At 38.1% G+C, this 72,089-nt stretch overlaps 1 long non-coding RNA gene across 1 annotated transcript; it reads right to left on the bottom strand.

Annotated features, from left to right (window-relative positions):
- Positions 1-10,618: 10,618 nt before the first annotated feature.
- Positions 10,619-25,693, bottom strand: LOC113481370. The gene is made up of 3 exons (XR_003398666.1): positions 25,683-25,693; positions 14,274-14,278; positions 10,619-10,798 (listed from the first exon to the last, which is right to left on the bottom strand). It is a non-coding gene; the product is annotated as an uncharacterized LOC113481370 (long non-coding RNA).
- Between the last annotated feature and the right edge of the window lie 46,396 nt (positions 25,694-72,089).

Consider the following 72,089-nt stretch of genomic DNA (forward strand, 5'->3'; position numbering starts at 1 on the left):
TCTTCAACTCAGTATCAATCCGTTTATACAGCCACATAACCAAATGGATGAGGAAAGTGGCTTGCATTTCTTCAGCGGGTAGTCTAAAACCAAAAGCAGTTTATATGCAGGTTGGTCAATAATATAGTATTTAGGGATGCAGCTATCACAAAGGTTTAACAAAAGAAAATCTTTTAGAATTACTCTTAGAATATAAACATCAAGTACTATTTTACCCAGCAGGCAAGTTATCTTGATTAAAGACACATCACAATTAAACTTCATCTATGCCTATCATTTGCAACTTTTTTTTCTGAATAGAAAAATATTTGTCTCCTCTCCTTTGTTGATCAAACTCAAAACACCCGGTGTCCAAATTGCTCATTTGTCTTCAATTATCATCCCATGCATTTTCAAATGACCTACTTGCAAATCCCAGAAATTTCCAGCTTGTCCAATTAGCATGTTACAATTCTGATTTAGCTCCCTGCTGTTCAAGCCTAAGCAAACATTTTTGCCACTGAGGAACTCCCCTTTCTTTTATGCAAACTACAGGTCTGGTATTTCACATATTCATACATCGTTCAGACAACGTGAAACAAGAGCAGGGAAAAAAAATCCTGTCCCTGATTAAGCGCTCCCCAGCCTCCTATCAGGTCTTTCATATTAAAAAAAAAAAAAAGCAAGCTGAAGGAGCACAATCTAGAAAAATAATATTCCAATTTTCTGCAAAGCCACTTCTATACATTCCTTCAGCACCCCCACTTGTATTAAATGCAAAAACACTTAGAGATGCATTTTGTTTATAAACACCAATATGATCATAGCTCAAGTGATGTGTCTTCAGCGTACAGGAAAAATTGTACAATCTTCTGGGATGTTCCTTAGCTCACACTCTCCAACTGGAGTAGGTTTTTCCCCACTTTCCTCCCATTGCTTTCACTTTCCTTCCTTAACACTCCAGTTGTCTTCAGTTATTTCTCAATATGAACAGTTCTAGTCACCACCATCCATCCAATATCAATATGTGGTCACATGAACTTTATGATAAACTTTGTGGATGGTATCTACTTATCTACTGACGTGCCCTTTTCTTGCTGCGGAATTTCTTCCAGATTCAAGATCTTTCTTTCTGTAGTAACCTAAGCTGCCTCCCAGCCAAGAGGTGCTCAAAAGCCATTAAAATTAAAAATCTATAGCTCATTTCTGATGACCCCAAACTTTTTGTGCCAATATTATTGCACTACCTCTTCTGAATTAAAAATGATCCTAGAATTTTAAGGCCAAGAACCATTAAAATTTGAGGTGTCAAAAACACAAGCAAAGATTTCTGCTGCTTAAATTGCATCAAAGACGAAAAGCATTCTCATTATATCACTTTATTCTACTAACCCTAACAAGCTATCTACACAAGCAACTACAGAGCAGGAACAAGTTACAGATCAAAGATCCTGAAAACAGGTGCAACAAAGGAGGTACCTAGTAAAGATACAATCTCCATGGCAAACATCCTATTAAATCCTTCCCTTCCCATGATCGCATATAAATTGTTCTACAAGTAAGATTGTAATATATGCAGAGTTCTACTTAGCACCATCCTGAGTCCCATGTCATAAATTTTCTGCTGAGTTCTGCTTTATGAAAAAATTCTCACAACTTGCAAAGCACATTCAGTACTGAAATACCACAAAAATATCTTAATCCTGTTTATATGGAAATTACATCAATAAGCCCCAGCAGAGCTTCCTTTAAGCAGCACCAGTAGTGCTGTCATGTACTGTTATATGCCTACAGGAAAAGGAACGAGGGAGAACTCTATACCTGGTTGCAACTTCAGAGGAAAGTAGGAGCATTGCTGCTTTCCAGACATGCCACAGGCGAACACAGCTTTCTGAGATAAAACCCAGAAGATATGTGCAGAAGCTGTAAACTACAGAGTACAGTTATCTTCATAGGCATGCTATACCTAGCAAATTTAATTTAGGTGACAAAATGAAATGCAACACTACTTTGAAGGCATCTTGAGCTGCCTTCTTAGCCGGCATTAGACACCATGACTTTTGACCACAAAACCATCTTACAGATTTATATCCAATTAAAAACTGGTTGTTGATGGGGCTTGTTGTTGTTTGTGTTTTCTTCTCATGAGAGTTTTCAAGGAAACATGGTCTGATCATGGTGTTCTGGAAAAATATTTCTTACTGAAGCAGTGATGTATCTCAGAAACTGTCTATTTTGATATTTCATCTTAAGAAAGGTTCCAAAAATGGTAATGTTCTTATTTCCTAACCTGATAATAACAACAAAGATTTTCACCCCTGATTTGGTTCTATATGCTGGTATTCTGAGAATTAAAAATCTGCCTTCTGAAGAAGAAAGAAAAAAGAAAAAGACTGCTCAAAAACCAAGCTATCCTTGATTTATAGCAGAATCAATAGCAATACAAGGGTACCCGATAAGCTCTAGCCCAAACCGGAATGGACAGGTGCTGCATTATGAGCAGTAATTTCAATGTATCATTAAGCACCGAGGAAGTGTTTAAACTCAATGTTTTAATTCCTTTTAGAACAACAGGCACTTGAAGGGAAGAAAACATTTTTAATATGTTTTAGCCAAGTACATAATTTCACTCACAAGATCTAAATAAAGTACCATAGGGCACACACAGCATGCCACAGCCATGACTGGTTTTACCATGCCAGCATGCATTCAAGTAGTAACTCAGATTTAAGCATAGCGAGGAAGACACTCTGAGCACACAACCATTCAATCCAAACATCACAGTGCTTTCTCTGCATCTGAGAAGGTCCGAACTTACCCTCAGAACCACACAACACCTGGCTGCAAAGTAACTTGATAACCTATAGTAACACTAAGAGGTGTATTGCATAAAAGTCTTCAGGAAAATTTACACGCTTCCCCTACTCATATATAAAAGTAGTGTACACAAAGTTATTCTATTACAGGGAATATTTTTTTTTTGTTACATCTCCATGTACCAATATCCCATGCTTTGCTTTTAACCCTAAGCAGAACGTTGGGTCTTGGAGCATAACAACTTGGAAAGGGTAAAGCTTGCTAGCTCCCTCAGTTTGGCCACAAACTGCTTTTAGATGTGCTCTCCCAGGGAGGAGCAGGGTAAGAGCCCACCACTGTCCCTTTGGAGTCCCAGCTCCAAAGGTTTCCTCCCAGCTGCCACCTGTTCCAGAGTTGAGGAGATGAGAAAGAGGGGGTTCACTATCCTGACAGCCCCAGCTTTAGCAAAAGGGCTTTATTACTTCAGTGAGGCCACAGACTTCAAAAGACCTGATGCAAAACACAGTTCAGCAGCAGACCCGTGTCGTTTTATCTCCCCACAAAACTGGAAGAGCACACTTTTCTTAAGCCTCTGATCAACTTTTAACAGTTAAATAACACTGGCCGAGCTTTTCTCCCTTTATAATTTGAGTCATTCTGATAGAAGATATAAAAGTAGGCTCATACACTTTCATATTCACACTACAACTGGCCTGCACGATATAAAAGGGATTCACACAGTAGAGCTGGCAATTGTTTTGCCAAGGCCCAATCAAAGCAGTGGTCAAGGAGATGCATGCATTATCTGGTCAATGAATGGACACACACACAAGTATTACCCATTATTTCCTGACTGTATTGGCATAAACATAACACAAATACATCTTACAGCTACCTTCCCACCACTATTGAAGTGACGATCAAGACCTTTAGCTGGCACAAATGGATTTATTTATAGGGTCTGACCATATAGCTCAGATTTTTTTTTTAATGGTTTAACAACAGTTTTTAAGATGTGCTTCATTATTTGCTACTGTTAAACTAAACCTAATCCAAGATGTCCATCAGTCATAACAATAAGAGGTGGCAGTCATTCCTTTAAACAGTCATAACGGGCCATTTGACAAAACGCAATTTAACATCCAAAAATAAATTTTGAGCACAGAGCAGAGGATATGAACAGCAACTAACACATGACTAAAGTCATCTGAAGGAAAGCCACAAGGCAATTAAGAAAATAATTCCCTCTTGGATATTTTGACTAGCTGTGTGATGTGAGTAATTTAGTCACTGGATTACCCGTTCAGATCTACTGCTCAGTGACACTGCCTTGAAAAAACTATCCCAGGTACCGAAATAGAGCGTTTAAATACTAAGCCACTAAACAGCCAAGTGTCCATCAATGATTGCTTTATATATATATATATATAAATATAAAAAAACCCAAAGTAGTATATATGTAATATCTTCCATGTCTATCACAAAAAAAACCCCAACAAGATTCCACAGTTTTTGTAGAGCTGCTCAGAAGTCACTTTCCTTATCCTGGTTTCTTAATAATTTATATGCCAAAAGGCAAAGGCCAGAATCTCAGCTGTAATCTCAAGTGTAAATCAGAGTAGGTTAATTCTTTTAAAGAAGTCTGACACAAGAAACATATAGAATACAGATCAAAGGTTGAGGTAATATACTCAACCAGTGAAAAAAAAAAAAAAGACATTATCACAGCTGAGATGTCAGCTGGCTCAAAGGCCAACACCACTTTAGACACTTGGGTTGTAAAGCTACTTGTAAAACCTGGATTTTTAACAAGTAACATAATATAATTTAACAGTTTTTAAATTATATTTTCATTAGAAAATTATCATTTGACCTACACATCTCTTAGGGAAAAATAAAGCATGCCTTCCTTTTCATCAAGATGAACTTGTTGGTTATTAGGTAATGGTTATTAGGTAAACTAATTGTGTAGGGTTTTTGTGGTGTAAGACTTACTCTCAACCTGTTGTGTTTTAGCTTGTTAAAAAAATCTTGTACCTTCAGGACAAAGCATCCACGGTCTACATGTACATTCTCACTGAATGAGCATCACAACCAAAATATCACTGACTTCAATCCCACATTGGTGAGCCAATTCAAATAAATTATATTGTAATGCTAATCTACATGTAGTGCTCTGTGTAACACAGAAGATGATTCATGAAGCCATACACCTGCTCCTGCTCATTGTTCCCCAAAATGGAAGTTTAAACTGCAAAAATTGTAGCTCTCCAGAGAGGAGTGAAAGTAATGCTGGGTTTTGTCTTCCTGAAGCTGCATTCAAACACCCTCAGTGAGTATGACCTTGTTTTGTCTGTCTCATATGTTCATAGAACGGTTTGGGTTGCAATGGACTTTAAAGATTGCCTAGTTCCAACCCAGTTTTAAGATTTCATACTCAACTACTCTCAGGGAGGGTTTTTCTTTGTCCGAAAATTAAAAAAAAAAAAAAATAAAAAAATAAAAAATCACACAAAAACTTAGTAAAAATGGCACAGAGAGAAACAGTAAATGAGTGACCCAGCACTTTGAAGCAGTCTACTTTGATTCCAGTATATGATGCAATTACAGCCATGACTCTGCTTCACATGCAAATTACTTTATAAACTAATGACAGCCGCACTGAAATAATGGCTCACAAATCACCTTTCTTAAAAAAAATTCTACAGGGTGTAATGTAAGTATTAACCAGCTGGCCACAAAGTCAAATCAGCACACATGAACAGTTGACACACGCCACCCCCACCCCCAAATACTGGGTACATGTATATATACACACACACCCCACCACCCCCTCCTGATGCCTTTTCTGCCTACAGCTATTTGCCAAAATGTTGTTTGTTTACAGTGAGTTGATCATCTGCAATAGCGGACGAGATAGAGTTGATTAGATTGTATAAATTTGCTCACTTGCTAATTAGGATAGTGTATCTGCTAACTCCAGATCCTCAGCTAGCAGCCGCCTTATTTAATGGAGACTACAAGGCTGTGCCCTTAAACTGCAGCAGTTTAAATTAGCTGAACAGAGCTAAAAGCCAGTCAAGGAATGATTAGGTGAAAAATGTGCTGGGATTATTAAACTAAACAGACTGACTGAAAATTCACGTCTGCTCTACAAAGACCTTGAAAGCTGTAAGAAACTCTTTGATGTTCCCTATCATAGATGCAGAGTGCTTCACTGAATGGCTACAGCCATCTACCATGGTATTATCACATATAACTGCTTTCAGAGGTCACCGTTATGGACAAGCACTAGATTTAAGCCTCCAGGATAGTCTTTCTGAACATATTTTGTGATGCAGCTTCACTTTGGATCTGCCTTGACTGTGACCGCTAGGTTATGTCCCTGCAACATCCTCTACTTGGGGGCACTGTTAAATTAATAGACACATAATCAGACTTGAGTTACCTTTAAAAACAGGTGAAACAACTCCCAGGGCTGTTTCATGCTTGCCACATTCTCCTACCTGTGCTCTTTAAAGAAGAGTAACCATACTAACACAGAGGACTGAAATATCCACGTAACCCTCTGAATCCTGCCTTCCTCACATTGCTTTAGGTCGCCAGATACTCACGATCTCATGCCATTACTTCAAAAGAAAATTATGTTTAAAGTATTACTTTCCCCATTGGGAGGCAAAAACGACAATAGACTTTCTGCTGTCCTTTTGTAGAAAACTTAAGCAGCAATTCTTTCTACCCCACCTCCTGCTCTTGGCTAGTTGGAGCTTTCCCAGTATTGCTGATAAATCTAGAGAGACTGGGCGGGGGGGGGGAAATCTCATTTGAAGTACAGAGAAAGACACAAGAAGCCTGCAGTCACTCTTTATAGACAGATTTTCTGTTAATACTGTACATTAGAGAAGCAAATAATGGGCACCAGAACCCGTGAGCCGGTTTTGCAGAAGACACAAAACACCTTAAACTTCTTCCCTTCCCAAACATCCATCCAGCTAATAAGCAGTCTACACTAGGAACAGGCACGTCAATGGTTTTCCACCTCAAACAGGAGTGGACTCTAACTGAGGCAATTAAGCTTTACTTAAGGCAAGCTGTAAAAGCAGCCTTCTCTGTAGGATATCTTTGAGAAAGGCAGTAGCCCATTCAACTAGGACTGCTTGACACAGTTGTTTGCTTTCACAGCCTTTATTTATTGTGTGTAGGAGTAGTTGATAAACGGATTTCTTCATTGGTGTTATTTCTTCAGTTGTTAGACTGCACTAAATCTTTTTCTCCTCTATTATTCAGAACTCGGAAATTTAGGTTCAAGTGCCATATAAATGTAAAGCAATTATTTTAATACAAGCAAGTCCCAAGTTGTTTGCATAGCTCACCAAAAATTCACACCATTTTTTTTTTATAATATTATTTTTTCTTTTACAGCAGCAAAACTTAGTCTTCAATGCTGCAGGGTGCTTGCGGACAGACCCAATGGGATTATATGGAGAGTGACAGAGCTAATAGCTGGAACCCTGAATAGAAGCTACAACACCTCTCCAAATGTGACCTGCAGATGTTAAAGACAGGACCACAGTCATAATTTTAGAAGTGCACTAGCAAAATACACCATCATTTGCTTGGTTAGCTGAATTCTGCAATTACAAGTTTATAAAAACAATCAAATTTATTTAAGCAAAATTGTAACAAATTTCACAATATGCTTTTTGGTTCAAAACGAAAATTTTACTTCTATGCTAGTTTGTATAAACTAAGTATGGTGGTTTATATTCATATTTTATTTTGTTTCTTTGTGTTCGGCATTATAATGTCAGAACATCTGAACACCGGACACTAATAAGAAATATATACAGCTCTATATTCTCCACTACATTTATTTGGGGTTCTTTTTGGAGGGGAGGGAGCTGGGTGGGGTGGCGTCATAGAAGAGCTGTGTTTTAGAAAAAAAAAAAAAATTACAATCTCTGAAAATTAACCATCTACTTCATTTACTCCCTCTAAAGTCAGGATAGCCTGTAATACGTTGTAATGATACATGCTGCAGAGCACAAGAAGAAAAACTTGGGGAAAAACAGCTTAAGCACTTAAGCAAAACTTCAACGGTTCACTGTTGCAGCTGATATAAAGAAAGGGAGTTCCTTAATCTTAGGCCAATTTACAGCAGTATATTACAAACTGGCCCAAATTCTCATGCTTGCTAAATCTTTTCACCTGACAGATAGCTATAGGGGTGGCCTACTTTTAGTCTACTTCCTATGGCATTCTTTGAAAATTCCCAAACGTTTCTGTAGCTTGGTTTCTGTACATTGGCAAGTTTTCCTCTGCACTTACCTCTGCATTAACTACATTTTCTAGTCTCCTCCCTCCCTAACATAAAACCTGACTGAATATCTGAGCATAGAGAGCTGAATTCAGCTTCCTTTCACTATGAAAATACTGCATGAGCCCTTCAGTTTTTACATTGTTAAATCCATTGTTATTGTTTGGTCTTGCTGATGTTTTTGACACTGAAGACAGCTGCTGATGGGAAAAGCATACACTGTTTATAAATGATGCTTCATCACATAGTTCAAACACTCCCTGCTTTCATTATAAATGTATGAAACTCTCTTCACATTTAAACAGCAGCTAAATTCCGCCCACTTAACCTGCAATGGTACCCAAACAAGTAGAAAGAGAGTCAGGATGAATGTGTATGTCTCATCTTAGTCACAAGCATTTTTCTTCCATTCAGTACTGTTCCTTATCTACACCCAACCGTATTAAAGTTTTTATGTTCTTACATAGCTGAGTACGGATGTTTTTGAACTAGTTTGTCATGGAAGTTTTCAGTATTCTGAAGAGCTGAACTAGTGCTTCTCTCTCCACTTGCAGAAGCAGGAGAATATTTTTGTTTCTTGTAGAAAAACACCAAACACGTAACTATCAAGAAGAAAACACTACCTGGCTCATTCCCAACACAACACAGTTGTAGCTTAGAACAGCATTTTTTATGAAAAATCCTCTGGCTTCTAAGCCAACAACGTTTCCTTTTTGAGGAAAGTACAATTTACACCTTGTGACTAGCCCTTAACTCTTTAAGGATTTTAACCAGAGTTTTAATACATCTCTTCTTACTGCTAGGAGTCCCTGACTCCACTTTCTCACTCAACAAAAACACTTCTGACCCATACATGCACATTTTACACAGGTTTCGTTCAACAAGCTCTGTGAGGCAGGGTGTTTTCCTCACCTCAGGAAAAGTCTGTCCTCAAACGGAGGCCAAGCACCCTGGGCTCACTCCCACCGCTCAGGCTCACAAAGCCCTTTGTGGGCCTTGCTGTTTGTCCTTAAGAACACGGCCACAGGATCAGACTCACGCATTTTATGTTCTAAACCAGCTTCCCCATCACTTCTTCCTCACCTTCCCAGCCTTATTTCCAAAAAAAAACCAGTAAAACTTCTTAGACGTTTATGATGTGCAGAAACAAAGTCTACAACTCAAGACAGTTATAAAGCAGGCATGTTTATTCCGGCCGGGCTGCAAGGGGCTTTTTCCACAGTCTGCACACCGTCTCTGGCAAGTAGCTAAATATTTATTACACCAAAATAAACAAATTCATCAGGAAGGGCTGGGTTATTACAATTAGTTCGGGGAATAGCTGTGATTATTATAATTCTTCAAGGGGTGAAGTAGCGCGATCTGCACAGTGTCCTATGCGCTGTTAAGCAGAGTCCAGACGTCTCCTTCTTAAATCGGCAAGATCATCCTCTCTAGAAACCATCTCTGAGTCCTTTTGTTCAAGTTGAAGTTTGCCTAAGTGCCCATTCAGGGCTTTGCTTCTGCTATCGGCGAGCTGTGCTTTGAATTCATACCCCCGGGCTACCTGCTACTTTCTTACCAGAGCCAATCCCCAAGCTATCTGGTGAGCTACACTGAATCCACAAAACAAGTCTGGACAAGCAGGATTCTTAAACAACGTTCAGAAATCATCGTATGTTGCTGTAAGTAAATAATTTGCAAGAAAAATGGTTATTTCTCTGTATCACCTCCAAATCACCGCCCACTCGTGCCTTCCCTGGGCCGTGGCGGGGACAGGAGGTGAGGAAAACGAGGCGGGCGGCCCACCCCTCTCACCCGCAAAGCTCCCACTTTTGACTCACAAACAGCAAGAGAATTCCTGTCCGCCATTTCAAGCTGATGGGAAGTGTGCCCCAGGTGTGGCGCTGGCTGCAGCCCGGGCTGGGAAAGCCTCAGCTCCAGCCCAGGGAGGGCCCAAAACCCGCCCGCGGACGCCAGCCCCCCGCCATGCCGCTCCTGGCGGCCGGTCCGCCCCGGGGAGGGGAACTGATACAGGGAAATGATTACTTGTTTTAAGATTTATTTCCTTATTTACTTACAGAAAACTGTTTAACAACTTATAGTGTTTTTTAATATTGTTAAGAATCCTGCTTGCTCAGACCGTTCTGTGAAATTTTACCCAAGGACTACGGTATTCATCAAAACAAAACAGTTTACTGTGAAAATCTACCAGGGGCTACAATGTTCAGCAAAATATTATGCTCTGTCCTTGAGAAACAGGTGGCTGACACTAACTAGTCGGAATTTTGCTAATGAGTAGAGATAGTCATAGACGAATGGTAGAAGTTCTGTTGGTTTTCTTAGCCAAGATAGAAAAATAAACCGCCCGAAAACCACTTTTGTCATTCGAGAAATTGGTCAAGAGAATCTGCGCATGCTCCGTGGAAAAAAAACAGGGCGAGAAAGACTACGAGCCTTCCTCCCAAAGACCTCCGAAGACGACAGGCAGGTGCAAAGAGAACATCAACTGCTGACACCATGCTAACTAACCCAGCCCTACTCATGCGTATGTTTGTGTTATGTAACCCAGTGAATATGGATATCTACACTCTGTAAGTTTTGGTAAAATGTGCGGTGGGTGTGCAGGCTTTGTGGAGAAATTCCCTTGCACCCCGGCCGGAGTAAACATCCCTGCTTTAAACTCTATTCGAGTTGTAGAGTCTTCTTTTCCACGAATCAAAATCACTGCCAGCAGCCCAGGGGCCAGAGCTCCCTCCTCGCCACGGCGGGCAGCCCAGCAGGCCTCGCTGGAGTCATATTTTTGTAAATAAGAATATACTTTAAAAGAACATTAGCGATTATATGGTCGCAATGGTATCGGTAGGTTTCCACTACCTGTCAAATACTATTATTCTAGTAGTATATTGAAGGTTTATTCCTGTCAACCTGGCTGGTACACACCAGGCCGCTGAGGCATCCTTGCCACATGCTTGGTGCTGGATTTCTGGCACCAGTCTCTCAGAGGTGACATCTCCCATCGGCAAGGACAGAAAATGCTGCTCCCAGGGGAGCAGATGGATAGGACCAGCCAAGCAGCAGCAGAAATGGTCACCTGGGAAGCAGTTCACACAGCAGCCCAGTGCAGGGAATGCTCACCCCCTTCCTCACCTGCCTTTCCCTAACAGGAGCATTACCTGCATCACTTCAGGCTCTAGAAGGCACATCCCCAGTTCCTCGGAGCGTAATCTGATTTATTATTATACTGAAACGAGAAACAATATTTAAGTGAATTTAATTAAGGAGGGAAAAATCTGTTGAATGCTGTACCATTTAAATCTCCAGGCCTGGGGGCGCCCTTTCCAGCAGATGGCATTTCTGCTGCTGAAGGATTAGGGGCTCCGTTAGCAGTTCACTCCTGATGGCAGCAAAGTGCTTTACACATATTTAACTTTAAACACATGAAGAGTCACAGTAATTTACTCAGATCTACTGAAGTGGAATAAGCTAATGATATGCTTAAGCATCCTGTGTCACCCAGAGCTGAACTCTTCTGCTCCTGGTGGGATCAGGCTTCAGGTCCTGTTCTCCACCAGGATTTTAAAGGTCTCAAAAATGGGAGAGGTGCAGCTTGCACCACTGCTGTGCTGCCCGTAGCAAGGTACTGCTTCCCATGAGGGCAGCAAATCTCATGGTTTATTTACAAAATAAGAAACACCATGACCTACAGTACTGTTCACAGTGCATAGGTGTAGAGCAACTCAGGATTAGAAGACTGTTAAACAATCTTCTGTAAAAATAAACTATAATATGCATTCAGGCAAAAGCCAAAAACCCAGCTTAACCCATTGGAAATATTACAATTATGTCGTCACCTAGAAGAAAACAATGAAGATCTTCAAGATATTTTAAGATATTTAATAAAGATTCACTAACATTTGCTCAACGAGGATACAGTGTCTGATCTAAGCCTGCTCTCCTGGGACCCAATTCACCACTGCTGCAGCAACAGCTGATAGATCTCCTGGGCACCCATGTAGGAACAGGGGTGAAAAATTTGTCAGGAGCAAACATTTCTGTAGGACACAAACGTGTGTTACAATAAACCAATTTAAAGATTTTAGTTGTCTCGTGAAAGCAAACATGTTTTGCAGCAAACTCACTTCCTACTGAAGTCAAGAGCAAAAGTGCCTTTAGTTTCAGAAGTACCTGGATTTGATCCTACAAGACTCAGATATATATTTGCTGATAAAAATGTGCTTGTGTTGATGTAATATATACTTGGTTATATAATCATGTAAATGAATGCTGCTGGTTTTTCTTGGGTTGTTGTTTTGTTTGGGGTTTTTTTTTCCGAACATAAGTACGATGTCACCCTGAGTTGAAATACCATCTCTGCAGTGCTTCTGTAACATGATTTCTGATCCAGCACTGCTACTACTGCTGCAATAACTAAACCAGACAGAATCAATGCATTATAAGGTCAGCTCCCAGTCCCATGACTTTCTTAAGAGCCTAAGGCTAAGTTTTTAAGAATTTAAGGATCTAAAAAGAACTTAAGGTCCTAAATTTTAGAATTTAAGGACCTGAAATGAGACATGGAGAAACTTTATGAGTATTCCTAAGGGTCAAAGCAAGTTTCCCTAACTTGAAAGTTAATTGGGGAAAAGTTAACGGAGCAAAAGAAGCTCCTTAAGACTACTTAACATATTATTAACAATTCATGCCAAGTCTGCAGGATTTGAAGCATAGACAATGTGAAAGTGTGCCATCTCTGGGAATTCAGAGGCAGTCTTGCCTGAAAGGGGCACTTCTAGCCATATACTCATTGCTGAAGGTGTGGCAGTAGCAGGATGATTTATGCAGACTTCCTACATATTACAGAGGTACGATGAGTCTTCGCTCTCAGCTCATACTGGTCTCAAGCCTGTTGTTATCTTTTTACTCATGATAAGAAACTAGTGAACCCTGACATGATGCAGTGGTCCAGAAGCTTGAAGGGATTAAAAAGCTCTGGTTCTCAATAGAAGCATGAGTTTCTTGCTTGAAAAACATACAGCACATCGTGCTGGCATGTGCTCAGTTACATATTTTGGTTTAAGATAGATAAAAGCATGAGTATTTTACCAGTGAGTAGTGAATGTCTGGATCTTGCTGTCACAGGAGGATGCCAAGACAGACAGTGTCAGGGAATTGAAAAAGGGATTAAACAAATTCTTGGGCAACATGTTCCGAAATGGATGTTAAAATAATCTGGATATTCAAGGGAACACCCGTAATGTAAAAATTGCTGTGAAAGGATGAGGGGAATGGAGCACAAAAAATGACCTCGCTTGTGCACTGAATATCCTCTGTCCTATTTCCACTGCTGGAGACTTACTACTGGACTAGATGGACCATGTGCTGATCCATTTGAGCTTTTTTACTTGTTTGTTTGATGGACAGTGAGATGAGAATAAATATCAAAAACAGTTTAATAATGTAACAGCAGATTTCTGTGGGTGGGGATTTTGATAAGTCATTCAAAAATAAGCCATTTACAGAAACTGTATTTATTTAAAAACAACTATGATTGCCAAAATCAAATCATTAATTATTTTGAAAATTCCAGGGTAACTAACTAAGCAAAAGAATGATGTTATTCATATAAGTGGGGATTTGAGAATGTATGATCTTATCGACCTTGAAAATTGGAAATTGTCCTTGAGCTTGAAATTTAGATTAACATCTTTAGTATGCCTGCTCTTCATAATACTGTGCTTCATACTTCCTACTTACAATAACTATTTATATTCATCCTCCTTTTATTTTCCTGTCCTTCTTTCCTTGAAATAAGTAACATGCTAAAATAACAAAAAGAAACGGAGAGTTTATAATTACTCAATCACAGGCTGTGCAGTTGTTTCACAGTGAAACTGATACCAAAATTCATATACTCTGCAGCATGACAGAGCAGAGAGATTTTTGTATCCAGTCAAAGCTTATAAATTTCTCATTCAATAAGAGATTCGCTTACACTCAATTACCTTGAACTGTGACATTTCTCTTTTTTTATTTTAAGAACATGCTGTGGTTTTCATAAGCAAGTAGTCATTCTTATTACTAAAACAGCTAGGCACACAATCCAACTCTTACTGAGGTCCAGTGATAGCAAACTCTATTGATTTCCATAGAAGTTATATTTCTGTTACTTCATTAAGAATGAACTAAGCAAAGAATCAACACTGCCTTGTATTATGGGTGATTGGCTTTTGAGATGACAGAGCAAACTCAGGTGCCCAAACTATAAGAAAGGGAATAAGTTCTTTAACAGTTGCTGCACATTTTTGTGTTAAGCAAAGGATGAATTTTTCTCTCTGCCTACTTTGCACCACTCAACAACAAAATTAATAAATTCCAACCACAGAGCATCTCTCTCTCTCTCTCTGGGGACTGTGCCAAAAACTGGACTGGTGCTGGAGACATCATGTCTACAGATTTCCTTAATGAAAATATTTGTCAGAGAAAGAGGCCAGGTATGCTTTAGTGTATGGAATGTATGTTTTTATTTATTCACAGGTATTCGGATTCTTTTTTATGAGCTCCTATGACAAATGGATTTATCACAGAGAAGTCCTTCTCACTAGATAACAGATTTGGTTATACAAAATATACTTATATTTTTTAATTTTAAAATTTGTATTTTATTTTACTTAACCTTATAAACAAAATATCTCTTTAAAAGACGGTATTTTTACCTTTAAGGCTAATGTATCATTTTTGCAAATCAGCGGCAAGTTGTCAGAGGTATTTAAGAAATTGTCTGCACACTCAGGGAGGTGAGTAGACCAATTAGTACCTTGCAGTTTTCCATTCTACCAAAACTGAGTTCCTAGACTCTCAGAAATCCTCTGTGTTTTCACAGTAATTATCTGTCCTCTCTAAAACTGGATGTTACCATAAAAATTAAATCATTGAATCATTAGAAAATTACCCAGGATCACCTGATTAAATGATACCGCATAGATTAAGAAAATAGATTTTTTTTTCACAGTAGTTACTAACGGCTATGGTGACACAGGAGGCCACAGAGCTCTTTAATTAGGAATAAAACAATTTTACTAAATGAAAACAATAATTTTTATTAGTTTTGACATGAACTGAGTCCTGTCATTGATCAGAGTAGAAAAAAAACCCCAAACATCAAAACAGTGCAGGGATGCAGGTAAGATCTCTACCCCTATAAAAAGAACATTACAAAAGCACAGTCTTCTGCTGCTGTGTCCTAAAGCTAGTGATTTCGTGCTAATTTACTAGAAACTTCAGGAAAAGTAGTGTTTTAAACAATTTATAGCATGTAATCAGAATACACTCTTGATAAGGTGCCACTTCTTAAAGTAACCAGCTATGCATGATCCATTGTAGGATGTCTGTATGCAGACTAGGATGTGTGTGAACGTTAGCAGGGAAGACACACCATGCTCTGGTGCTCAGGCTCTCTGAAATGTGCTCAGGTCTCCAGATCCACTGATACGCCTGCTTTCTTCTTCAAGTTACAAAGCAGAAACAGATCTTGGGGATATCTTGAAATTGCTTGTCATGTTGCCTGGATGCCCACAGTTTTCATGTTTAAACTTTCCTATGCTCCTGTCAACTCTGTTTCTAGCAAAGTTTTCAGGTACTTGTAACTAAAAATTCAGAACACCCTTTTTTCTATGAATACAAATAGTTTACAAATACAGCTGCAGTTTTACTCAGGGCAACCTCAAAAATGAAGGGCTGTTAACAGCTGCAGTAGAAAGCTGAAAGTACTGATGGTGTGAAAAGCACTGAAACCAGAATAAAGCTAAAATTAAGGTGCTATTTAAGGAAGCAAAATTCATTCATTTACAAGACCGTTGAGTAATTCTTCAAACTAAAGTTTTGCTTGCTTTATACGGAAAAGAGAGTAATCCTGAGGACACTTTAGTAAGCACATGCTGATAACTACTGCTCATACAAAACTGAAAGAAAAAGAAACAGAGAATTAGAAAATTATAAATGTGATTTTCAAGTGTCCTGGTACTCAGCAGGTGTGTGATGACAAAAGAAATCAGATAATATAATGGTTGAAATATTCCCCTAAAGCAGCATTCTTTAAAAAAATAATCAAAAATCTCCCAGAATGAAAATCAGTGTCACATGAGGAAAAAGACATTTATTTGCTTAACTCTGCTGGAATTGTTTTAAATATACTGAAATTAGTGCAAAACTATTGTGTTTATATCCACACAGGGATTCACCATTTTTTTTCAGTATAAAAAATAGACTTAATATACTTGCTCATGTAGATTTACAGTAGTGACTAGCTTCAATCTGCCATCAGTTTCTGAAGCCAGGAGTTACTGTATGAAAAGAGAAAAAGAAACAGCATGCTTTGACAAAGTAGCCTCAGACATGAACCCTCTTATAAGAACTGGATACACTGGGAAGAGCTGAAAAGAACTACAGAAATTACTATACCTCAGGGCATTATCCCCTGCAGTGAAAGACTGAAGAAAAAGTTTACATAAGAGAAGAGGCAAACACAGTTGTTCACAGATGTTCACTGTTAACTACTTGAAGCAGAGACTTCTGAAAATATCTCTTTAAATTAGAAAAAAAACCCAAACCTATAATCTAACATTTGATTTGAATACTAAATTACATGAGACAAAAAGAATAAGCGCATTTTTTTAAAAAAAGGGATGTTAACTTATGAAAAAATTTGCCTAGTTTTCTTATAACTGCATTTTAAAATCAAGTTTTAAAATTAAGATGGGAAGTATTCTGATGTTAACAAAATTATAGAAAAATGGCAAAGTGAAAGGAAAGCAGAATTTGGTCCATTGCATTTGTCAACTGGCTTCTTAAGACTAGAAACAAGATTTTAATTTTTTTTTTCTGAGAATCCATATCAGAATCAGTTCAATATCAGAATCAGTCTTCTTTAGCAAAACTGGAAGAAAAAAAAAAATCTATCCTAATCATTTATGTAACGATTTTGAATGAAATTTTAGCATGGTTCTTATCATAAACCAAATCCAAGCATGAGTCACTCTGTTGTCTCAGAAAAAAAATAATCTCAGTAGACAACCTTAATTTTTTTGCTAATGGTGGTAGGTAGAAGGAAGTAAAAAAGGAACTTCTTAATGTATTTTTTAGTTCGAGCGAGACAAACAAATATAGATTTGTCCCAGAATATAAAGTTGCTCCGTAGGTGTTGACTATTAGTCATGCGTTGTGGAAGAAATCCATTTGATGCTTTAAGAACTGTTGGGAGACAGACAGCTCAACCAAAGATTATTCTCGTTGCCACAGTACATGGTTCTTTCATTGCTCTTATATGCTAGAAACTGAAATAAAGATTTATTTATCATGTCAACTTTCAACATGCTGCATTTCTCTTCACAGATAAATGACGTTGAACTCCAGGATTTGTGCCATTTAAAAGTTGTTAATAACGGAACAGGACAATTTTTAATTTATTGAAGCATTCCATTGGAGAAAGACGTTTAACTTCCTGATTAATTTTTTGGGAAAGGTGCCTGAAGGAAACAACAAAAAATGATCCTATGACATAAAAATTTGAACTGTCATAAATTAGAGCTGAGAACTAAGAATCAAAGTGTGGACGCAAGTTTTGTTGTTTGATATTAACAGCTTCTTAGGTTCAACAGTCATGAGCTTTCTCTCTGTGATAAGCCAGAGTTCTGCTTGTATTATCAGCAGTTTTCTCTATTACTGTATTTGGTTAAAACCAAACCCAATACATTAAGCACTGCTGAACTGCCGTGGATTCCCAGAATACAAACCCATGTTTTAATTCTTTTATGTATCTTCCGACTGCTCAAAGCAGAAAGTTGATTTTGAGACATTCAGCAGCCAGTCTAAGTTTGAAATTTGCTGCATGGATAGCAAAATAACAAGAAAGTTATTTTCTCATTTCAGCATTTTTTCAATGTTTTATATTTTTATCCCATCCAGAATTGGGAGAAAATGTTGAAAATCTTAAAAAATGGCTAACACAACGAAGACAAAAGTCTGTCTTGATCTGAGAGTTATATCCATTGGACTGCAACACATTAATTCTTTTATTTCAACATGGTTTTATCTGTCTATATGGGCTGACACCTTCCTCAGGTGTTACCGATGAAGAGAGTGATGCTATTCTATCAGGTACATTTGCACAACTCCCGTTGTTTGAAAAGAGAATGTATTTATATATTTATCCGGTGGAACACCTGATAATAATTCCTTACAATTTATTTTTATAGTAAGATAAAATGTTCAGTGTCCTGATTATCTCATGACATGTTTTTCTACCTGGAACTAACAATCGAAAAAATAATAGAAGACAATTCTCCTGCTTGATCTGTGCTATAATATAAGCATTCAGATGACAGGATTATCTATTACTGCTGTGGGCCTATTTTCCTGTTGTCAGTTTATATTGCTACTGTTCTCCTGCTTTAAGGACTAAAAGTCAGCCTAAATTTGGCTTTTTATCTAGAAGAGTTCACAACACCGCAACAGCTGTTATGCTGTTATGTGCCTAACAGAACTGAGTAGGCTTTTTGATTTCATGCTCTCATTCTACCCCTGACAGAGTTAAGGTAAGAGTAGGAGAAAGACTTTCCAACATTCAAGTCAAACCTGCTTTAATTGAAGCCAGTATAATGTACACATAATGGCTTTTGGACAAACACCACAAAACCAGCTTTATTTCCAGAGTTTGGCACTGATCCTGCAATGCAAGCCCACTCACCTCTTCCACATCCCATCTTCTTCAGTAATTTAGATTTTAAGAAATCAGGGGCAGAGACTGTACTATATATGCCATGTGACACATCCACACTTGCTGTTGGGTTTGTTGATAACCAAATACAATCAATAAATAATAATTTATGTCAGTTGAAAGTCCTCACAGCTATATAAAACTTGAAGTGCAATATCCATGAGTGCCCTCTTTGAACCCAAAGACTTATTTCAGACTCCGAGATAATCCATATAATGGCCTTTGTCTGATGACTTCTTGTAGTTGTAATTTTCTTTAGTTTTGTTTATCTTGTAACTTGCATGTTCATCCAAGCTCCATCTTTTCTGTAAAAGTAAAAATCTTGATAATATCATTGCAAGATCTGCTCCTTAACAGTTTAACAAAGGCTGGTGGAGCTTCTTGGAACAGCTGGAGAAAAGTCTCCAGCAGACCTTGAGGAAACAATCTCTAGTTGCTCCTGGCTGCTTGAGATCATAAACAAATTCTCACTGACTTCTCCTGGAATACCCAGTGTAAAGATGTCGTCAGACTGAAAGCTGCACATGGCTCACCTCAGAGGTTTTCTATACTCCTTATAACACCTCAAGCAAAGGCAATGTTTTTGGAACTGAGATGACCACCACCATCTGGAGCTCTGTGTCCAGTTTTGGGCTCCCCAAGAAAGATATTGGCATACTGGAGTGAGTCCAGCAGAAGGTCACCAAGAAGGTGGAGGATCTGGAACACGTGTTGGACGGGGAGGGATGAGAGTGCTGGGCTCACTCAGCCCAAGTAAGAGATGATTAATGGTGGGGAAAAAAAAATCTCACTGCTGGCTGCAGCTATGTAATAGGAGGATTTAAAGAAGATGAGTTCTTCTCAGACTCAGATAGTGAAACATGGGATATTCTGATTAAGCATAGCAAAACAAACATAGGGAAAACAAACTTTCCACCTTGAGGGTGGTCAAAACTTGGGACTGTATTTCTTCAGAATAGATGACTATGACTGTTTATATTGAACACATGATGAGTAAACTGGAAAATGCATTGAGATTTCCATCTAAGTTCCTTAACTGTAATTTACATCTCCTTCTGAGGTAAACACAACAAGAGAGTATGAGAAAGCCTGGAAACTGTTGACGTTTCTTATTTAAAATTTAGGAAAATGTCTGTGGGATGAAACTGTATGAAATCGTTAGTATTTCATCAAATTTTAAATCAGAAAAATATTCTCAAGAACTCAGAGGTGAGAGAGAACACACCTGTGGGTGGTTCTAATTTCCTTTTGGAAAGTTTGAAAATCACCGGAAGGCAGATAAGGAGAAAAATCTGTCGGTATTGGTTACTCAAAACAAACGTCCTCTGAAATGACAGGGTGTGTTCACACTAGCATTTTAGATCAGGTCTAGAGCAAACCTCTGGACAAAATCTGTTTGTTCTCACTTAGTGAGTGTTTGTTAGCTTTGTTAACTGAAAATTAAGCTGAAGTGGAAGATGTACCATAGAAGCTAATTAATGACAGTTTATCTACCAAAAGCCCCAATGTGCACAGAACCAAGCTACAGCTACTCTACAGAAAAGTCCCAAAGTATAGAGTTAGTTCATTTTGAGTCATCAGCACCAACTGTTTTGCTCCGCAGATGTCCCGCTATTGTGCTTCACTACTTGGGAATGTAAACGTGGCCTGAATGGCCAATACTCTCTGGTTGAATTCAAAGAAATTTGGTCTAAGCATTAACATTTGATAGTATTTCATGTAAACTCAACAGGAGTTTTTGCCTGACTTTAGGTTTAGGACAATGAAGCTTTGAGTAATGACTCCAAGATGTGGTTTTAAGTATAATATTTTGGGTTAATTACAGATGAACCCGAAGTGATGCATTTAAATCTTGACTCTATTTTAGCCTCAATAAAAATGATGTAGAGTGAACTTGGAAACAATTAAATTTGACTTCTATAGGGATAAATTAATGCATTAAAAATTAATATCTTCCTCAGGCTACTGTACTGATTTAGCTTACTGCTATTCATTTTCATAAGCCTTTCTAAGCTCCAGCCAAAAAAAAAGAAAAACAATCCAACTTGTTAAAAGAGTTATTAAAAGTGAAGAGAAAAAAAAGAGGCAGAATTTTATTCACTTGCACTTCTTCCTGAACTTACTGAATATAGTGATAGAAGATCAATAGGGGTGTTTCTACTGAGAATTTTGTTAAGACTTTTCCATAGCTACGTTGAAAGGATGCCAGTTCAATATTAAGAGTCTACATCTGTCTTGAAGGTAATACAATAATCTCAAGTGTTAATGAGTGTGCAGAGCCTGCAGAGCCTTTTTCTGACCATCATCTATGACTTAAACCTAAGAGAATATTTACTGGCTTCCTAGTCTAAAGAATTTATCGTTTGGGTCCATAGTTCAACAGTGCTCTTAACCATGAGCTTTACACTGGAGATGCTCAGTATTTAAAGCTAGTCACGTGCTTAAATGCTGTTTGGACATAATTACATTGGTGATGAGAAAAAAAAAAAAAAAAAAAAAAAAAAAGACATTTTGAAAAAGGACGAAAGAGGTTTTGGAACACTACTTAATATTTCTCATCTTCTCATCTGTCCCGTGCCCCCATTTGCCTCTCAGGAATACCCAGGAATAGAGAAAATGCTTATTTGATTTTTCAGCATTTTAATAAGGCAAGGAAGAAAATTTTTGCCTCAAAACAAGACTTTTTGACTAAATAAGCCAGGAAGCCCAAAATAGCACCATTCACAAAGTTCTATTAATGAGATTCTTTTTCCTATGCCATCTGGTGGATTCTCATTAAAACTGCATAGACAGCTCAAACTGCCCCTAATTTATAATGGCATGAATATCTGTCAAAAAAAAAAGGGCAACTTTTTAACTTACCTCTTAAGAGAAGTTTTTCACCTCCAGAAGTAGGATACTGGAGCAAAATTCTTAAATATATTAAATAATAAATAAACCGAAAATGCTCATACACTACTAAAATGTTTTTCTTTCTTCCATACCCTCTTGAAGAAGTGTCTGTCAAATTATATTATGTACCTTGTCCAGTTTTATTTTTCATTTAAATAAATATTTGAGAGGTGAATAAGATGATGATCCAAAAGTCAATCTAACAAAAGAAAACTAACGTTCTACAGTCTGTGGTTATAGACTAATTTGATTCCTAGCCTTACTATACAGGCTGCATTTAAAAGAAGAAAACAGACATTTTTTTGAAGAATAAACATCAAGTGCTTGAAAACTATCATTTACATAAAACGCCCTGGGGTCACAAACTGTAAATATGAAAGTTCACTTGGTACAAAATTATGAAGGTTTCTTTGTATCCATTAATGAATGTAATTTTTTTTTTCTATTATATAGTACTTTACAAGTATATATTATAGCTCTTTCTAATATTTTCTGTTGTTGTTCTGGCATCTACATGCAGCTTATATTGTAGAAACAAAAAGGTTTTGTCTCTTTGCAGGACTGATCACTAACTTCTAGACCTCAGGGGAAAAAAAAAATCTAAATGCCCCCAGGATTAGTTCTGCTGACTAAGAAAATTTAGGAGAATGGTGTTATTGTTTCCACTGGATAAAACCAATGGCCTTTCAAAACCTGTCATGCCCTTGATATTTATAAGACAAATAAATAAACTGCATTTGTAATGGGAAGTTATGAGAGGTTGTTGTTCACAATACGTTCAACATGTGAAAGAGGTAAGGGAAAACATTTTCATTACAGACAGAAGGCAGATTTAAAACCAGTGCCCATACAGAATCTCATTTCCTGGTGAGGGCTCTAAGGAGACACAGCAGTTTCCAGATGTTTTGTCATACTATCAGATGTATCATGTCTGTCACATTATCTGTGGTAACTCTGCAGCTGATAGAACTAACTAGGATGTCCCTCTGGATGGCACATCCCTTCCCTCCAGCGTGTGGACCGCACCACACAGCTTGCTGTCATCAGCAAACTCGCTGCGGGTGCCCTCAGTCCCACTGTCCCTGTTGCTCACAAAAGCATAGGCAGAAAGTTCATGTTCCTCTAAATGTCATTATATGAGCTGCATACTCTTTACACCTGATACTTACCAGCACAGTGCACATAATACAGATGCCATCACTGCGACTGAACCATTGTAAACTGATCACATGAAGAAATAGATGTATTTTTTACACAGGAAAGAAAATCCTATTGAAATTGCTCTACAGGACGTATTGATTGGTCTTGATGATGGCTGAAAGCAAAAGGCACAGATATTCAATTGTTATAAATGGAATAGCTTGTAAACAGAAATCCCATATACTTAGGGTGAATGTTATGAACACCTCTTTATACATTTAAAGTGTGCATATGAGTGCCATAGGGCCTAGATTTCAAATACCAGTCCAATTACAATTAATCACTGGTTGCATGATTAGGATCTCAATCTCTGCATTTTTCAATACAGTAATTTCAAATACAGAAAGAGCAAGAATTTCAGATCTTGTGGAACACAGCATAGTAAAAAGTGCCGTTAAGCGAGCCAAATCTTTCCTGCTAAGTGGAAGGTAACAACAATATTTTTGTTAACTTCCTCCTCTTTATGATTGCATCAGGATGGAAATAAACAGACCAAGAACAATTAGGTAAATTAGATTACTGAGAATATGGTTTGTTAGGCGAAACAGGGGATGTGACTAATGAAGAGTAAAATCCGTTGCCACCCAAGTGTTCCCCTTGCCTTCATAATACAGGTTCATAATTGGAAAATGAGACCGTTCAACTTCAGGTTTTATCAAAAATCTGTTAGTGTTCGAAATAAAAATCCTTGCAATACGGGAATTTCTCCTACAAAAAGTTTCTTAACAAAATAAACCAGAACATCCTCTATAAAATAAAATAAAATAAAAAAAAACAAACAAACAAACAAAAAAACCCCAAATGTTTATTTTTATCCCTTTTACCAGTCCTAAGAAGAAAAATAATCATCAGTAAATGCTGTCATTTGAGATGGTAGTTGGATCTGGAAGTCTGGTGGTTAAAATGAATAAAGCTAATATTCCTTTCTATTTGCTGAGAAAAAGTAATAACAGAAAGTTATCAGACAAGGCAACTGACCTTTTACATTTTCCAGGTTGGCAAATCATCTAATAATGTAGAAAAGCACTTCTTTTGAGGAGCACAGTTCTGAGATTTTGCTTGAGGTTCACCCTTATTTTAAATGCTCTACAGTAAGAATTCCCACTGAGATAATGTATGTGACAAAGAGGTCATCCCCATTTTCTTCCCTAAAAGTCCCTTAGGGAGAAGCTTAGTAAGAATCCTTCCCCGGAGTCTATTCCTGGGAGCTTTTCCCCTGCTGTTCCCATTTGAGACTGGTATCTCCAATTCACGTTAATATTTGTCCATGTATACCCAGGCACAGAACAGAAACATGCCTCTGAACGTCAAGGAGTGATGACAGCTGAAAAAGTTGCTGCTGCCAGAACAAGCAATCATGTCTAGAAGTCTTCGGTGACTACTGTAGAATTGCCTGGCATGAGCCATAATAACTTGTTCTGACAAAAAACATCTCTCATGGTAGTTTCAGCCCATTTTCAGGGTGTTTGCTTTCCCTGGGGCAGTACGGGAGATGACAGAGACATGCTTTCTGCGTATGGCATCTCATGCAATAGAGTCCCTGCCTGCACAATACCCCTGACACTTTCTAGAAAGCACCGGACATTTGAAGGCTGACTGTGGTGAGCATGCACATTAAGTCTGGTCACAGTACAGGAGAGAGGCTGGGCAGATAAAACTCTTCTGCTGTTCAAATAAACTCTGAATCTGGCCAAACTACACCATTCACTTAGAATAAATAAAATGGTTGGGGGAAAAAAAATTTAGATGACAACTCTCTGGCAATGGCATTTAGCTCATTATGAGCTACTAATACTTATCATCATGTAGAAAACACTGCCATTACTGGCACATCTGCTCTCAGTAGGGAGCAAGGATGAAATGAATGTGGAAATTGGGATGTGTTTTCTTTATCGTTGCTTTCTTTTAATTTTAGTATCCGAATGCTGAACGGTTGTGAAATATTGGCAAGCAAGATTATACTCCTGCTACTAAAGTCATACCTATTTATAGAGAAACAGCAAATTTCCCAGTTAAATTGGAAAAATTTTCAAGTGCCAACTTTTACTGAAAAAGTTTTGCCATAAAACCCAGCAGCCAGTAACAGTCTGAAGTTGAAGTGAAATGTATGCGTTGTGCTGTGGTAAAAGTGCAGGTTTTGGAGATACAGTGGGGGTGAAGTTTGCGACCTGGTTATCTCCAAATTCCTCTATTTTGCATCAGTGAATTAATTTCTCAATCACTAACTTCAAGATGCTTCTTAGTAACCTATAGCTATTGTATGTGTATCTCTTAGTAAGACTTAAAAGAACCTTTCTTAAGCTATATGAAAAAATAATAGGATGGTATATATTACAGTGCTCTGTCTTCAAGGGGTTGTTTACAATCAGAAAGCAATCTAAATGAAAATTTTAAAGCAGCAAGACTTTTTTGCTTTCTAGTGCCTAATTCAAATTATTCTAGACAGTTACTCAATGCGTGTAACTATTTGTAAGTAAGATCATAAGGGCATGGAAGTAAAAAAATTACAAAATGCCTCCTGAAAAAAACTTTAATCAGAGGTAGAGCATTAGCACTTAACTAACTAGGTAGACTTGCAAATTTTTGAAACGTTGTCTGCTAATAGAGAGGGAGAAAAGTGGAATTATTCATGAACAGGTTAGAAATATTGATAGGGTCCCCTCCCCAGCAGAGAAAACTATCAAAAGAGCATTATGTAATGTACATGAATATCTTGGTGGTTACAATAACATAATTATAGGAGACATATCCATTGCCATACATAGCGGGTCAGATATAAGTCTCTTCTGATGTTTCCTCAGGCAAGTGTGTCAGGTGAATGGGCCAAAAACTGAGCAGTTCTAACGCTGGGAAATTCTCCCACTAGCATAAGCTCTTCACTAAGTCCCATCCTCCTGAAATTGTATGCATTTCTTGAAGTTAATGTATGTACCGAAGCAGGGATGCATTTCACTCTCCTTTTCTCAGTGTAGCCGTTTAATCATATGGAATACTGAAAAGGTCTCTAACTGTCGCCAGAGCCCACGAGAGGCTGGGTGTTGAAACCTTTTGCAAACCCACACAATTTCAGAGCCTTCAGCTCCCCGTAAAATCCAAGCCACACAGACCACACTGTTGGACTGACATATAAAGCATTATTATACAACTGATATAAAACATGACAGAAATAATAACCCTATTATAAAGTATCCCTCTGTATGAGCAAAAAGAAAGAGATCTCAGGGATGGACGGCAGCTTACAAGTGAGATAAAAAAGCCCTTCTCTGTGTCTCTGTTCATTACAGGAGTCCTAAAAGTGAGATTAGACTAGGTAGTGAATATTTTTATGTGTGTATAATTGAAGCTAGGCAGGATGAATGCTAACCCGTGCTTCACTTTCAAAAGTGACTTAAGCAAAATCCTAAGTAGAAATGAATCCTAGACTTCGAAGAATCTAAGTTATTTCTGGAAGTGTAAAGGAAACTCAGCATAAAGCAATACCTAAATCCAACTTTACTCCCTATAAAACCCCCTGCACATTACAAGAGTGGTAACACTGTGTTTCAGATAGCTACTATAGAACCCATTTTATGAAATTAATAAGTAATTCCTAGTTCTGGCATATGTTCTTACAAAATTTTATAAAGCATTCATCTAGAATACCTATAGTAGGAACAGTACACAGAGTTTGGTAATTTTTTACTGTTTATCTCTGTGAAAGTTTATTTTAAAAGACTGAAAATATATTTCTTTACCAGAACTATACTCATGTTTCCTACCATCATCTTTCCCATCTTTTTGCAATGGGACAGGTTTAAACATCCTCTCAGAGTTTGGGAAAGATGGACCATATTATTCTTAATCCTTCTCTCTTGCTCTGAATTTCTACTCCATCATTGGACCCAAATGAAAATGGCTCTTTTTCAGACCTCTGGGGTCTTCATGACTTCACTTGCTGACTTATCAATCAGCTTTCTTGACTCTGTGTTATGATCCTTTACATTCCTCACATTTTTTAAGCCTTCCATATCAGTCTTTGTAGATGGGAGGGGATACAGTTAATCCTGAGCTGCTCTCTGAGTGTATTTCCTGTGAAATAACACCAATTTAAATAACAGCTTTAAACCTTTCCATGCTCTTCAGCATTTAATTAACTCCTCCTGTATACAGATTATCTTTATGCAAGGCACTACAGGAAAATCAATAGTGTTAATGTGATACAAAACGTAGTTGTAATGCATTTTTGCAGAATACACTGTGTTGTCTATTTGTCCCTAAACAGAACCAAAAAAAAAAAAAAAAAAAAAAAAAAGATTTATTTTAATGGAGTTCTTTTATATCTTAATAAGAGGTAGAAGAAGAGAGTTCTTTGATCTCTAGCTGAAAAATTATTACACAAAATAGAAATTTCACCATCCAACAGACCTCTTCCGAGGTAGTAATTGTTGGCTTTACAAGAGAATAGAAAGCTTTTTGATGCATACTTGGATGTGTATGTTTTATTCATTTTCAGAAAGGGTGATTTGATGAATTATGTATATCTTCTGTCTTCTCAGATACTATATGGCAGAAGCCATTTAGTGACTTCTAACAGAATGGAGAAGCAGAAGATAACCAGTGGGGAACCACCATGCACTACAGGAGATGGAAGAGTGGGCTCAAGTCAGACTTGTGCTCCTTGGCTACAGGGAGTTAGCTGTGATCTGGAAGTAACTCCCATGAAATTTTTTCCTGTTGTTACTCAAAGTCCCTGATATTTCAATACCAAAACCCAAATTTCTGCCTGGTCCTTAGAAAGCTGAAAACACAGAAGAGAAATGCAATTTCCTAACTGAGCCTTCAGAGGAAGTATTGGTGTAGCCCCAAATTAGTATTATTTATGAAGTAGAATATTACTGTGAGTTGAGATTTCAGCATTGCATTTTGTAATGAACAGCACTTTCATTTTTATATACAAAAAGGAGCGAGTACCTCATATTTCAGTATGTCATAGACCACATGGTCACTGCTCTTAGCAGCACAAAAAAGCGCCCTATATTTATGACATCATGTCAACAAATGAGGCAAACCAAAACTTACTCCTTAATTCAGTCTAACTCCTCTATTAGTTTGATTATGACACCATTATAACAATGAATAAAGCCATCTTGCATAATCAACAAAGTAGAAAACAATAGATTTTAAAATGAATTATTTCTGACAAATAAAAACATACCCTATCCTGTAAATGCAACGGCTGAAAAATAATGATTCAACACGCAAAATCAGAGCATGTTAAAAGCTGCACTAAAAGAAGGGCAGACCTACACCAGACTACATTTTGCATTTATGTCAAAACATTACAGACAAAATGTCATTATTACATAATCATGCTTCACATAAGGGTATTACACATCTATAAGAATCAACCCATAGACATGACAGAATTTTCATAAATATGTTAGAACCTAACAAGCAATCATAATTCTCAGGAAAAAAAACCAAAGCGGCACACGCCCAACTCCAAAAAAACCTCTCTCCAGCATTAAATTAAGGGGTAGACTCAAAGACTGTTATAAATTATGAAAAGAGTCTGAAATTAAATGTTACTGAAGTTTATAATGTCTGTGCCTGTGTGTGTATGTGCATATGGGTAGGGGTGTGTGTGTGTATATATATCCACAGGGGTAAGTATATATACAGAAAAGAAATGTAGATATTGCCCATACACTGAACAAAGTAAAAAACCTAACACTTGGTGGAAGTCTTTGTCTTACTAGAAGGTTTGTAGTATCACTTTTTTACCCTCAAAGAGGGCTGATAATGCCTTTCAGTCCTACCACTGCAGGGAACTCAGTATTAACTGCAGAAAACACTTCTCTGCCAACTCGAGGATGCTATTGCCCTAACAACTTATGGCTTGTTGCTACCCATCAGTCCTTCATGGAAATGAGGGAAAATTAAGAGAGATGATAGGTTTTCTGGAATCATCCTACAGTGTACAGCTTGTGAAAAGAGAGAGGTAGGCTTTGAGAGAACCTTTCAGTCACCTACTATGGAATGCTAAAAAGGTGTTTCAGTACGAGGTCAATAACATTGAAATGAGAAGAAATTTCACACTTGTAAAGCATAATGTCCATAAGTAATACAGTCTCATCCAGACATAAAAATCTTTGCAGGAAAACATGATCCAATCAAGCGATCAGAGACCAAAACACCAAATTCTAAATCTGATTAAAGATTGGGATTATGAATCGGAATTATGAAGAGGCATTGATTTTAATGCTGGGTTAAACTGAAAACCCAAAGTGCAACAACATTTGATGTTTCCCTGTGATCAAGAATGTAACCTGAAGATCTGGGTGAGATGAGTTCTAAAATCTGTACTCAGATGAACAGTTTGCATCACTAAAGAGGAATGGATTGGGTTTTACAAGAGGCTCAGTGCGTCCCCAGAGGAATAAAAGGATGCAAGCACTTCCTCAGCAAAGGCTACTGAATTCAGTGAAAGGTATTAAATTCATCAAAATCTCTTAAGATGTTATTGGGGAGGAAGTGACCACGCCAGTTTGTAAAGGAAATTTCCACTACCAGAAAATTAAGTTAAATCCCATGAAAAGTAGAGACAGGCCTGCAGGGAAATTAAAAAGTTATTTTACACACCATCTATTTTTATATCAGTAGTTTAACGTGATTAATTATTGCTTATGAAAGCCAGAATCTAAGAATGGAGATTGATTTCCTTCATGCATTACTCAGTAGAAGGGAACTCTTACAGAAGTACCCGGTCTCAGAGGCCCTGAAATAAAGAAAAGAATTAGTAATGAATCAGACAAATGACCCAAAAGGACTTCATGCTTGTACTTAACATATGTAATGTGTGTCTGAGTGCACATGTCCAAAATGATAGTTATAGATTGAATAAAGTTGTGACTGTGAAACAGTAATTCTTTCATGAGATCTTGTGGCCTTTGCTGTTGATTTTTATGCAAACCTCTTCTCACTCAATTAGGGACTAGTCATTTCCAGTGGGAGATTTCACAGGTTCCAATGACAACTGTGAAAGTATCCTACATCACAGCATATGCTAATTATAGAAATAGTGATATAAAACTGCATCTTTTCCCTTACAATCTCATTCCCCCCGGGTTTGCCTAGCATATCAGCTTCTTGCATAAGCTGCAGGAACAGGTCATCTGGAAATAACTCAAGATGGGGAAAAGCAAAACCCAATTTCTTGCAGGAGGAAATTGTAGTAGGTCTGTCTTTAATTACATTATACATTCTTTCAGTTCCTATTAGAAAATTTCTTTTGGTTTCCTCATGGAAGGTGTAAGATGCCACCCCTGCCTTCAATCAATAACATCACTGGTCTTAACCAGATTTTCACATGCAAACATGCAAATGTCAAAGCTAGAAAAGGAGAGGAAATGCATGAGGTCGGATGTATGAGTTCCTCAAATGCGTAAGCATGAATTATATATCTATCTGTGCATATGCGTAAGAAGCAAAAATAGATGAGTACTGCAATCAAATCATCCCTTCTTCTCTGTGCTGTTTGATGACACAGTGTGTGTAAGGATGGAGTGTCAGAGAATGCTCTCCCACATCATTCCACCTGTGCACAGCTGATGCCACTAAATTAGTATTTTTTCCAATACTTTGGCCCACAGCTGGGAATTCCTTTGCCTACTTTCAAAAGCCATGCACATCCACAATTATTGAAACTGCTTGTAATTAACAGTTCACCATTAATCCCACCATGTTTAAAGCACACACTGTTGCTCAATACCTTGCAAGAAGGAGTATCCCATTGTTATGAGTAGCTCGCGTTAGAGGCAGGCAGCGAAACACTGTGTGACTGCTGACTGATGGAAACTGAGCACTTGGCTAGAAAAATATTGGAACTGAATTAGTGTTGCATCTGTTGTTCTAAGTTTCAGCTATATAATAAATTAAAAAAATAATCTTGAATGTCAAATGGTAGAAGCAGCAGCTTAAACCTACACAGATTGAATTCTTGTATTTATTTTTTTTTTTTCTTCTTTGACATTTTGACAGCTTGTTTTGTATTGGCTGCTACACAGGATGGTGAAGAAAGGTTAAGTGTGCAGCATTTTACTAAAAGTCAGTTAGTTGATATCACGAGTGTTTTCAAGCATCTTCAGCCCTGCTCTTGAAAAGTCCCAGCTACCTCTCACATCCATTTCAGGTAATCTATGCAGCTGGCACAGACGTGTTCTGGGTTTCACAGAGGTTTCCTGTGAAATCCTTCCCGTGTTCGGGGTCCGAATTTTGTACTCTGCTGTGGAAGTATCAGCTTGTCATCAGTTCATTGATGATTCAGTGATGTCCCTTAAGAAGTTAGGGGTTGCTTTTGGTCATACTCTATTTCTAATAAAACCCATTTTGAAATGGAAAAAATGGAAGTGTTTGAGCAATGTGTTTTATGATCACTTTTTAAGAAAAGTTTACGTCCTTCTTTCTATCCAGAAGGACAAGATTTGAAAAACAACATTTCAAAGCAGGGCACAAATCCAAGAAACCAGCTCCAAAATTATAGATGTGAAAAAAGTGTTATGCAAAGTGATAATGCTAATGGATTGCTCTATATGGGAACAGCAATAAAAGCAGAAGAGAGCTGATGACCACTTTCCCCCTGCCGGCACACAGCTCTGAATTAAGCAGTTCACAGGTCTGCTTTTGCATAAGAAGCCACATATTGTGAATTTAATGCTTTACAGAAGAAAAGATTTTTTTTTTCCCCCTTCCTTATGTTCCTGGATTAGTGTGGCTGGTTTGATTTATTAATCATACTGCTGATTATAATCATACCTGCCTTGATTTATTGCTTATTTCTTTTATGATGGGATTAACTCACTAGAGATATAACTGTAACTGGGTCCAATTTAGTCTTTGTTGAAGAAGGTTCAGATCTAATTTTGTGGCTTTTTGCTAGTAAACAAGGACTACAACTGTAAAAATTCTGAAGTTTCATGACGGTCCTAATTCTGCAGCTTATAAAAAAAATTTTAAAAGTTGTTTAGGCAAAAGCAGATTTACCACAGTGTTAACTACATCTGAACTCCTCACCCCCAATACGAACTACAGGATATTTTATTTAATCAGTGCACATCATTCTGGCAGAGGATAAATAACATGGAGAAAACATTTTACATCTTCACATAAACCTCTGAATACAAGGCCATTTCTTTGTCGGAAGGATAAGTTTATAAGCTAAATAAGCAATGTATATGGTAAGAAAAGCAGTAGGGCTGGATGCCAAGCAAGAGAAGCAAGCGCCCAAGCCCAGGACCTGCCTGCCATGGGAAGGGAGGGCGCAGCGACGCAGATGCTGCTCCAGCCGCTCCTGAAAACACCTTGCTGTAAATCCCTCTCACTTTGTTGGGGAGGATTCCTCCCTGCTGCTTCTCACCCACAGCCGCAAACTTGGGTTACAGAGGGCAAACACTGCCCACGTAGAGCTCTTCTCATGTCACCACACAGCTCCTGGGCCAGAGCTGTTGATGCTCATCTTGGCTGGGCACAGGGACGAGGCTCCATCTGCCCCTCTCTGTGCAGCCGCGTCCCACGGCGCTCTCCTGCTGATCTGAACTCTGTGCCCATCTGAGGACTCACTCAGCCTTTTCTAGTCTTTTATCAAGGACCGTTTGGCTATGGATGGTTTATTTTATGCTATTTTACTACTGAGGGAGTTACTACTTGGGCTGCTTCAAACACATTTTGCTGCTCTCTAGGCAGAATTCAAGCTGTCCTTTCTCGTCCCTGCCACCCCTACTTGTGCTCAGCTCTGCGATCTTTCTCGAAGGTATTCAAGGATACAAATTCGAGTTTGTAAATTAGTGTTTCACAAAGATAAGGCTCATCTGTGTGTAATGCACAGGCCCTGTGCTTCAGCACACAGATCAAAGGAAAACCACACTTTGGATGGCCCTAAGCAACCCATCAGGCCCAGAAGAGACCAGACTAAAAATAAACAGAAACCTGGGAAAGATTTCAGGTCAAGACTATTGAAAATAACAGAAACAGCACAATACAGTTTCCTGACAGCACTGATGCGAAGGCTGTGCCTGAAAATTCGTATTAAAAAAAAAAAAAAATAGCAACAAGGAGGTTGTGAAGCCTTGTAATACTTTAAATTAAATGATCTCTTAGATTATGTCAGGAAAGTGGAATAAAAAACAATTAAGCAAAGAGTCATATATTATTCTAATCTAAATACATGTTCAAATTTAAAAATGCATACTTTTGGGGTTGAATAAATTCAGTAGCCTTAGAAATTGGTCATAATAAACACATCACAAGACAAGATACGAATGCAGGTGTGCCACATCAAGTATTTAAGAAAAAACTCACAACATTTCTAAGTATGCAAAAGTTCTATGCAACGCAAAGATTTCGGACAGTGGTCAGTATTTTGATAAATGCATGCTTTCAGCATACAGGCAATTAGATTCAGAGATTTAAATATGAAACTAAAGCAGGGCAAGCAAATTTCCTTTGGTAAAAGGTGGGAGGAAGGTTCAGAGGCTTTTAATGATACCCATTTCATACTTTGTTGTGAGAGGAGGCTCACAAACCAGCCTGGTTACTTTTTCTTTTGTAGACTTGTCCCTGTAAGCAGAGAGTGAAAACAGAACTGAGAGCAGCTCTTCTCAGCACCTATTAGTGATCTAAATTTACTCCCTGAAACCTTTTCTCCCCCACAAATACAGTCCACCCTTCCTGCTTCTTTTTTTCCTCTCGAATAGCACAGGACAACTTGTTAAAGCAACAAGGCTGACTTGAAGGGTCTGAACACTTAAAGGAAAAGTGTTTTATTTTTGTATGCTCACTTAGTCATCATTACTTTGACATGTATCAAGTAATACAAGGAATATGATCAGGTCAAGTTTGTCCCTGATGTAACATTGATGACTTCATTGAATTTGCTCCAGAGTCTAATCTAGGAGTGGGAAGGAAAAAAAAAAGAAAAAGAAAAAAAAGAGGTCATTTTAAAAAAACAAGAAAAAAAAATCTTTGAAGTAAAAGTTCACCTTGGCTATGAGACTGATGAAAATAAACCTGTGACAAATCAATGACAGAAAGAGGATTTAAGAAAGAGGATTACTTGGTCAGCATTCTGCAGCACATATTAGGTACAGTTTTTAAATTAGGTTGGGGGGGACATTTTTTGAATTGATACTATTCTGCTCATTATTTAATTTGAAAAAAAAAAAAAAAACCACTAATTTTTTGCCTGGAGATAATTACACTGATCAAAGGTTTATGCTAATGAATGTCTGCCAGACCGAGTCTTTTATTTTAATGGAAAGGGGAAGCTGTGGAACACTGGTAGTTGAGCAGCAGCCTCTCAGAGAAAATTCCTAAGTGGGCACAGTCTCTTTATTACAGCAACATAATAACTTTCTAGGGTCAATTCCCAATTCTCTCAGAAGCTACAAAGATCATCCGTCCTTCAGGAAAGTGACACGGCATGTTTAAATTCCCATTAGGAAAAAAAAAACCAACCAAATTAAATCTATTTACAAACCACCTGATTACTATTTTAAACAGAATGCTTCCTTCAATCGGGGTCTCAGCTGAACAAAACAAGATGACCTTTGGAACAGCTGATGGTCCTGTGAAAAATGTGGAAAACGATGTGACTAGATTCATTTACAGTCAGTTGAGTTGAGCACCAGCAACACTCTGAGCTAAGGGAGTTTTAGGCTCTAGTCTAGACAAACGCTGCCAGGAGTAACAGCAAATACAGTCACCTTGCATCCATGCAGCTAATAATGGAACAGTGAATGTCCTCCACACTGAAGTCAGGCAAGTAGTTCTGGTTATAGGGGAATTATTTGTGCAAGCAGCTTTTCTCCAATAACAGTAAAGCGTTCATAAATCTGTATCAGTGCCAAGCAAGGGCCTTGTCAATTCTCAGAGCTCATCCATAGAAATGAGTGGACATTTGGTTTGGACCAAAAGGTGTCAGAGTAACACCTACACTTTCAATACAGACCCCAGGAGCTGCTCAACCTCCTGCTGCATTGCTATCATAAAAGCCCTCCTGTTAAAATGTGGCAGAACACAACGTGACGCTACATAATCGAGTTTTCAAACGCAGTCTCTGCATAACATGGAAGAAAAAATAAATTGTTTGAGACTTTAAAGGTTTTCAGTCCAATGTACAGCTACTCTCGGTTGTATTTTTTGGTGAAGCTGACTTTCTCTTTAAAATTTAGATTAACGTAAGAAAACTCAAGAAAAGAAATAAGACTATTTTGTTGCTCGGTGTCAATACCTGGCAGCAGTATCATTGACCTAACACACAAGAGGGTTTAGAAGAAATGCTCTTCAGGTTTCCAGTCCCACTCTATGTTTGTCACTACTATTAGACATCCTACTGGGAGACTGTGTTATCTCTGAAGAATAATAAAGAAAAGCGCAACTAACTAATACTACCCGCTGGAACAAAACTGAATTATGTCCCCACATAATTCTAAGTGAGAGAGAAAACTAGCATTAAAATGTATATTTTTAAAACATATATATTTAATTGTTTGATTTTATTGCCTATCATAGATAAAAAGATGTGGAAATTTACCTAGGCTATTGCTTTTGACTTTCCTCTCTCACATGGCCACCTCATTTCACTACATTAGTCTAAAGCGCCTCTCAGGCTAATGCTGCAACAAAAACAAGTATCGGACTTCTTATAGCCTGGGTTTAAGTTCTGTATTATCTCAGAGATAATTCAAAGAGAATCTATGTAGATAATTTGACTGCATTAGAGGGAGGACAAAGGAGAAAATGAGAAAACAGATCAGCATCCCCTGTTCAGAGCTGGATGAGCTCTATGTGGAAATATACAGGCTTATTTGGAGGTTTTCACAAATTTCAGGAAGAAAATCAGTGGATGGATAGCTGAAGGGAAAGGATTAGGTAGAAACACACGCATTTGTCATCTTTAGTGCTGAGTACATTTCTCTTTTGTAAATTTAGACATGTTATGATAAATTCATAACTTATATCTTAAATAAAAGCTCATACCACCTACTGCCCCCAGTAACCACCTTTTAACATGAAATAATTGACAAGTTTTCCTCTAGAATCCCAGAACTGTAAGGGTTTTTTTTTTTTTTTCTTCTTGTTTGTCTCAAACTCCAGTGTCAGTGTACACTGAATTCAAGATAAAGCCTGTTCACCTTACTGATGCAGTTTGCCCAATGATAAGCCCATCTAGTGCCCAGTTCAATGCTTTAGTAAGATTGGAAAACTAAATGAAATAAGCTTCGTACAACGGAAATGCTACATGGCACTCTGAGCCTTCCTCTCAGACCTCAGCACTAGAAGTCTCTCGTCCACTTGAGTGGATTTACATCAGATGTCCATAGTAACAGCTTAACAGGATTAGGCTTTTGACAGAAAAGTTCATCACACCTTCAGCTTAAACTACAGAATTAAAAAAATGCCTCAGTCTGTAACTCCATGCAGAACAGGTCTCCAAGTGACTGTTACAAAGCTTTAATGGCCCAGTGCAATAGGCCGCTGGACTCACGCGCCATCCATTAGCCGGAAGGTTTTGCACACTCTGCAAGGTTCTCTGGATCACGCTTTATTAGACACTAAAGGCTACCTTCGGAGAATTCCCATCTGGATCCTTAGCAATTTCCTTAGCTTTAAATAGCTATAGAGCTGTTTTTATTGGTCTCTATCAAAACCTCATTTAACACCCAGAATTACAGCAACCTCTTTCAGCCTAGAAAGCTCTATATCATTTGCTGCATTTAAAAAAAAAAAGAAAAGAAAAAAAAAAGAAAAAAAAAAAGCGTGAATGGCCATCTGTGGCTGGCCTCTCACATCTGAAAGACCCAGCTAGGTCTTGGAGCCAGAACTATTCCATATAGCCCGTTATCTGTCTGTATTGACAGTGCTTTGTCCTGCTAGTTACCGCCTTCGTAATTTTGATATGTAAAATATCTGAAATTTCTTGAATTTCCTAAAAAATCTGAAATATATTGAAGCTTAACTACTGTTGTTCTTTTTAGGCTACTACTTCACATGTTTCAAACAGGTTTGTTCGTCAGTTATGACAGGCAATCTTACTTTTGTTTCTAAAAAGATATATTCATTTATAAACGTATTCATTCCATTTTAAGGTCTAGCAGCTTGACTTGCAGTTTAAAGAAATAACTACTAGGCAAAATTTTCTTCAGAGAAAGCACAATATTAAGTTGCTACTAAAAAAGTTCCACTATTTATTTTCTAGTCCTTTCTCAAGTAACAGGGTAGTGAAGCAAAAATTGAAAGGTACACAGGCATGAGATTCTGTTATCAAATTCTAATTGTTTCCATAGAGAGGTACGTGGCAAAGTGCATTCGGCAATGTTTACATTGCAAAAAGGGAAACGATTTTCTTTATTAATTTTTATTAGCTTACTAATATATTCTAATTGCGATTTCAGTTAACACTATATTCCATCCCAGCTGGAAACACAGATTGCCCTCAAGGTGCAAATACGATGGGCTTTTTTAATGTCAAAAACTCCTAAGGAATATTTGATATATTTTCTCATCTCATTGGTTAAGTTATGAATCATGGAAAAAAATGAAAAGCCAAACAAGTGCAAATAATGTTAGTCATACTTCATAATTTTTGAAAGGCTATAACATGGTCTTATCTTTTGGATTCTGGAATAACTATTAGTTATAATTAAAGGTAATAGGATATCTTAGTGACATTCTGCAATATTGGTACTGCATCCAGTGAGATATATCAAAAAGTGAAAGCTTACATCACATTCTGATAACATTTCCTAACCTGTTTTAAAACAGTATAATCCTTCAGAAACTAAGGATGCAAATCAATCCAATGTGGTTGATTTTTTGGCAGTCCCACACACATCAATACTCTGGATCTCTCTCTCTCTCGGGACAGTATCGCTATCAAACTGCAGTTTGAGAAAAGAAACGAAGGACCCAAAATACAGATATCTGCAACGAAGATACATTATTTTGTCTTGGTGAAAACAAACTGTCATGTATTAATGAAAAAAAAAAAAAAAAGCGCGATATAAGATCAGGGTGTCCTAAAGTTTAATTTACTTAAGCACCTATGTAATTTAAAGATGTTTACCCTGAAAACCCAAGTGAAACACCAGAATTTTCCATAAGCTTGTATGCGTAGATATGTTGACACAAATAACAGCAGCGGAGTGTTAATAAACCCACTGTGCCGATAAATGGCTTCAATTAGGTTTCTGGTTTCTACCAGGTCATTTCCTCAGCCATGACTAAGGTACCTCTTTCTGTGGCTGGCTTTTTTTTTAAATTTTATTTTCTCCCCTCTCTCCTCCTATTTACTAAGGCTTCAGGGAGCTGTTTGCCAGACTTATGAACTCTCATGAGTGAAGGTGCATTTAGGAATCTACCTTTTTCTTTACCTTTCATCTTTTCTATTTAAAAAGAGCTACCAGCACTGTACTACTGTGAATATAGTAGAAGAAAATCATGAAATATATATTAAAGTGTGATAGATTCATAGAACTGCAGGAATATTCACAACTGCTGCAAGAAGGTTGTGATTAATCCACCAGTGTTTCTGCCTGGTTTTACCAGTTGTTGCATTCTTGCTTAAATGGGAGAGTAAAGAAATATTTCTGACTGAGCTAAAGCTCTTTCAAGATTACTAGAAATAAGCTGAAACATGGAGATAACAAAGAGTTTAAAGCTCCATGCCTGCTGCAGCTGAGGGAAGGCATGTCAGCTGGTTTTACAGATTACACAGTTAGAGCAAGGTAAGGATTTAAGGAGAACTGTTTTGAGGTTGAAGAACAACAGCTTAGGATATGACTCTGCTTTGGCTAGGCAGAGTTAGGCTCCTAACACATCTATCTGCATCCTGAGCTGGATATCGGGCACGGGCAGAAAGCAAAGGTGTTGGAAAACACTTGTGTCACAGCGCTTGGAAGCGCACTCTGCGGCAACATAGAAAACCAATACATGAAAACTCTTCTCTTTTTAAGAGTACTTTGTGACTATTTAAACCATTTTTAAAAGATGACTGGCAAGCCTGGTAGCATTTTAAGTGGAGACAGAAGGGGAGCAGAAGCAGGCTGATAATATCACAGCATCACCTGCTGTGCTGCCAGGTCTAGAGCCCCATCCACTGTAAAGCTTGGACAGATACTAGCAATATTTGACTCCAAACCTCAATCATTTAATTCAAGTCCTTGCAGCTCTGCTCTGAGCAAGGTCTTGGTCACCCAGGTATCACCTACACTGTTTATGATGGGGCAGGTCAGAAGCAGCAGACACAGCATCCTTTAATCCAGAAACTGCTGCATCCATTTTTAAGGGAGAAGCAGGAAGCATACTCCAAACTTCATCCAAAATCCACTGAAGTAAACAGATTTTCTTTGACGTTAAAGAACTTTTGCACAGATTTGTTAAAGTGAAAGAATGTAGGGGGATATATAGATTCAAGGAAAGCTAATATATTCTATAAGGTCCCTGATCTAACAAAGAAATAAAAAAGGTAAGAGTTTCAGGATGGTGTCCTGAAACTGATAGAAAGCATTAGAAAGTAGAAGACAACATGAAAAAGTCAGTAGGAGGAATGTACCAGTCATGTGCTGTCACCACGAGCTTGGAACATGAAACATTTAAGATGAAAACAAAACCAATCTGTCCAACATGCTGTTAGTATGGCAGGATATCAGGTCGCCATTCTGCACCGCTCAGATCAGTGAGTGTTTCGGTTCAGACTAAGAGGATCTAAAGCATCGATTATAATGTGTTTCAATGGTAAATGAGTAATGTTCAAATTAATTAAGAAGTTACGAATTTATTATTTATGCCACTTCACACATAAGTTCTGGGGAAGTTATTACGACTAGTCCAGTGATTAAACTTAGACATATTTAGTCCTTCCCTGCATCAAGATTTCATAAATCAAGTTTTCAGCTAAAGCATTAGAGAAATAAATTGACCATGTGAAAATACTTGGAACTCAGAATGGAGCTGCTCTCCTGCTTTTTTGAAAGTCAGGCAGATAAAAAAAAAAAGGTCACATTTCACTGTTAATCCTAAGTGCCTAGAATCTGCTTTGATTGCTACAGGGCAGCAGAAGTTCTAGCAGTAAAACCTGAGGATTTTTGCTAAAGTTCCTGCCCCAATTATAAAATAGAGCAATGCAGAAGTAAATAGTATTGGGCTGAATTTGGCTGACAGTTTCCTAGTTGCCGCTGACAATTATTTTCCAGTTGTGTTTAGTTTGTCAAGGTGTGGTTTTTTGGTAATTCAGTTTCTTAGTGGAGCTTCTTGGCAAAAGTGTTATTAGAGGACATCCCAGAACTTCAGGCTTCAGATCAAAATCAAGCTATATATGTTAAACTTTTAGCCCATTCCAAGTTCACTGACAGCAGCATAAAATTCTGTATTTTGACACACTTAAAAAGACAAAGCTCTATACCAAGGCCAGATCAAGAAAATTAGGTCAGTCAGAGATCAAACTGGCCTCCTTGGGAAAAAAAAAGGTTGTACCAAGAACAAGCTATCAATTTGGGATTAGCAAGCTTTTATTCTACACACAATTTCATTTGGAGTTGCAATTCAGCACTGAATATTTGAAATATCTGTACTGAAATTTATAGGCTGTCTCCAGAGTTGTTTTAATGTTCAGATGTACATTAAACTAACAGAGATAGCCCTCCCAGATCCTTCAGCTGCTGATTTTTCCACTTTGCTTTAAATAAAGAACAATTTAGCCACTTGCCCTGCCCCTGGGACAAGTTTTACTGCGTTTCTTCACTTCTGTCTGTCAGTCTCCCAAACACATTTATTCCCGAGGAGACCGTTCTTCTTTTATTTATGGTAGAAGCTGAACTCTATTAAAATGATGTACAAGCTATGGAGCTGAAGAGCAAACTTTCAGGTTTTGGATAACACCTTATGAAATTAAGTTGACCTTCTACTAAATCTTTTCGCACAAACACGGCATCCAAAATAGGTGTTTGTAGGAACTATCGGTGGTTTGTAACAGTCATTGTTACAACCAAAGCCTTTTGAAGGTTTCCAGGTTCTAGCTGTAATTTGAGAGGTTTTATATTTGTGGGAGAATCTCGCTTAAGCAGCAGTAATACCGTGGCATCATCACATTTACAGAATCACAAACTGAAATATGAAGCATTGATTATCTCATTGAAAAGAAATATTTTGCCTCCCGCAAAAGCACTGAGAGATAATATGAAAGTGTTTTAATATTTTTTCATCCAATTTATAGAGATTTGAGGGCTGAATCCAGCAACACTGATACCAGTAGAAACTGTGAACAGTGACAGCATCACAACCTTGCAGCGCAGTAATTTCTCAGTTTTAGCATCGTTATTCTCATTTGAGGTCCCAGTCCAACTCCACATGCTTGTTCAGGATAGAACTTTAACAAGTCGAACATGCAGATCTCTGGTGTATCTTGATTTCTGTCATTTGAAAAGCTTATGACAGCAAAGTTACAGAAAGGAGAGAGGAACCCCTATTAGCGCATCGGTTTGAGCCAGAAAGAAAGCTTTAATAGGGATTTTTTGTTAGATGACCTGTGTCTCATGAATGCTTAATGAGGTATACATGAGAGGTATTAATAAAAGAAAAGCCTGTACTTTGCCTACAGCTTCACTTAATATGTGGCCTATTTACCTACGACATAACTGTTTCCAAAAGATTGTTGTAATCATATATGATCATATAGCCAATCTTCCGTTTGATCTATTTGCTTCTCTTAGATTGAACTATTACTTCCCTGTAGTTCCCCATTACTTACCTGCAGTTTGTTTACCAAGCAACGAACAGAATACTTTACAAACACGTACCATTCAACCCCATAACTTACACAGTAAACCAGGCCTTTAAATTGTGTAATAACTCATTCTTGTAGTAAAGATTTAAAGAGAGAATCAGAAGGGACAATTTCATTTATTTATCTATCAGAGGCTTAGGTGAAGAATGATTTCAAGAGAGAATAATGTTTCTGGGACTCAAAGATATTCAGGCAAAAAATAAATGTATTGACCTAAATTGCCCAGGGATATCCAAAGATTACTAAATAAAAAGTTCACAAACACCTCAGTACAGCGAGATGTCTAAATCAACTTCATGCTTCTAATCCTCATTAAGCCAACTGAAATTGGGTACCTAAATATTTTACAGATCAAAGCTCAGTTTTCTGACTGAATAAAGTTAAGCCTCACACTACCACCTATTTTTTTTGGTAGTCCCACTGATTTTTAACCTTTAGACGTTCTAATCTGACAGTATTTTTAATATTTGTCAATATTTTCCAGGAATGGTTTATTTGAACATTCAAAGTTTTAGCTGGGAAGAGTTTTGGTTTTTATCGTAGTTGTTTTCTGTCACTCATGAAGGGATTAAGCTTTCTTTGCCCATTAAAATCAACCAATGATGCCATGGATTGATCTAAAACGCAAAGCACATCATAAAGGACACCAGAGAGCCGCTCGCTGGAGCTGAACGAAACCTAACCCATGGAAATTCTGTATGTAAGGAATTGCCTGGGATTGTTTCGCTTCGCTGCGGCAAGTCAAGCGAAAGGTTTTCCTGCAGGGCTCCATCAAGCAAGACGCTGACCACCCAGGCTCTAGTCCACAGAAACAGGCACAAGATTCAGCACGTTTTTAGCCTCTAAAGTAGGGTACCTGCCGAGCCCCCGGCAGACCCTCCTGCATCCTGGTTACAGGAGGGGCACGCCAGGACACAGCCTCTCCCCAGGACCTGCCAGATCGCGTCTGGTAAAGACAGGGCTCCTCTTCCACAAACATCCAGAGTTTTGTAGGCAGCATGAGTTGTAATTCCCACTGAGAGTGGTACAGCTCTCTGTAGACACCGGTATTTCATTTTAGCCTGACTTTGCTACTAACCAAATTGAAGGGTTTACACCACCAGGCAGGAGGTACCAAGCTGCAGGCAGTGCCAACCCTCTTTATCTCACGTAACCTCGCTAAGGTGCCTCACTGCTTTCCTACAGAAAATATCCTTCTTCAGTTTGTTGGGGTGGTCTGGGATTTTTAATTGTTTTGTTTTGAAAAGCAGCAATTACAAATGAGCTTGAATAGATTCATGATGAAGCTTCCTGTTCGTACTGGCACCAGTAATGTAGTCATTTCTTGTAGAAGCTGTTCATAAGGCACTAAAGATTTCAGCTTTAATTATTCATTTGTATGTAATGTAATTATGTATTTTCTATGTTCATTATCCCTTTGTATACAAACTATGTTTTTTGCATACAATTACTTTTGAGAGAAAGGCATGATTAGTTTTACTGCTGCTAATTAGAGTTCTTTGTTCCAGCTCCCACTATGTATTTTCACTTTTTATTTTAACATGTGAAGTTATAAGTCTAGAACCTGGAAATTCTACACAATATTCCTGGGGTTTGTTTCTTTTTCATAAAACACTGATTTCATACATTCTTTTCCTATATTTACCTTGGCCTCTCCTTACTTAAGGATAAATTCAAACAGGCTCAACATTATATGTTGCCCTCACTGAAGGAGCCCACAGAAACACACTTTTCATTGTCTACCCAGTGAATGCTGAACCTGATTTTTTTTTTGACTGGGAAACCTTATTCCCATGCAGTTAAGATCCGAGGACACTGCAGCCTGCTTGCAGATATTCCACAGAGTGATAAACAGTCAAATTAGTAAACTGAATTATTCATTGCAAATTATTTGCTCATTTTTACAGAGCACATTGCAGACCATGTATAATTGCCGTTACACATTCTTCTCATAATGTTGATTTGGTAGGTAGATTTTATTTTTCATCACATTTTCCATTCTCCCTCATCTCCTTCCTATATTATAAAGTTATTTCACTAAAATATCTTTTCACAACCAAATTCCAAATTGGTTCTGTGTGAAACATAATAGCCTCTTTCTTCTACTGTCCGAAACAGCTCTTCGAATTAAAAAGACGTGACAGTCACCTTGATCTAACAGAGAAAGACGTGATAAAGGTAATAATGTAGGGCAGTATTCATTCTAAAGGCAAAGAATAAAGACAGAACCTAGGCAAACAGTCCAAAATGGAGATGCAATGGACTGATATAATACAACAGCGTCACTCTACATATTTGAAAATGCTAATGAAACAATGAAGACAAAGCTCTATGAGGGAGAGTTTTACATCGTGTAATGTCAAGGCTGTATTAGCTTTATTGGAACTGGAAGAGGCAAACCTACTGACTCTGGTTCTGCTTAGAGGATCAACAACTTCTCAGCTCTCATTCGAATTGCTTTTCCACTGTAATGGTCTCTGTATCTGCATACACAGTGGTTCATTTAAAAAGCTTTATGAAACTGGCCAGATAACTCTGCCCTCACACTTCGCATCTCCTGAAGGCTGAACGTGCCACAACCATTTGCAAGGAACGAGGCTGACGGCAGGCTGAGGAAAGCAGAGGACAAACCATAGAGAGCACCGAGGCCATCTACTTATTTTAGGTCCTTCTCTGTGGTCAGATGACCAGAAGGAATTACTGGCCTGTGAATAAGGATCAGAACATCTGGGTTAAAGCAAATGCCCCAAAATATTAGATATAAGTTCAGAATTAATAGCTGCTATTACAGCTGCTGTGAATTCTCCATCCATACTTTTGCTCCCAGGTTTAATCTATTCACTGCCAGGGAACTAGATATTATAATTTTAGACAAAGAGTGGGGTGGGAAGAAGTAGCAGGGGAGTCTGTTAAAGGACTCCCAAATACAAAATGCTTCGGTGATGGAAAAGATATCAGTACTTATATTTCCTAGTTTCCGCAGATCTCCTCATGTTTAATTTCTTACTTGATTTTTTTTCCTAAGAAGACCAGCTGCTTTTTAAATAAGAGAAAATGATTCTTCAGAGACTGAAGCATCATTATTCTGTGCTATTAACCAAAGTCAGGTCTATAGTGCAGAAATATATTTCTCAACATTTAGATTAATTAGAAAAATCGGATTTATCACATTATTATGTCCTTTCCCTCCCTTTGCTTTATATTAGCGCTTAGATAAATTATGCTTTGTTCATAGAGAAGCATATAGAAAATTAAGTTTGAATTCTAATTACCTCCTCTATTTTTTTCAAGTAGCAATTTTTTTTTTTTTTCCATGAGGCTCTATCCAAAAGGAGTAGTAGTAATGCACAGTCCCTAAACCTTGCTGTGATAAATGGATTCCGCTCTCCTAAATTTTCATTTTCTTTTATTTTTGAGAACTGAAATTCCACTGGTTAATACTTTTCACTCCATATTTTATTATGCTTCTAATCATCCAAACTGGAGAAGAAAAACAATATGTCATTCAGGTGACTAATCATAAAGAGATAATTATGAATAATGAGCATAATTCACAGCATGAAACTTGCTTCAGCAGTCACAGTGTTATTTTTATACAGTTTTTAGCTTGCTCACAATCAGAATGGATCAAAAGGCACCAATAAGGTTCAGAGACCAAGGCAAAAGCGCAATATAAATGACTTTAAGGTCATTGTAGGCAGTTCTCTTATACTATATGATAAGAATTCCAACTAATTAAAGTCAGAAGGGAGCAATAAGAAATTGCAAAAGACTGTTTTGGAGTTCCTGCAGCTGAACTGTGACAGATGCAATGCTCTGGAATCATGGACTATCCAAACCTTTTACAATCAGATACACAGATGCAATATTAAAACACTGCTGTTATAAATAGAGGCTGCATTCTTATTTCTGGACTTCCTGTCTGCATTGCTCACTCAACGGAGGATGAGGAGTATTTAACGAAGGGACTAAATGTATATCTAAGGAAGAAAATTTACACAAATTCCCAATAGCAAGGAGGTCTCAGTAACTCATCACTTGACATTTTACTTCTCTTGGAGAATGACACCAGTAACACTATCATAGGCAGAAGAAACTGTATGAACTATTCCAAGAGGTCGTAATAATATTTAACTGAAGAACCCAAAGTTGTACATTTGTTGCTGGAAGCCAATCACAAGGACACGCCTGAACCGCTCCAGAAGGACTCGTGCATTCACTTGGAACAGGGCGATTGCCAACCACGCAGAGTTTAAAACGTTTATAGGTGTGTGGAGAGGCATTCCTTAAAACATTTCTCTACTAGTAATGAAGCCTTACCTTAAAAGCACTACCACTGCTGTGTCCTTTGTAACTATCCTCTCAAAATTCCTTTCTTCCTCATTTTACGTTTGAAGTGATGGAAGTGACCTAAGCAGAAGTCCCAGAGGGTGTTTGGATTTCATTTTCCTGGGAAACATGCTATAGGTCTCTATACTGAGCTGGACACCGTAGTTCATCTAAATAGATTCAGCTGCTGGATGATTTCGTGCAAGTATAGCGACCCAACATCATTCATCTTTTTTATTCCCCTAAATTAAGTCACTGGATAGCCTAAGAAAATAGAAATACAGCACTTGCTAGCCCTCATGGGAGGAAAAACACCAACCCCAAGCAGTATTTTTTTTACTTTATGTAGCTCATTGTATTGTTTTATCTCTTCAAGAGTAATGTTCATTGCATTGGAATATGTTTAACAGTAAGCAGTTCTGCGGTTATCAGATGTCTCAGCTTTACTCCAGCATTTAACTAATATCTAATGCCTTAATGTTTTGTATATTCAGGACAATATATATCATTCTGTTCCAATTCAGAGAGTGCTTATAAATATCTATAGTTTATAACATGTTTCCAGACAATCATTAGCATAAGTTACTATTGACAATTTTTTTTTTTTTGAGTTCTCAGTGACTCTGTCTCATCATGCACCTGACAGAAAAAGGAACAGACATTTTCAGTTTCATATATGAATATTTGAAGGGCAAGGGTTACAAGCACGTATATCCAATGCATCAAAATGAGAATAAACTAATGAGCTTACCAGAGATTTTAATTTTATTCTCTAATTCTCTAATATAAGCATTCAGCATGCTCTATCACAAACTACTCTTGATGTTCTTGTTAGAAGCGATGCAAAACTGGAAAAACCTTTCAATTTTCCTAGTTTAAGTAGTATTTTGATGCAGTTGCTCATGATGTCACCCCCAAGTATGCTCTTCTGTGGTTTCATTTCAGCTTTACCTCACAAAACACAGACTGAATGAGAGCAGGAACTCACAGATTTGTGAGCCCTCTTTGTCTGAAACACATATGTAAAAATGATATCTGAGCTTGTGGAGTCCTGGCAGCTTAGCTTTCCCAGTTCAGCTACTGTGTATTAATGATCCCTTCTTTAAAACCTCAAACCAGCAACCACTTTAATACTTGGCAAAATGTGGCAGAATTCAGATTCAACCTCTGATATATAATTTAGAAGGTAAATTACACTTTCCTCATTAATATTAAGGGGGATGCAAAGCTGCTGGTAACTATACCTGGAGATTCATAGTGATTGTTAAAAATGCCCCCTGTGAGTTCTTTCTGGTTTTGACGATCTCTGCACTGATTCACACAGGTCTCCTCTTCTGCAGTTCAGAATTCAATTTTCAGATCCAAAGAAAGATAAATCTCAAAATCTGTTAAGTCATTTCCATTTTCTTTACTTTTGCCATTTTTCATTTGTAATAAGAAAAAGTTACCGATCCTCATTACCCTAGTTTATTTCCTACCATTTCAAGTGAATGATATGCCTTATTGTCATTTCATTGTCCCCTTAGGATAGTAAATAGACACTCACGGCAGGGATATAGATGGGTTTTTGGAAGTAATTAATTCAGCACTTCCTCTAGCCACCCAGGAAGTTAATTTTATAGGTTTAACTGGAAGTGTTAGGGTGCTGATGAAAAGAAACATCCAAGCAGTAGCACCTGAGGGTCAGAGACACCAGGTGACTAACACTGATCTTTTAGCTGTCCTAAGGCAAGCTGCCCAAGCGAATGACTGAAAGCTCCCTTGGCTGAAATTCAGCTCTGCAGGTGCCACGTAGGCTCTGCAAGCACGTGAGATAGCTCCGTAATAGGAGAGCTAAAACAGTTAACGCTAAGCTCATGATTAAACTTAACAGAAAAAAAGAACCCAGAAAAAAACCCACAGGATACAGGCGTTCTTCCACTGTGGGAATCAGGATGTCAGGCATTTTCAGAGAACTTAAATGAACAAAATTGAGTTATCTATGACCCAGTGGCAGCAGCCGTTGTTTTGAAACTCAGAACTGTCGCCTCTGAGGTGTACTAGGCAGTGACAAGCCTGCCTAATTTACCCTGACCTTGTGAGTTGCTGAGCTGTCCTCCGCCTGACAGAAAGGGAACATATGCCATCTACCTCTTAGAGGTGCTTTATGAGGAGATTTCAGGAAAATCTGAATACTGGCCACACTGCAGAAAGCAGCGTAAGGTGACCTGGAACAGAAATGGGCTGTAGAGACCTGCAGTTAACCTCCATGACTGCAAAGCCTCATTTTCCACTTCAAATCTTGGGATTAGGTGGGGACGGGGCAAGAGGATGTCATTTTGTTTTAAAACACGACAAGAGGAGTAAGAGGGAAGAGTTTCCTTTGCTCAGCTTTTCAGAAGAAAGCTCGTGGACACCTCACCTCCTTTAAGGGCTCCAGGCTGCAAATCCAACTTTAAAGAAGTAGAGATCCTACAGGTACAGATCCTAGATCCCTTGGAAAAGCACCTGGGAAACAGCAGGAGTCTTACAACACCATTTAAAAAAGGGATTCTCTAGGTTTTCCCTTTTTTTTTTCTCCTCTGTAAAAGGACTCACATGCCTCAGTGATCGCTCTACACTCTATAGCCAAGTTTCTAAAATGCAGGCATTGCAGCAGATAATGCTTGTTTGTCTAAGTTTGATTGACAATAGCTTTTGATCCCTTCCCAACCTATCTGGATCTTTTACAGCCTTTCTTGCCCCTCATTTAAGTATATGTAAATTTTATGCATCATCTACCCTACCTAAATCACAGGTATAATAAAAATAATAAAAGCTTAAGTGTTTGCAGAGTGCTCTGAGCTCCACCAGTGAATAATTTCACATAGGAGAAAAACATTCATACGCAGGGCTTCACCAAAAGAAAGCTACACTAAAGCTTGGATGCAAAGAGCATCTTGTGGAAATGGGGAGTGTTAAAGGAAAGAATCAAGTGTCTTCACTGGAACTAGTATTTGTACATATATTTAGAAAGACTTCTCATGTGTTAATGGAGCGGGGTGAGAAAGTCTCCAGGAATCTATCCACTGACTGTATAGAAGTGGCAGCAATCCTTTCTCCTAACATATCATTTATTCCCAGTCTATCCATACATGTCACCAGCCAAAACTTTATGCTACAAGCCAGACCCAAGGGAAACCAAAGAAAGAGTAATTAATTCTCACAAATTCCTCCATCTGCCTCTAGTAGATCCATCAGAGCTCCCTGCTCCAGCTGTCTAAGCTTGAGGCAGAGACAGCAGAAAAGGCTCCGGCTGCACAACCTTTCTCTTAATAATCTGCACTCCAAAGGTTTCCCTCTCAGCTGGCTAGCAAAGCATTTCTCTGGCTCTCCCCATCGCTGGTATTCATAACCACACACCAGATGGGAAGCTCTAAAGAGAAACAGAAAATTAATTCAGCTTTCATGATGGAGCAACACAAAGAAAATGCTCCTGAAGAACCCAGACTTTTCTTCGGGCTCCCACTGCAAGGAAATCTACAGTTTCCACATCGATATTGCAGTGCAGAAAGTGATAAAGCATATCCTTCACACCATGTTTTATCCCTGGGGAGCTTATGGCAGCTGAAAAGCTTGTTTTACTGCTACCTACTGACTTCTTCTGGACCAAATGACTCGGCACTTTAAACACGAAAAAGTCTCCTCTGACATAGAAGTTTGTGCTGGAAATTTCATCAAGCAATGACTGAGTAGGTCTCTCATAATGGCCTGTTATGGGTTCTTATAAAAAAGGTGTTAGCCCTTGAGCTAACACATTAGATATTTTTCTCTTGTGTTTTTGGCCATTCTACTCCCATTTTATTCATGACTGTCCAAGCATGCTCCGTGCAAAAGTCTAAAGAAAGAAGCAAAGAAAACAAAGAATCTGCCCTCAAGACGTCTGGTCTCCTCTTTTCTCTCCCATTTTCACATCACAAGTCTCTATAACTGTAACCCCCCCTTTGTATTACTGTATCAATTAATTAATAAATAAGTATATATATTTAAGTGCCGAGAGGACACAGCACTCTGCAAAAGAGAAGTCACAAGGCAGCGACAGGGGAAGGGATGTAGGATATGAAGATTGTTAGAATAAGCAGAATTCTAATGACAGGAGACACTGTAAAACTTTGGATTTACAGGCAACTGTGTTATTAGGGAAAAAAAAGACAACTTCAGAGTAAGAGCATGTTTAGCAATGGAGGCAACGCTGTCTGGAGGACTGCATAATGAATGTGTAATTAAGCAAGATGAATTCTTGTAACATCCTGGACAAGTGATTTTAATTCTCAGCACTGTAATTTCCACGTGTTGATCACTGTCCACACAAAGCGTTAGCACAGTAGGACAGAGACTATGCTGGGGTTTTGGGATGACACCAGGATATAAATAACAGATGGCGAGAAAAATTAGAGGAGAAAGAGCATTCAAACTCTACAAAAGTGTTAACGGAAAGAATAAAGATACATTGCAAGAACAGTCAACTCAGCTGCATGGTTTTTTAATGCTATGTTCTATTTTTTACTAGATCAAGAACAAAGTTACTTAGGGAAATGAACTGTTGTAAAACAAAGGACAAGAGCAGACCCCGAAAAGCAAAGAAAAGGGTATTTTTACCATCATGCAGAGCCCCTCACTGCAAGACTGATATTTCTCACTTACTTCAAATCTGTACTTCAATACCCAGCTAATTTTGTAAATAATTCAAGAGGAAAAACATGCTATACAAGAAAGAATAAAACAGTTGGGAGAAAAATCTGGAATAAGTTTTGTTTCTTTCCAACTTTACTTATCCATCCTAAATGTTTGCTTTCAGAGAAGACATGGAAATAAGAATAGAGCAGAAACACAGCACAGGGAATAAGCACATATTCCTAATTATGAAATTGTATTTTATTCCCCAAACGGCTGACTTTTCAGTATATTTAATAAAGGGAAATCAAGCAAATGGTTTCAAGCGCTAATGAGAGCTCCTGGGAAATTAAAAATTATAAAAGAAACAAATTCCCATGTAGGGACAAAATAGAGAAGCTGTAATTATGGCTAAACAGTTGACAGATTATCAAGTAATACTTTGGCACAAAGTTGCAAGAGAATTTCTAGCATTAAGACATCCTTTGGAGACTCAGCACTATTAATCTCTGCTCAGATTCTGATTTCCACTTTGAATTGCCTGTGTTGAAATAAGGCATTTTTCAGTGGTAAAAATGATAGCCCAAGATGAAAGAACGTATTACAATTTGACTCGTGGAAGGATTTCCGTCTTCTGTAAGGACTGGTTTTGAGATTCTTGCTCACACTGAGCTGTTTCTTAGTCCAAAGGTGTTCCCACTGAAGGGAACGGGGGAAGAGAGGGTCAGGATCTGTTCTTTTGTGCCAGCTGAAGGTCAGTTTCTGTGGCACCAAAGGAGTTTCAAGTGATATAAAATCGTAACTCTTTCTACTCCGTCACTCTTCACCTGAAATCGTATGCCTCTGGTAACTTGTTTTTTGGACATCCAAATGTATGACCACTTGGAAGCTATGAAAGTAGAGCCATTCCTTTTTCTCTTTTCTCTCCAAATGAAAACCAACGCAGACTTTAACACAGTTACAGGTTTCCTGAAATGTTTTGCTTTACTTTCTAGCAATTATATAAGTACTTAGTACCCAGATTCAGGAATCTGAAATGAAACCTGAACATTTAACACTTTACAAATGAAACCCAGAACCCGATTAAAGATTTCTGGTGCACTTTTGAATTCAGTAATATTTATTTTTCGCTAGCACCAAAAGCATATTTCTTCTACTGGCCTTCTGCCAGCAACTCTCCTGGAAGCACTAAGCAGCACAGTTAGTTTACAGTGTCAGGAAATGTTTGTCTCCACCATAGCTAGATTATTCTCACTGTCTTTCAGAAACCTGACTGCCCTTATTTATTTATGTGTATAAACACATACATAAACACACAAAACCACACCAGAATGCCTTCTTAATTGCCTATACTTCCATGAAACTTCTAATTTCATGGCAATTTCCCCCAAAATGCTTTCTCATTCATTCATTGTAAGTTTTCTCATTCTTCCTGGAACAAAGTGTTATACACATTCTCTTAACTTTGATTGCTTCTTGCACTTGTGTATCCAACTTCCTTGCCCTTTCTTTGATAATGCTGATTTTTTTTTTATATATTACTCACACACAACCTTTGTGTATACAACAATTTCTCCTGAACACTTCCATTACATTCTGTGCTCTTTCAGCCTATTACTGACTTGCAGAGCATCTCTCCAAGGCCTATAGCCTTTCTCTTCCTATCTGTGTCCCATGAAAGTCAAAGTTCTTCCTTGTTGCTTTCCGATATTCCTCGCTCAGCCTTACCCTGACTGAAGACCTAATTAGTCGCTTTTCCCAATTGTTCGCCTACCATCACTCTCAAATCTTGTTTATGTGTTTCTCAGAACCAACCATGAATGAACACTTCAGCTTCCTCCTTTATTTACAGTGCAATGAAGGCAGCTTCTTGTAGTACAGCTACAACAGTGAGTAGCAGCAGTAAGTATGCCTTCCACGTGCCTGTTTGCATTTGGCCTCTTAGATTGAGCTAGAAATTTAATTTCCCATAACAGATTGTCTGTACTTGCTATAACTCTGCATGGAGCAATGAGGAAAACACAGAAGTCAAAGTCTGAACTCTTCAGATAAATGGCAAAACTAGACAAGTGCACTTCAGCCAAACTTAATACACTTCTTGCATCAGAGACTGTAAAAAAAAAAAAAAAAAAAAAAATCTCAGGACTGAACTGGATATTATGAATTTGATGCACTGCTTATTTCCAGGCCTAAGAATAAATCCTACAAGGGGACTCAGAGGAATCTGTTATGGTACAGCTAGAACTCCATGTGAAAAAGCACATAAAGAGAAAGAATATTAACGTTCTCCACAAAATTTAGGAATTAAGACAGGTCTCCTGGAGTTTGAGTCCGAGTATAAAGTTAATAAAACTTCATTTTTATTTCAGCCAGATTGTCAGTTAGTCCGTTAATTTTGCACAGGTCAGAATGAGTATTTTTGGTTTGTGTCGTGTCTCTGGTTTAAGTCCTGATTGATCCTTCACTTAAACCTGCCTCTGCTAAATTAATAGAAGGACAGACTGCAGAAAGCAAGGGATCAGTAAATATCCACGTTTTCTTACTCACTACCCACCGGAGGAATTAGTGTCTGGGAACATCTGGAATAGGATAAGTACTCGGCTTTTTCGCTTCCATTTGTCTCCCTGTTCCCAGTTCCTCTCCTCCTCCAAAATGCCTGGAGCAGGAAAAACTTCGCTGCCTCAGATTACAGTCTGGTTTTACTAGGAGAAGGTTATGTTCTCACCTCACCCTACTTGGTAAGTGAACCTAAACACAAAATAAAACCCTCTAGGCAGCTCTCATATTACAAAATGCCTTGCCTTCCTTTCACCTTCAATTCATTAACAGCAGTAGCTGTAAGAAAGAGCACTTTTTTTTTTTTTTCTTTTTCCCCAAGAGAAGGCAATGTCTTCTTGAAGTGACTGCTGTTACATATCTGCTTTTTCTTTTTTCCTTTCTATGACCTTATGCTACTGCTGCTACACATCAGTCATCATTATCTGCTGTGGCTTTTTGCAATGTTCTTGAACAAAGTCTTTCTTGTTCCCTCTACCATTTCATCCTGTAGTGATGATGATTGCATGGGGTCTGGCAGGAATGCCACAGCACGACATGAGACAAATACCCTAGAACTCGCCTTTTTCAGGCCAGGTTTTGAAACCTTTCCTTGAAGATAGGGACGCATTTATGATGATGCGATGTCTTTGGAAAATGGGTATTTCTCATTCTCTAGTAATATCTGTATGATATCTGAAAAATATTTCAGGGGTTAAAAAAAAAAAAAAAAAAAAAAAAATCATCAATGAGTATCACATCACGTACTCCTGATAACAATGGACCTATGGTTTCCTATCCAAAATACCTCTCTCATGTACATTTTAAATCAAAAGACTGGCTTTTGCACCTGGGAAGCTATCATTATCCAAGATAAAATATAGAGACAAGTACATACCAGCATGAATTTAATGGGAAAAGCCTGCAGATTTGCCTCCTGTTGTTCACAGAATCGTTGTAAAACCCCAGAGAATTAGGAATAAGCCTACTTCTATTAAAAATACCGCAGAGTGGAAATGCTCCTCTTAAGTAATTTTACATGGAGAAATAGTTTATCAACCCAAAGACATTATGATTCTGGAAGTAGCAATAACATATGGTTTATTCTTCTTACCTGATCTGCTGCCTGAGCTGTTTCCCCAAGCTACTTATATTTTACTCCTACGTCTGCTCTGTCAGATCTTTTACAAAGCAACTGTAGACCTGCCAGCAGTTCAGGAATTAAACCAACAACCATTTCTGATCAAAAGGAAAAAACACTGCCTGGAAAGCAAGATATAGATTTTTTTTTTTTTAATCAATGTTTTATTATTATATTGCTACTCCTGTGCCTGGATTTCACAGAACTTGAAAATAAGGTCAGGTACCAAAATGCCAAACTCAGAAACACTTTACATAGATCAGGTCTAAAGCAAACACGAAAGGGGGAGAAACAGGTGCAGAAATATATAAGCTAACTATACATGCTCAAGTCCAGCTTTTTTTTTTTTTTTTTTTTTTTTTTTTTTTTATACAAATCTAGGCTGTTCTAGCCCTGTATTGATAAATCCCCGATTAAATCACATCCCCATATTCCACCTGTTCCTAAGCAAGTCCCCACACTGATAGTTATGGAAATATATTCAAGATTGCATCCAAATTTCCTGAATCAATGAGGCTTTGATTCTGCTGTGCAAATGATTAGGTTACTGGGGTGGGAGGGGAGAGAGAGAGAGATAGAGCAAGGAAAAAAAAATAGTGACTGCTGAGCTATTATAACTAGCAAAGAAGCCATGTTCTGTTTTCTGCAGAACTGGATGTAATGGGAGTGTGTAGATCCTCTCAGGCGATAAAAGTGGAATAGTTTATTCATTGTGAGATTTATTTTGCACTTCTCAGAACTGTCAGAAAGCACCTAAAGAAATTGGGAAACTTTGGACTTCTAAAGTAATAAAAAGACCCAAATGCATCTTGTGCTAGGGAAATGGAAAGGAAGGTTTATGAGGCTTATTATAGGAAATTAAGTCCTCCTTACATATTCTGGATCATCTAATTTGTTTCTCAGAAAACTTCTGCCTATTTCTAGTTGGTGGAACAAAGAAAAACACAAGGAGTCTTCCTTTAAAAGAGATCAACTTTACTTAGGTGGTCTCAAGGCAGAAGAGAGGACCAAATTTAGAACTGCTCCTAGAAACCTGCAGGATGGTTACTAAAAGATTTCTGCAAAAAGCAATATTTAGAAATAGACATGCTTTCATGATAAAGAGACTCTTAGAGATTTTTTTTTTTCCCATCAGTTTATAATCCTTCCGTAAAACAATTATTGTACTGACAGGTCTATTCTAAACCTCAGAATATCCTTTTTTCTTCCCTTTTTTTTGGCTGCCTTAACTTCCAATTTTACTATCTCATGCCTCTTCTTAAACCAAGATGAGTGAATATGGAACTACTGCAAGAAGAAAGAGAGAAAAAAATAGATTTTTTTTTCTCAGGTACTGAAGACTTGGTAAGGCAGTCACATAGAGTGATAAGAATGACTGGATACAGCCAGCTCGATTTTCTTTGTGCTTTAGTGCTTCTATTTTCATCTGAAACTTGAAATTTGAACTTATGCAAATATTGAATAGGATGGTTAAAAAAAGTTCTTTCCTCCAGAAACTAAATAAAAAGCCAAACTCATTTTAAAATCCAAGAATGAAAGTGGTGGTTTCAGCGTGTGGCAAAGCTGGGAACTTTATAAGTTAATTTTGGAACTACCCTCTGCGTTAATTTAATTGGACATCAGTGCACGAAGAGAAAGCTGGACGGAAGTCGAGTGTAACAATTAACACACCGGTTGTCAGATAAAGCAAGCTAAGCACATATAAAATAAAACATGCACTGTGTACACATGATAATGGAAATAATCGCAGCATTAAGTATAATTACCTCTAAACCCAACTACCCCCCCCCCTCCAGTCTGCTAACAATAATGTAATAAATTTCAATCTGAGTCCCAAACACTCATAAAAAAAACCCACGCAGCTGACAAGTGTCATGGTTTAACCCCAGTCAGCAATTAAACACCACTCAGCCTCCAGTGGGATGGGGAAAAACTCGTGGGCTGAAATAACGACAGGTTAATAGGATAGAAAAGGAAGGGATACCACTACTACTAATAGTAATGATAATAATAATAAGATCCCAAACAAATGATGCACAATATAACTGCTCACCACCCGCTGAACGATACCCCAGCAATCCCTGAACCTCAGTGTCCCCTGGCCAGCTCCCCCAGTTTATATACTGGGCATGACCTCACATAGTATGGAATACCCCTTTGGGTCAGCTGTCCTCACTGTGTCCCCTCCCAGCTTCTTGTGCCCCCAGCCTCTGCTGGCAGGGCACTACGAGAAGCTGCAAAGTCCTTGATTTAGTATGGACACTGTTCAGCCACAACCAAAACTCAGTCTGTTATCAACATTATTCTAAATCCAAAACACAGCACTGTACCAGCTCCTAGGAAGAAAATTACCTTTATTCCAGCCAAAACCAGGACAGCGAGAAACGCTTTTAAGTGTCCTGAATTTAAGGAAAACACATAGCCATCTTAGTGGAAATTACTTATGGTCTTCATTCATGGTGGCACCAGCTAGACTTTCTAATATGTTCAAGCAAAAAGCTCTGTCCTCTTAATTTCTGCTGTCTTCCAACTTTGATCCACTAGCTGTAGAAATCACAAAGCGGTTCAATTCCTTGACCCAGTCTAAAAGGATACAAGCAATAAAGGCAGCACAAGAAAAAGCCAAGAGCTGAACCACAAAAAGGGTTCAGGAGACACAGAGTATCGGCTCCAGTTTCTAGTGAATACTTACGCAGGGGTAACACCCTCAGACTGAAGCTGGCACTGGAGAGCCATTGTCCTAGCTGCTGTGCCAATTCTGAATGATACAGCCAACCATAAACAGCAAAAAGATGTTTCCATCTTCCCAGATGGAAGCTGGCATCGCCCCAGGTAAGAGGTAGAGCCACTGAAACTGTCTTTTGCACTTTCTCGGAGTAAAACCTTGTCTGTTCATGCATGATTATTGACGAGCTTACAGGAAAATTTTTCAGATCCTTCTCTGAGCATCATGAGCTCTGAACACTGAGCAGCTGACCTGCCAACAGTCAGTCATACACTACTTGTCTTCCTCCTGGTTATCCTCAATGAGATCTGGTCTCCATTCCCATTTTAATGATTTTTTTGAATCTCTCAGTCTCCAACAAACTTTAATCATCTTAGAGGACATGTCTAATTGAGACACTCTAAAGCATAAATAAATCTAATAAAATAATATTTACGGTTCACATACTGCCCCAAGACTTCTATCAATTAATTACAAACAACAGAACATAATAGCCAGCGCAAGTTAACGTTGGATTAATTCTGTCTATGTACAGGATTTGGTTTACAGGCATGGGTCTTGGAGATCTTGAGACATGTAACATTTCTATTAATTATGAGCGTACATCCCTAGGGTGGTCTGCAGAGGGCCTGTAACAGTGATGTCAGTGCACATAAGCAACACATATGTAAACAAAGAGCAGATCAACTGGTTTATTTTTGTTCCTCGCTACGTATCGCAGAATCACCTAGTTGGTAAAGACCTTGGAGATCATCTAGTTCAAGCATAAACCTAACACTGACCGTTCTCAACTACACCCTACCCCTCAGCAGCACGTCAACCCAAAGTCTATGCAATTCAGACAAAAAGATAGAGACAAAACAAGAAAAACAAAGTTGAAGCAGGTGACAGGTTGAGTGCAGCTTTCTACTGTCCTAGGAAAACTGAATAAAACAGAGTAACTGAACATTTTAATGCACCATTCAGCATCATTCCAGGGTGATTCTGTTACGTGCTAAGGAAATCTGGCTGACTGAAAAGGAACTAGGAACAATATGCTTATGGTCCCTAAATACAGGAAGCCCAAACACACTCCAAATCCAAAAATTAATGATTAGGACAATATGATGTCCTTTCAGTTACCAGTAATCGACAGCATGAGTGGTAAAGGAACAGGCAGAAATTACATTCTATTCCAAGAACATTTAGAACTGCGTGGCACGCTTCCCGGGTAAGTGTTGTCTTCAAATAACCAGTTTAAATGGTATAACCCTACACACCAACTTCCACATATATGCAGTTATGCATTTCCTATTTTAAAGCAAAATGTATCACTGTAATTCAAACTATCCCGTAATGCAGAGTAACGAGCCCTTATCAACATCCAAACACACACACAGATCAACGCATGGAAAAATATCTTTGTGATTGCAGGGGCACAACTACTTTGAAGCTCTTCTATGATCTTTCTTGTCTGATTTTTGGTCTTCTCATGGGGGAATTCTTAGTCCTTGACTGGTATTGAACCTCATCGCTGACCTCTCAACAGACCACCCATATCCTTGCCAGTTATTCTCTACTCCTGGTGCATCAAGTTCTTTCTCCTAGGAGAGACTTTTATTTCTTCTCCCACATCTTCTTCTTGGTTATTTTAGGAAATTTTTTCCTTTTTAAGGTTTGTGAGCATTCTGATGTGCAAAGCTGCCCAATGCTGTAGGTCTGTTTAATTTTCTTTTAACTGTGTAGCTTCACTAAAAGCAAACAAAAGTCCAAGCCTCATTAAACCCAAAGGAAATAAGAGTTTTTCATTTGCTTCTCTGTGCTTTGGACTGAGCTCCCTGAGAATAACATTAGCCTCTTTCTCAATCTAGTTTGGTGGGTTTTCTTTGAAGGGTTAGTATTGTTAAAGGGATCTAATTCTAGACTATGTCAATTTTTACCTCACACTGCTGCAAACATTTTTTTTTCCAATATTTTTGTATTTGAAAGCTGTTAAGGCAAAACTGCATATTATTTCTTTTATAATGACAAGGTATGCAAAAAAAAAAAAAAAAAAAAAAAAAAAAAAAAAAAAAAAAAAAAATTTAAAAAAAATCACCTTATTCACTTCAGAAGAGCATATTTCAAGCTTGGATCCCTTGAACCGAGCAGCTGATGAAATTAGTATTTAATACTAATGGATTTAACTAACTAAGCAACCAGTGTGGTGTTTAGCCTCCTTAATATGTTTCTATATCAGATGTCACTAATGGAATTTAGTGGATTTAATTCTCTCCTGCTTAAAAGCTTTTATTTATAATAGGTTTTCTGGGTATTAATGTTGTAAATTTAAATTATAGTAATTAGGGAAGTTTACTTTAATGTCCCGTGAGTTCTATTGCTGGTTTTAATAATGCAACTCCTTTTTGAGCTCTTTTTTCATCCCCTGTGCAAAGTATTACAAGACACAACTACCCAGAAACTTTCTTTGTATAATTATTAAGGCATGCAATCAGATGGGAAAATAAGCTATCCAAACCTATTAAACGTCAGTTAAATACCACAGGATGATACTTTTCTGAATTTCAGAGGTTACCTAAGGCAGTGAGGTTAGTGAGGAAAGGTTATCCCTTCCCATCCTTTGTTTATCAGGTGCAAACAAACTGGGTGACTTGTTAGAACTGAAGGAATTAAAGAGTTGAGGAACTGGCCAATGAAGAGTAACACTGCAGTAGAGAAGCTTAAATATTGGGCCCCTAGGGAAATTATTTGGAATGTCAGTATTTGTCAAAAGTGAGCATTTATCACAGGTAAATACATGTGCTCTTTAGAAATATCTATCTGACTCACAGAAAAGTTATCTGTGCATCATCCTCAGGGGGACCAACTCTTTCAAAGCAGCATGTTGAAGAGTCAAACCCAACAGAAAACAACCCAACGAAAACACCATTCCTTCTCACTCCTCTACTCCTACTGTGCTACGGAAACACCCAAGCTTTTCTTAATTTAACTGAAACACTCAGAGTAATGTTTTGCTGTATATAGGCTTTAAAAGGAAATTGATATACATTTCTATCTTCGTTTCTGTTCCAATTTCTTCACACAACGTGTATCTTGGCACTTATTATCGTGTGCCTCTCAATGTCACTTTGCAACAATACCCCTGTCTGAAAGACACAAAATAGTGAACTTCTCTTATTTAGGTTTTTCTTGGAGAATAGGATATCTCTTATTACAAGCATTACATTTAGCAAGTGTTCCAAAAAGCTGATGAACTCTATTAAAATAGAATAGTAAATAAACACAGAGCTGAACTGTATCCTGAAACCATTTCACTACATCTAAGGAAACAGCTAAAGCATTCAGCTTTGAAATCCATAGAGGTATATGAACAATATTAGTTTTACCTGATGAAAGATGTCATGGAGGCATTTTAACCTTCTACTGTACTAAAACCCAACTCACCTAAACGCTTCAGAGATACAAGAACTGCGAAGAACAAAGAGCGCTACCTTAACTTTGTATGACCTGTCATGACTCACTCCTGCTTCACAGCATTCTCTCCACCACCCACTCACAGTATTACAACTAAACCAGCTTCTCAGCTGCTGCTATTTATTAACCAGGAAACTGAGGTAACTGTGCCAATTAGCCAATTATCTTAACACACCGACCTATGAGCTAATTCTGCAGCCCACCAAACAAATGCCCCAGCTCTCCTTTCAGCGGGCTGCAGAGCCATTGCAGCACACACAGCTCTTGCGTTTCGTAAAATCACATGAAGAAAAAACAGTTATCTTATTCTAGTGAGCATCTTATCGCTAGTGGTACTATCTCCTCCGAGTGCCGTCTGTGCGTTCATTGTGTATGCAAAATTATCTCTTCAATTAAAGGCGCAGAAATGAGGTTATTAAGATTAATCTTTTGTCTGTATTTTTACTCTAGGAGTGTTAGCAGCACAGGGAATCTCCATGCAGCTTTTCCAATCTCTGTAAGCTCTTGACATATTGAGTTCACCTGAGCATTAGCAGCAGTTGCTCTTCTTGGCAGCTTCCTTCACTGTCAGCTTTGAGATCTGAACCGTCTTTTCATAGTGGAAAAAACAAGACAGATTTCAACAGGCTTTGGCCCACATAGTGATTAATCAGAAATTATGTAATATTGTTTCCTAAGCGAGACCAGATGTGAATTTTTGTGATCAGCTTTGGAGGAAGTAACAACGTACATTCTGCTTTTATGGACATCTAGATAATTAATCTCAAATCGGTCCAACAAAGGACTTCATGTGGGCAAACCCAGGGCAGGAAGATTAGAATTTGTGTTTTTGAAGGACATTGAGTTAATCTAGATAGTCACTGGGTTACAATGAAGCCAGGTATCTTCCCCTGCTCCCGGGTGCAGATTTGTTCTAGCATGACATCTACAGAAGATGGCATTTCATGATGTGCTTTCCACTGCAATACGATGACTTTTTGTGTGTTATCAGTAAGCAAGATGAGACAGATTCATTCCAGTTGTGGTGACCAGCTGGGGGCCTGGCTTTCCCATAGCGCCGGCAGGACTCATTGCTACGTGTCGGAGAACTGAGTCGGTGATGGAGCTCAGACACATCGGTGCTTTGGCCAGGAATTGCTGGAGGACAATCCTAATTCAGGAGATGCTCTTTGCTGTTGCTTTTGAAGGATGCAGGTATTGCTAAGTGTTGAAAAGCAACCAAAACACAGTGGGAGGTAGAAAGTGAGAATAACAGGCCGGGACAGACTGGAAAAAATTATTTATTACCAGATATAATTTACTAAATACATACACCACTATAGAAAACTCCTATAAGTGATGGGTAATAAGGGAGCATGCAGGAGCATAGTGTGTAATGGTGTGACACAAGATCTTGCTTTAGTCACACTTACACAGATGTCTCAAAACCTTTTTTTTGCACTGCTTCAAATAATTTGGCAAAGTTCAGTCTGTGAAGGCAGTGGTATCGGAACAAAGTGTTGGTACTGATAACCATTACGTTCTGTAAATTTGCACAGTTTAATCAAATGCAATACAACGGTATCGTACTAGTTAACCTCATTGGTTAAAATGGGGCATAAAATAAAGTTTAGGTGTGTGTAAGCTTTCTTCACAGAAACGGTTTCACCCACAGAGACAATTACAGTGCTCTGGTTTTGGAAAGAGATAAGGGATTTATAGCCTGACAAATCTCCCTCCCTATAATTCCCGCTCCTTAATTCAGCGGGAGCTTGCTCTTCCCTACCACCACCTGCACAGCGATGCATCTCACACAGCGCTACCACCCGGCCCTCCCCGAGGAGGAACGATATGCTTCATAACAGTTGATACCTCCAAACGCTGCCCTGGAGCCATCCAAGGAAGTGAAAAGGGAGAAGTTAAACGCTGCCGGGGAGCAGATCGATTCGGTTACTTCCAACAGGAATGTGCAAATGCTCATTTCTGTGTATGCAAAGAGCATTATCAAAATTGCCTTTTAGGGAATGTGCTGATGAATGTAATCGAGAGGGTATCACACAGAGAAGTAAAGCCTACCATATGGCAAAAATCAGAAGACGCATGGGCTGTACCCACATAGGAAAACAGCCTTTAGGCACAGGTAACAAAATAAATAAGCAGCAAAACCAATCAGAAGCGGAAAGGAAAACAAGCTGTAAGTGAGAAGATGCTCTTCAAGTATGCACAGCAAGAAATCAAAGGAGCAAAATGAGTTATCAGTCACCACAGACTGGCAGCTTTTAGCCTAGGCAAAAAAGCCCCACAAAGAACGATTCACTATAAAATAGAAGTCTTATTGACTTACTAAATTAAAATCCTTTTCTCTGGCAGCTCAAGAGTTTTAAATGAAACAAAAAGAAACAAACAAACAAACAAACAAAACCACCTCAGGAAAAAACTCCATTTGTTTATTTAGTGTGTTTGTGGTAGCTTCTAATTGAAAGGAGTTTCTTTGTCAGCTCTGTGGTAGCAATCTCCTGGTATTCATCAGGCTAACAGAGTGGAAATACACGGAGAGGAAGACCTCTACAGTACTGCAATACTAACGATGATAGACTACATAGGCTGTCCAATTATAAATGTCCCCATATGATTAGACGCCTGGCTGTCTTACATCAAAACTTGCTGAAATGTTTCCACCTTCGGAAAAAAAAAAAAAAAAATCTAATGGATGCGTTATTATGCAATATATAATAGACGTATTACCAAGGATGAAGACTCTGTACCCTAAATTCAATTTATTTCTGATATGTCAATTCATTTCCCAAATGCCACTGATGTAATACATCTAAGTATATTAGGCAACGAATAGGCAAGTTATTGATCCTGTAAGTATGCTCTTTTTCTGGTGAACACACCTATTTTTGCCATAATTGTCATTGATAGCGATGCACATTACCACTATATTCGAATGACTGGGTTAAAAACTTTAGATTATTGCTACAGTGAACAAAGGTTTTTGTGGAGCTTATTACTCACTGTTTATGTACGTGTGGAAAAAAAAAATTCTGAGCTCCAGTGTTTGGATGTCGTGAAGCCTTAATTCAGTGAGGAGTAGCCACCTCAGCTATACCATTCATCTCTGTTCCTTCTATAATGAGGGGAGACAGACACCTCCAGGTGTCCCATCCAATCTTTAAATACTCGAGATGGTTGGTATGAATTTCCCTCTGGAGCTTCCTGTATCTCTCAATTACCTGTAGAGGATCCCAGAGTAACCAGCGTAGACTATTTCAGCACAGCTAGTATTGATTCTAGCGTTACTTACATGGGTCTGAACGTCACAGTGCTCATCACAACTGCAATATTTTCACAACTAAGGGAAGTTCTTATGACATTTTTGTATTTTTTGAGAGCATCATCTTTGAAAACAACAGATTCCCTACTCTTATTAAATAAAACGTTTCCTTCTTAAGCCTTACTATTTATACGGTGAGCAAAACGATTTAAATATTGCAAAATGCTTCCTTTACAGAGGTAGCTGTAATGAAGATTTTCAAAACAACATGTATACCTAACATACATTTTAGGGCCCATATATATTTATAGCACTATACTAATGCTTCAGCGGGCTGGTGTGTTAGCTATGCAACAGCACATTGATGATAATGCAAACTGCCCCAGTATTCAGGGAGTATAAATAGTAACCTACTCGTTTGACCTCAATAAAAATGAACTGAGACATGTAGAGAACTCTATCGCCTTTGCTTCTGCCTGTGTGTGCATGGAGATAGAGTTTTGTTTTTCTAATTACCTTCCTTTTTACTCCTCTCAACCACATGCAGATTCTTCGCTAATTAGCCCCAACAAAAGACAAGTGCAAATCTGAGCAATTAGATATTACAGGTTTCCTGTAAATGCTGCTGAACCAGACAAGGGTGTGATTATACCTGTGTGGAAATGCATTATATAAATTACGACTTATCTAAAGTTAGCTAGAAAGATATACTGTTTTATTTAAAGTTATATAATAAGCTAGAGCAGCAACTGGTGATGTTCTTACTTCATCACAGATGGGATGGGCACTCTGCATGGCTGCGCTCGTTCGACGTGTCCTGTAGTGTCTGAGGCCCATTGCAGTCTGGCAGAGTTATAGATGGCATAATCTTCCAACAATAAATCTCAGGGACCAGGATCCAATTACAGTTGATGCTTTTCCTTTAGTATCACAAGGATCTGTACAAAATTGCTAAAAGAGCAGAAAGAGAAATAGCTGGTCATAATTTTTTAAACTATAGACTGAAGTAGTTCTGTTAGAACATGTATCTGTTTTCTGAAAACAAAGCAAGGTAGCATCGGTGAATCTCCATTTCGATAGAACTTGGCATGCTTCAGCCTAATCTATTAATTTGTCTGTGTGATAAGGTAGAAAAGATTTTCAATAGATATAGAAAACATTGGAAAAACAGATTCAATTTCCTAAATAATAAAGTGACATTCTTAATAAAATTTTGCTTCTTCTGTTTTCCCTTTCCCCCCATCCCATGAGTGGTGACAGTCATAATTACTATTGGATATACCTATTTCTAGGTGCTGCCAGTGAGACTAGTGATTTGAGGAGGAGACAATATACAGCTGTGAGGAAGTATGGGAGCAGGGTAACACATGTCGAAGGAGTCGAGGATAAGTAGAGGGTGGTAGGGAAGCACCATTATGAGAGCTGAATGGACTAGGAAGAGGCAAGGAAAATGAAAGGATTAAAAAAAAAAAAAAAAAAAAAAAAAGACAGAAAATGTAGCATTGGCTTGAAAAAAATCTTAGTGAAACAGTGTGCTTTAGAAAGGATAAAAGCATCTGTCACATGGAAGCCAGTTAGAGTTACAGATCTTATTAGTCTCATGTGAAAACAGTTGCTGCAGATCCCACGGGGATGCTTGATTTGTTATTGGGAGAGATATCAGAATTCTTAATACTATTTCCTCATAATTTATAGAAACCAAGAATATTTTAACATTAAATTATTGTCCCAGGCATGAAGAAAGATCGAAAGTATGCAACTTTGCTGTCTTAACTTTTGGGGACAGAAGAGGTCATGACCTCTTCAGGCCTCTTCCACACTAGATTCGTAACCTATGATCCATGGTTCTTTCCTCAGCTATTTCTCCTTAATGGAAGAATATAATTAGCCAGCTTAAGGGTTCCTGAACATATCTTGACCACACAGCCCTTCAACACGAGCTAAGGGATTGTCTATTTGCTCTGTGCTCCGGCTCTGCCATGTTTCTTTTAGGAACTGCTCCTAATTCTGCTTCCATTTCAGGCTTACCAGAGGTTTGGGTTTCCTGTGGAAAAGGGATCTACATGTAGTTCTTCCCCTGAGGACACACAAGTGGTTATTCTGACATCCTATTTCTGCCCAGATTTCCAAATACTCAATAAACGTCTCTTTAACGTTGATCAAAAACATACTGGCTTCTTAAAAACTGTTCAAAAATATGTTGGCTCCAACTTTAAGAACTGTACTTTGCGTTTTCCTTCAGTGGTTCCATCGCTACAGGTGCGTCCCCATACGGCACCGTTTTGTTCAGAACTAAGGGTAAATGTTACCACTTAGGCTGCCTTTCCAATAAACCATCACTCATCAGTTCCAGCTAATGAAGAAATTCCTAATGAAGAAACCGTACTTGGACAAGCAGACTGCACTGAACGGCAGCAGGTGCTGTTCACCTGTATTGGCACTCCCCCGTTTTCAAGCTTTGCCCTAACGGGGGCCAGTTAACCAGTGTGGTTACTGCCACAGACAGCACTGTCATCATCTGACTCTTACCTTCTTTTTTCTTTAGCTGTACGACTGAGCTATTGGAAGCTGTTAGAATTTTCCCCATGAGAAGCCACAAAGCCAGCCAGCCAACCTTCATCTTCCCATATACAGAGTATTTTCAAGCACTGAAAGTTTTTTTTCTCCCGGTAAAATTAAGTACTAAGCCTCCGTTTTTCAAAGTGATTCTCCTCAAGAGGATCTTAATTTCAGAAAGCATTAAACAGCTAGAATACCGAATCACTGAAAACTTAAGTCTACCGTCTTCTGAAAATGGTTTTAGAAACCAAGCTGGCTGTTGAGTTTTCAGCAGTACCTTCGTTATTGGGACCAATGCCTGGGACCACCATCTCTGTGTTAAATACTTGCTGTCACCATCTGGACTCCTTGTGCGGTGAGGAATTCTGCCGCATGAATAAATACATCTGATCAGAACTATTTTTTTAATCACTGGTATTTCCATGCTGCTCGCATCCATTTTGTTGCTATTGAATATGTCTAAAATTGTGCCAACCCTTTAAAAATGGGAAAATTGTATTAGCTTATCCAGAAAACTGGAGCTGGTTGTTGGAAACCTTACTTTTGATGATTTTTAAATAATACAGCTTGCAAAATAATATGACTGCTTAACATTTCTTCAGAAAAGCATTTTATTTCTGATTTTAATGGGATTAATACAGTTTACCTGACAGACTTGAAGCCTCTTCAAGGCAAATTCAGTTTTAAGGGTCTAGAGTTATAACATTTTTAAATTAAATTTTCCGTGCTCCCTAAATGAAAATACTGATCTAAATGTTCAAAACACTAGCTGATATCTGCCCATCAATTTTTCTCTACCAGTCTTCCTGGAAAAATCAAGCTTATTTCTACTAGACCACGCATAATATCATCTTCAGAAACAAATTGGAAAGTTAATAGGAATGTGCAAATGTTAAATTACACATAGCAACGAGGAAAAAAGCTGATAAAACGGTCAGTTTGTAGCTGTCTTTTTGCTGCCTTGAATAAACCATAACTTCTTTATAATCTTGATAATTTTACTGTACTATATTCTTAGAAAAATTGAATTCTTCTTGGCAATGTGCAATTCAGTTACGATTATGCCATTTCAAAAGCCCAGCAAGGCAGGATTTGAAGCCTCCCAAGTAAGAAAAGGATGACAACATTCACATAGATGATGCCACTCCATTTTCATCAGTCACAATGATAAGGGGTGGAAAAAAAAAAAAAAAGGTTAGACTCCTAAATATAGGTTGTTGCATTTTTCTTTCCATTGTGCTTTGACGTTATCTATTACAGTGTTGCCACCCTCCCTATTAGAAATTAAGAATATATGCTTTTATCATGCTCCGAGCTAGAAATCAAGATAGAATAAATACAGTGCCATGAAGAAAGCAGCAAGCTGCTAGAACATGAAAGATGTTTACAGTCTTTCATAGAAGGGCTGACGTTGTGTTATTTTGATCCACAATCTCTTACAGTGTAATCAAATTCATTAGTACTGGAATATCTAGCACCGGCTCCGTGAAGCATCAGTAGAAAAACAGAGCTGTAATTAAGGATGAGGATGGTGATTGTCAGCAGCGAATCAGGTACTTGTCAGCATGGCAGTAAGCTGAGCGCTCCGCAACTGCCCCCTACTTCTCCCACGAAATCAAACCTCGTGACGCTACCGAGTCCGTACAAAACAGCCTGCTTTGAAGTCGTTTTACCCCAGGTGTCACACCAACAGGATGCAGCGATCGTGCTGCTATTAAGCTTATTGAATTAATCTACTTTAGAACAGGCTGCTTCCAGAGCTGCTGGAGACTCAGCATCAAACCCGGATCAAATTCAGATGCTGCAGTCCTCTTATTTCCGAGTCACCACCTGTAAGACTGTTGGAGAGAAAGAGGATTAGAAGTTTTAAGCTGTGTATATTGCTGAAGGTGTTTTGGATGGACTTCTAGTGCTATATAACTTTATAGAGAAAAAATTTATTATTATTATTATTACTTCAAGGGTGTATTAAAGTTCAGTAGAACTTAGGGATAAGCAACAATTTTAATATCTAAGGTACCAATGTCACTGTGTTCCTCAAAGGAACACAAGATGGATAATATGGTCTGCAGTTATTTTATGTGATTACTCTTTCAGAAAAGAAGAAAAAAAAAATCAAAAAAATGTCCTTATTTTATGTGATTACTCTTTCAGAGAAAGAGATCAGAAAATGTCCTTTAGTATTGCCATTCCAGTTTAAACGTGGTTATTGTTTGTGTGCCCTTTCATCAGCTGCACTCAACGTTTGTGTATTGCATACAAAACTAGCTCGTACGTATTGAACAGCTTTTCAGGAGGGAGATGCTAAAGTATCCGTATCTTTACAATATTTGCTGCAGGTAGGAGCTCTAATCGTGTATGTTACCAGACAACTGGGAAAGAGCTGCCAAACACTCTGCCCCAGAGCTGCTGTAGAACAGCAACTAGCAATAAACTGAGGCACCATCAGGTGCTGACCTTGGTCCCTTAAATACACACGTTACAGCATGAGCACTATCATAATTTTAATCTCAATTTAAGAATAATTTTCTTAAATCAACACCACCTTTGACAGTAGATCAAAGAAATCTCTGGAACAGAGAATTAATTAAACGTGTCCCCATAGCCAGAAATAACGCGCGAACCAGTGAACTGCCTTTCCTCGTTGCCCACTCCGAAAACTTTAAATGTGATTGCATTCATTATTTTAGTAATTCCATTTGTCAACTTCAGTACTCTTCTAAGTAGAATTATGTTAACTACATAAAAGTAAGAAGAAAGCTTTGATTAACTGGTCTGTGCTTTTATGGACTGTTCCGGCTGAATAGTGATTCATTAATCAACCCGTAATTGCTCCTCGTTGTTTTGTTATGTCAGTTTATGTTTATTTTTCATCAGCTATTTGCATCTTTGTTAGGCAATACTTTGCTATATGATTTACAATTATATATGTTATGCTGGACTCAAATGCAAGCACAATGCAGAACTGAAATCCTGTAACTCTTCTCTGGAGCCATCCGTACATTTCCCTTCTTAAAAGTCAAAGTCAAGTCTCCTTAGTAGGAGAAGGGAGAGCCGAAAAAATTAGAATTTCCTTTCTTGTTATGCTAATGTGCCACACTGCACAGACCTTACCTTCTCCTGTGGAAATTGTTCAGGTTTTTGGAGTTTTTTCTCAACAGAAAAGTCAAACAAAAAGTAACAGTGCCTCAGTAAAACTGTCCTTGTTCTCACTGAGGTACGCTGAGATCCCATTGCATACGTCACTCTTAGGTCACCACTGAGATCATTACGTGTTTCCTGATTTTATGCTGCTTGATGTCACTGTTAGATTAGGGATACATCATAGGCAAGGTCAACTGCGATCACTATTTGCCTGCTGCTTTTTCCTCTTTACGTTCAGGGATAGAGCAGATACCCCATCCTAAATAACCTGACACTACCGTGAGAAAACAAAGTGTTTCACCATCAGCTTCTTGTATTGCATCCTTGGCAAAATTGTCTCTTTGTATTTACTAAGATTTAAAATAAATTTTTGCGTTTACTATGATTTAACATAAAGTTTTGCGTTTACTATGATTTAACACAATTTTTTGCGTTTACTATGATTTAACAGAAGTTTCTAACTTTGTTTTTTTCATTTTATAAAAGTTCCCAATCTGAAACTACCTGTTTTTCTATAACTTGTTTCTTTTTTATTCCTGCTTTGCCCCATTCCCCTTTTTCTTTGGAAATATTAGAAAAATGAGAAAAGAACATGTGCAGGGAGGAACAACCACACCTTGGAAACATCTTTACATAGAAGAGAGAAAATATTTTGGGCGTATTGCAAAAAAATAAGGGGCTGTGGGGTTTTTTGGTGGTTTTTTTTTTAAATTTTATTTTTAATTAAAAATATCTATTAAATGTATTAATTCTTCCTTTCAGATATTACTCTCCACAGCATGTAATAAAAAAAATTAAATAATGACACCCACGTAAAACATCAGTTCACCCTCACCCATTTTAGGTGCTTACCTATCAGGATACAGTAATATTTTAAAAAGTATTTTAAACACCTTGTTTCCCTTCACTATTTTTCACTTTTTTAGTTTTTCTGACTCCTGCCGTAAGGATCTGGCAATATTACAAAGGTGTTAAGACTGTTTTTGTAGCTTTTCTGTAGCAATAAATTATAATTTACCTTATAACTCGTAACTTGTCTATATTAATAAGATTTGTGACCTTATTTCTCTGAGTCCAAATTGCAGGTAATTTCCATAAGCAACTCAAGTATATTTTGAGTTACCCCTTACTAAATTAAACATTGATTTTTTTTTTCTTACATTATTTATTGCTTTTTTATTTATTTTTTAAATAAGAAGGAACCCATTTTCTACTAACCAAAAACCACATGACATATATCACACTTTTTATGTTTTTTTTTTCCTAAAGCTTTGCATTTTTAGGATCCGTGGCTGCATTACAGGATAGTTAATGTTTTTTTTAAGAACTTTCAGTTTAAAACAGCTTCAAGTAATGTCACTCAATGCCATTCTAATTAATTTTATTTTTTTTTTTTTTTTTTTTTTTTTTTTTCATTTATGACAAAGCCCAGATCCTCAGCGTAGATCCAGTTGATTTTACCCGGAGTGAACAGATTTTGTCAATTTATACCAAGCTGAAAGATCTAGCCCTCATATCTTTTTAACAGAAAAAACAAAATATAGCATTTATGTTACATGAATGTAGGTTCTACACACAGAATGAACGTACTGCCTATATTGACAGAATTGGGTTATTTTTAGGGAAGACTGAAAACAAGATGACTGCACAAACCACAAACAAACCAGAATGGTAGTCCCCCTTTTTCTCAAGTGGGACTCCCCTGATCTTTAATACCAAGGGCAGAGACTTTACTGTTTAGAAAAATCCTCTGTGGTATGTGAACATTATTGGCTTATCACCCAGTCCAAAGCTCTCTGTTTTAAGCAAGAGAAGCATGTGTGGCTCATTCATTTCCATATGCCACATAAAACCCTCTCCTACTGGGTGAATTAGGAGTTCCTAAAATTGCTGGATTATTGATGGCAGAATAATAATTTAGAGTCATTTACATAACTCATATAACACGGTTCTATCCTGTAAATTACGTGTCACGGCAATGCCTAGCTCTGAAGCTGCAGTCGGGGAAGCCCGTCAGTTACGACTGTGAATCTTGGCTCCCTTGACACCAAGGATGCTGTTACTTCTCTCAAATTGCCTTTTAATTGGTGGGTAATGTTCGAGTATGCATAATGCTTGAATTTCAGTGCAAAAGAAAGCCTAGTCATGTATTTGCTACCGCTGGAAGCTTCCATTAAGGGCTCCGTAATACGTCTATCCGACTTTTTATAACTCATAATTTGTATACACACGTGTTTAGTCTTTTCCAGGAAAGCAGGGCTTCCTCTCCCATCACGGTTACTTGGGAAGACAAACTTTATAAGTCTGAATGTTCCTCCTTGCCCCGGCTTTTATTGCTGAGCAATATGTTATATGGCACAGGATATCCCTTTGGGCAGTTGGGAGCAGCAGTCCTGGCTGTGTCCCCTCCTGGCTTTTTGTGCACCCCAACCTACTCAACGGTGGAAAAACCCTTGAGAATGTGTAAGTCCTGCTCAGCAATAACTACACCATGTTGTATTATCAACACTGTTTTGGTCACAAATCCAAAAGATAGCACCATACATTAGCGGTCATCCATA

Source organism: Athene cunicularia (assembly GCF_003259725.1).
Source record: "Athene cunicularia isolate RWA chromosome 5 unlocalized genomic scaffold, athCun1 chr5_part3, whole genome shotgun sequence".
Taxonomy (NCBI): domain Eukaryota; kingdom Metazoa; phylum Chordata; class Aves; order Strigiformes; family Strigidae; genus Athene; species Athene cunicularia.